The following is a 61,602-nucleotide window of genomic DNA, read 5'->3' on the forward strand; positions in this document are numbered from 1 at the left end:
GGGAACTAGAATACACACTTGTGTGTCCTTTCAGGGGTTTCATTTCTCCATCCCCCAAACCCAGCAGGGGCCAAGGACAGGCACATGAGGGTGTGGAGGCTTCAAGTTCTCTGTCCTTCACAGCTGTGAAACCTCTGCCAAGTCCCTTCCTCATTCTGGACCTCAGTTTCCCCATCTGCGAAACGGGGGCTGCTGCTGAACCTCTACCCTAGGGGGTCTTTGCTGGACTCCCGGGTCATTTCAGGGAGTACAGGGGTCCAGGCTTAGGCCTACCTTTTGCCTCTCATCCTGTTTTCCAAAGAGACCCCAGAACAATGGACAGGGAGGCTGGAGCCCGCCAGTCTGGGCCCCTCCCTGGGTCCCCTGCAGATGGAGGGGGGTGGGGCTTTCCTGTGGCCTGACAAAGGGCCACTGCTGTCCTGGGGTCTCAGGACATGTTAGGTCACTCAGCACAGGCCAAACCTGCAGGGTTGCACAAACACACTGCCTCTGACACCCACACTAACAGAGCGACATAAACGTGCTCATCTCTATACAACCTACACAGCACACACATGTAAACTGGCACCTCTGATTGACAGCAACACCTCACTGTACACAACCGGCACAGCCTGCCGACACACACGACATAGCTATACACCATACCACCAACCAACACACTGGCCTTCAAGACACACCATCAAAAGCCATATCTGGAAAAAAAAAAAAAGCCAAATCTGCACAACCAACATACAGACAAAAATACAGAGACCAAGGAGGCAACACATGAAAACCCCCGATCACACCTAACCACCTAATGGAGCCACACTAAAGCAACACACCCCCATGATACCATCCACGAACACAGTACACAGACGCACACACCCTACTCTGCAACACACATTCACCAAAGACAACACACACTCTCACCAGGGTGCTGACAGACATTGCCCACATCCTTAGAGAAAACAACCAGATGCCAGTTGACAAAGCAGCGTCTGCTTGCACCTTCCCCCCGCCATGCACACACCTGCCCGACACTCACCTTCACCGGTTCAAGCACCCATCCCGCCTCCTCCCACCTCAGGCTTTGTAAGTATAGACATCACCCCACAACACACACACACAGACACAGAGTTCAGAATCCTGAAGAAACCCTGAGGACACACGCCACTTGACTAGGAACTCATGCCCGGGAACGCAGGCCAGCCCTTTCCAGGCCAGAGGTGTGGGAACTGCTCTGACCCTGGCAGCCAGAGGCTGATGGCACCAGCCAGAAGCACCCCAAGTCAGGGCCCTCTGCAGAGCCTGGCAGAGATCACTGCCCCTGCTGGGAGGTGGAATGGGAGAGACTGGGCAAGAGACCGCCAGTGGGGTTTCCGTGGCTTCCCCATATGCCTTCTGGAGGATGGACAGGAGGTCCCAGAGGCACCCCCTTCCCAGAAGCACACCTCTCTGTGCCTAGCCAAGCCCTGCCCTGACTCATCCGCCTTCCATGCATCTGGCTCCTCCTCCCGCCGGGGGCCCGGAACCTGGAAGCAGCGGAGGGTGCGCCTCTCAGGACCAGCCCAGTTCCCTGCCCGCCCAGAAGAGCCTGGAGCAGTCTCCACCCTCTCTGCTCACCCCAACCCAAAGCACCCTGTCACTAGGGGGTGGCACCTCCAGCTGCACCCTTGCCTCAGGTCACAGGAGTGGCTATACTCCTCAAATACTCTGACTCATGACAATCTCTAAAGTCTTTGAAAAGGCTTATTATTTTTTGCTGATGCAAAAGCAGGGATGTCCTAAGAAGTGGCATTTCAGAAACACTTAAGAAGAAAGGGTCCCTTTTCCTAGAAGACAGCCAGGTGAGGTATCTCAGAGAGCCAAAGAGCCTGGGTTCACATCCTGCCCACCACTTCTGAGCTGTGGGAACTGCAGCTCACTTCATCTGCTCATGTCTCAGTGTTCCTATCTGTGAAAATGAAGGTGGCCTGAGCTCCCCATGTCTATGAGGCTTAACTGAGTCAAGTCACACAAAGAGCTTAGAACAGTACTGGCAAGGTAACATTCTTTTTTTTTTTTTTTTAATTATTTATTCATGAGAGACACAGAGAGAGAGGCAGACACACAGGGAAAGGGAGAAGCAGGCTCCCTGAGCCCCCCACCCCCACGTAGGACTCCAGGATCATGCCCTGAGCCGAAGGCAGGCGCTCAAACGCTGAGCCACCCAGGCGTCCCCCAAAGTTAACGTTCAATAGATTCTAGTTATCATACCCCCCTTTTTAAAATTTTATTTATTCATGAGAGACACAGAGAGAGGCAGAGACACAGGCAGAGTACCCCCCCCCCTTTTTTAAGTAGGCTCCTTGCCCAGCGTGGGGGCTTGAACTCATGACCCTGAGATTAGGGCACCTGCTCTACCCACTGAGCCAGCCAGGTGCTCTGCCTCTAGTTGTCAGTAGTGCTGTGACTCTCCTACCTCTCCTCCAGGTAACCCCTGTTAAGTAATTGGGTATATGCTTCACTGCTGAATTACAAAACTCCAGAATCGTTAAGTGCCAACCATTCATTGCATAAACAATTAGCGTGAGCTACCTTGAGCTAGGCGTGACAGTGAAAGAACAGGTTGTGGCTTCATGCTTTTCAGGGAGCCAAGCTCAGTGGGGAGTAACCAAGTGGACATGAGTGGCACTGGCCACGGGACCTGGTTAGTTCCTGGCTGCTGTATCCACAAGCTGCGGACACGGATGCCGCTGAAATGTGGGCTGCTGCCAGACAAGGGGGTGCTTGGCATTAGGAATTAGGAAGAGAAGCCCTTTATTTTGAGTAGATGAAGCCTTCTGAGGGCACTTTCTGTAGCCCCTTCGTGCTTCTCGAAGTCTGCCCAGTGGCCGTGCAAACCTGGGCCCTGCCTGGGGAGCTCCCAGTCTGGTGGGGGAGGCAGTCACTCGCCAATCTGATGGGGAAACACAAGGGGCTGTGGAAGCGAGGCCTGGGAGAGACCTCGGTTTGCCACGGGAGATCAGGGAGGGTCTTCTTGGAGGAGGAGGCGGTGGGTAGTCCAGCTGAGAAGGAAAAAGGTGAGGACTCAGGCAGATGCTCCTGAGTCCCAGCATTTGTATATTTGGGATGCGCAAAGGACACAGCTGCCACATCAAACTGCAGAGGCTTCGAAGTCTGATCGTATAAAATGTGATGAGGATGTGGGGAAACTAACACTCATCCCCTACTGGCGAGCTTGTAAACTGGTATGATCACTTTGGAGCTCAGTTGGCAATATTGAGTAAAAGTGAGCACCGGAACACCCTGTGACCCGCAGTTCACTCCCAGGGACATTCCGCGTGAAGTCGTGCACTCAAGATGCCATGGGCAAAGACGCATGGAAAACCACCTACTTGTCTCACAAAAGAATAAGGAAACAAAAGGATGGTGGCCGGGTGGACAACAGTTCATGGGAATGGAGTAGCCCCACGTGTGTTCTGCTGGGTATTACAGGCAAAATCTGATGTTGCTTAGGGGAAATGCAGAATGACTTTTTATTTTTATTTTATTTTTTAAAGATCTATCTATTATCTATCTATCTATCTATCTATCTCTCTATCTATCTATCATCTGTCTATCATCTATCTATTTATTTGACAGAGAAAGAGCCCAAGCAGGAGCAGAGGGAGTGGCAGAGAGGGAGGGAGAAGCAGGCTCCCCACTGAGCAGGGAGCCCCACGTGGGGCTCCATCCCAGGACTCTGGGCCAGGAACTCTGGGATCGCGATCTGAACCCAGGGCCGACTCCACTGAGCGACCGAGGTGCCCCCAGAATTTTTTAAAACGCGTAAACACAGAAACACACCCACAACTCTAATACATGAATATTTAGTAAAAGTGTAAGGAAATATGCCCGCGTCATGGTGCTAGTTGGGGAGGAGGTGGCAAAAAGTCTTGGAGAAAGGAGTAGGGACCCGGGTTACAAGAAGGTCAGCACGATCCGTAAAGATTTCTTTCTTTCTTTCTTTCTTTTTTTTAAGTTTTATTTTTTTAAAGAAGATGAAAGGGGATTTGCTAGATCCACAATTGCTAGCTCTGGGTGGTGGGAACGCGGTGTCAGGAACACAAATCGCTCTATTTCTCGGTCATTTTTACATTTCACACGACAAGCAGACCACCAGGAGCAAGGAGACACCGGGCACCTCCGGCAGCAGGGCCGCCCGTGCCGGGCCCGGGGGTGGAGGCGGCGGGGCGCGCGGGGGCGCGCAGGGGGCACCCGGACGGTCCGGGGCGGGCACGCGGGCGAGCGGGCGGGGCGGGGCGGGACGGGGGAGCGGGAGGCGGGCGGGGGCGGGCGGGGGCGGGCGCTGCGGGCCCAGCCGGGCGGGAGAGGCCCGGCACCCCGGGCTTTGTTCGGGGCGCGCACCCGCCTGAAAGGCATTCCTGGGCACGGCGCCCCGCCCCTTGGGGACGCCTGGCGGCCGGACCCGCCGCGCCGGGCAGATGGGCTGCTCGGCTTCCCGCGCTCGACCCGTGGGAACCGAGCCTGGCGGGCGGGGGCGGGGGCGCCGGGAACCGCCCCGGGGGGTGGGGGTGGAGGTGGGGGTCCTGCAGATGGGGCGGGGGCCGCGGGGGCCGCGGGCGCCGGCAGATGGGTGCGAGGCCGGCCTGGGGCCGGGCGACAAAGCCTCGGGGCAGATGTTCGCGGCCAGATGTTCGCGGGATGGGGGAGCCTGGGAAAGCCCGGCGTGCTCTCCCGCCGCCCTCCCCCTGCGGCGGCGGAGGGCGGGCCGCGAGCAAGGTGCGGCCGGGCCGTCCGCCGCCGGGGGCAGCTGGGAAGGGGGAGGCGAGGCGGGGTGCGAGGGCTTCTCTGGGGAAGGGTTTTACTTCTCGCCCCGTCCCCAGCCGCCCCACTCTCTGGCTCTCAGGGGCCGAGAGGAATCCGGGCTGAGCGCCCGGCCCCGATGCCTCCCCCCTCCCCCACCCCGCCGCCCGCCCCCCCCCCCGCGGACTCTTGCGGCGTCTGCGGCAGGTGGACGGGTGGAGGTGTCAGTGCGCACCCCCGGGCTGCACCGCCACCGTCCCCGTCATCATAGCAGCAGTGCTGGCTGACATTTATTAAGCATTTATCGGGCTTTAAATCATTACCTTGTTTAAATTGTCACAGCCACTCCATGCAGAAGGTGCCTAAGTACAGGTTACAATTGAGGGAGCATGAACATGGAGGTCCTGGAGTCGATAAGCAACTTAGGGAAGGTCACAGCGATTTTGTGGCCAGGGTAGGGTTGGAGCGTGTGGGTTCCTGGGTACCACACCTCCTCGCTCTTCCCTGGGCTAGGTGCGCTACAAACCTTGTTCTTTCCCTCGGCGGACAAGTATCTGTGGAGCACCTCCTGCATGCCTAGCTCTGAGCCAGCACCGGGATATTACAGTGAATACAACACACAGAAGTCCCTGTCCTGTGGAATTTGTATTTGGGGAAGGGAGGCACACAGTGGACAGGGTCAGTGCATATATATTATCTTAACCTGATGATAAGTATTATGGAGGAAAATAAGTCAGGAAAGGAGGGTACAGGGAGGGCTGGGTCTTGGGGGAGGGGGGGAGGATGTCAACAAAAATCCTCTCTGAGAAGGTGATATTTCCATAAAGAATTTGTTCTCTCCCATCCTTCAGCTATCAGGGGAAAAACATCCCAGGCAGAAGTCACAGCCAGTGCAAAGGTCCTGAGGCAGAAGCGTGCCTGGTGTGCTCAAGAGGCCAGTGTGACTTTAGCTGAAAGAGCAAAGAGGAGGGTGCTAGGAAGTGAAGTCAGAGATATGGGGGAGTGGGTGGAAGGCATAGCTGCATCATGTAGGCCACAGTGAGGACTTGGGGTTTTACTCTGGGTGAAGCAGAAGTCATGGGAAGGTTTTGAGCAGAGAGGACTGTGATCTGACTGTGCTGAATCTCAACAACTCTGATGCTACTGCTGCAAGGTTACTTTCCCCACTGTGTGAGGCATGGCCCTGCACAACTGGGCCCTTATGATTCTCCATTTGAATAATGACAGCCCCTTGGTTTGTTTGTTTGTTTGTTTTAAAAGATTTTATTTATTTATTCATAAGAGACACAGAAAGGGAGAGACATAGGCAGAGGGAGAGGCAGGCTCCATATACGGAGCCTGATGCAGGATTCAACCCCAGGATCCCAGGATCATGACCTCAACCACTGAGCCATCCAGGTGCCCCCCAGACCTCGGTTTAGATCAGAGTTTCTTAGCTTTGATGCTTCTCGGTAGGTCTCAAAGGTGGTTAAATTTGATGCATTTTTTTTTTTTTCAGGGAGAGGGAGAAGGATCCACAGCTTCTAACACATTGCCAAAGGGGTCTGGGAGGGTTGTATAAAGCGTTCATAGCAGATTTGTTCATAAGAGCAACCAACTGGAAACAACCTAAGTGTTCATCAAGAGGAGAATGGTTAAATAAACTATGAAATACCATGTGGCCCTGGGAAATCATGAGACAGCACTTCCACTTTCAGGAATTTATACTAAGGACACATGCCGATGTGGGAAACGATGTATGTATAGGAAGAACAGAGAACTGGAAAAAAAAAAACCATATGTTCATCACTAGGCACTGATTAAATTAAGGATGTTCTCTCCACATAACAGAATACAAGCGGCTATAAAAGAGAAGGAGGAAGCTGCCTTCTATCTGGATCTGCTAAGATCTCCAGGGTACACTGTTAAGTGGAAATAAACCTCAAACAAAATGAGTGGTTTGCATCGACTGCTACCACTTATATTTTATTTTAAAGATTTATTTATTTATTTATTTATTTATTTATTTATTATAGACATAGAGGCAGAGGAATAAGCAGGCTCCATGCCGGGAGCCTGACGTGGGACTTGATCCCGGGACTCCAGGATCACGCCCTGGGCCAAAGGCAGGTGCTAAACTGCTGAGCCACCTAGGGATCCCCTACCACTTATATTTTAAAAAGAAAAAATGTTTAGGGCAGCCCTGGCGGCTCAGCAGTTTGGCGCCGCCTTCAGCCTAGGGCCTGGTCCTAGAGACCGGGGATTGAGTCCCACATCGGGCTCCCTGCATGGAGCCTGCTTCTCCCTCTGCCTGTGTTTCTGCCTCTCTCTCTCTCTCTGTGTCTCTCATGAATAAATAAACAAAATCTTAAAGAAAAAGAAAAAAATGTTTAAAAATTAAAAGAAGGCAAAAAAAGGATCATACGCCGGTTTTTCCTTTGCTTGTATCTCACTTGAAGACTGATCACTGTCTCTGCCTCTGAAGAGGAAGAGCAAAATGCTTACACTTTTAAAATGTTGTACTGTGAGCATGTATTACCTATTCAAAACTGAAAATGAAAATGTAAAGGGAAGAAGTCTAGACCCAGAAAAGATTGAAGGGAGAGGACTGTGTCCCAGGAGGGACTGTGTGGTTTGGAGAAACTGTGAATGTCTGAGAAACTCACCTGAGAATCAAAACCACCTAGAGTGAGGCACCTGGGTGGCTCAGTCAGTTATGCATCTGCCTTTGGCTTGGGTCATGATCCTAGGGTCCTGGGATCCAGCCCTGCATCAGACTCCCTGCTCTGGGGGCAGCCTGCTTCTGCCTCTCCCTCTGCTGCTCCCCTGCTTGTGCTCTCTCTTGCAAATAATAAATAATTTTTTTTTTTTAAAAGAGAACCACTTGGCTGTGGGACCCAGAAGGGAGTGGCACTTGGAGGTAGTGAATGTCCCTTTTCTAGGCGAGGGGGGCTCAGAGACAAGGGCCCTTCTAGAATTTTTTTTTTCTTTAACAGCTTTATTGAATTACAATTCACATATCCTACAATGCACTGATTAAAGTGTACAACTCAGTGATTCTCCGTCCATCATGGGCTTATACAATCTTCATAACAAATAATTGTGGGGCATTTTCATCAAAATGTTCAAAAGAAAAAGCAATCCCACTTGTATTAGCCCTCACACTCCTTTTGCCTCAACCTCTCAGCCCCTGGCAGCCACTAACCTACTATATACATTTTGTCTCTAGATTTGCCTATTCTGGATACTTCATATGAGTAGGAGACTTGAGTTGAAGGTGGATCTTCCCTTTTCGTTGTATGTACTTCTTTATGATCTGCTTCTTCATAACAATGTATTCTTTTTTTTTTTTTTAAGATTTTATTTATTTTTTCATGAGAGACACAGAGAGAGGCAGAGACACAGGCAGAGGGAGAAGCAGGCTCCATGCAGGGAGCCTAATTTGGGACTCTATCCCGGGACTCTGGGATCAGCCCTGAGCCGAAGGCAGACGCTAACTGTTGAGCCACCCAGGCATCCCTATTTATTTGTTTTTAGTAAGCTCTATGCCCAGTGTGCAGCTTGAACTCAGGATCCTGAGATCAGGAGTCAGTGTGCTCTACTGACTGAGCCAGCCCGGCGCCCCCAAGTCTCCATTTAAAGAGGCTGTGAGTCTGATTTTGTTGCTTGTTGTAACTGGTAACTATCCCTCCTCCTGGAGACCTGCTGGGAACGCCCCCCACCCCCACACCCCTACCTTAGTCCCTGTTACTTGTCACAGGCGGAACTATGTCTGTTTGGGGAATCACAGGGCTGACCATGCTAGCCTCACTCAAAGAGTAGGCAATGCGGAGATGGCCTGAAACCAGGCAGGGCACAGGGCCCGGCTTTCAGCAGATGCTCAACAGACTGTAAGAGGTGAGGAGGCCGGCTCAGCCACCCAGAGAATGAAGATCTGCACTTTATTTCTCAGTTACCTCGCCCGTTCAGCCCTCCATTATGAGGCACCTACTTTGTGCCAGGCTCTCTGGCCAAGTCCTGGGGAGAGAGAGATGATTAACTTTAGGGTTTCTTCCCTTCCTAGTTGCCTTGGGAACTCTCCGTGACCTCTGCTGGGATCATTATCTAACTCCGTAATTGTGATGGTAATAATGACGGTAATGATCTAATGTGGTTAAGACTTCAGGCTCTGGGGTGAGGCAAAAGTGGATTCTAATGGGGGGGGGGGGGCTCTGTGGCTTGGGGACCGTGGTGCTTGGGGTATTGAGTCTATCTTCCTGGGCCTCTGTGTGCTCTTCTGCAAATGTGAGCCTAGCGACGCCACCCCCAATGGCTGTGGTGGGGGCACACCGTGACAAGGATGCAGTGATCACGGACAGTTATCATCCATCCATCAGCCTCTCTGTGGTCCACAGTCCATGCTTCCTGCAGCCTGGCGCTTAGTGCCATTCTCCAGGGACTCCTCCTGGCCACACTGGGACTCAGGCACCAATCACCCCCATTTTACAGATGAGGAGACTGAGGGCTTAGACTGCTGAGTGCCGCAGGGAGTTGAGGACATGGGTGCTCTCCCCATTGATGCCCAAGACCAGGGGCAAATAGGGCTGGGGGCTGGGAGGAAGGGGCTTCTCCTCCACCCTCTCCCTCCTTTCCCTGGGAAAGTCCAACAGGTGGCAGGCCGAGGCGCTGGGGGCCATTGTGCGGGGGGCCTGGGAGGGTCGGAGGGCCCAGTGTGTGTCTGGGAGAAGATGGATGCCTTCATTACCATGTGAATCCTGGGAAACGACCGCCAGGGCTGGGTGGTGGGTGGGCGTGGGCCCAAGGGGGGGTGTTGGTGTTCTCAGGCCTGGACCACACAGCAGCTGGGAAGGGGGTCCCCATGGAATCCTAAGGGACCCATTAAAAAAAATCCAGATAATGGGATTTCCCCCTCTCGCTTAATTTCTTATTTTAGGACATCTCCATCCTGTGGGGCTTGAGAGACACACAGACTGAAAACAAAAGGATTTTTTTAAAGGACAAAAAAAGCCTTTTCTTCCCGCTCTCTGTTGACAGCGTGCACATTTGGGCCTGAGCAGTTGAAGTCGGAGCCTTCCGCAGCCTGCAGCACGGATCAGCCGCTCCAGGCTGTTCCTTGAATGGCTCTTTCATGCCTGTAAAATATGTCCTAGGTAAATCCAGGGGGATTAGCAAATAGTCGGTGAGCAAATTGGGAAAAGCAGGTTTTAGGTTTAAGAAACAAAGATGTCATCAATTTGGCTGCAGCAGAAAGGACAGGCCAGTGTTTGGAAAGGACGCAGGCGGCGGCAAGAGAGCAGAAGTGGGGAGGACAACGATGATATCCAGCGACTACGTATCTGCGTCCCACGGAGGAGAGAACGGAGGCTTCCGAGCGACTCGTGCACATGGGAGTGGGACCAGAGGAGGAGACCTGGAACTCGGACTCCACACGCATTGGCAGGAGGAAGGTTGTAGAAGCTCCTCCACGCTGAGCCTTTCCAGAAACCTTTTACAAGCCCAGACTCTCCCAGTGACACATGATCTTGTTCTTTCTCACACGCACACCAATGCAGTCATTTGCTCACTAATATCCTCACAGACACACACTCTTTTTTTTTTTTTTTTAAAGATTTTGTTTATTTATTAGAGACACACACAGAGAGAGGGAGATTGAAAGAGAGAGAGAGAGGAGGCAGAGACACAGGCAGAGGGAGAAGCAGGCTCCATGCAGGGAGCCCGATGAGGGACTCGACTGGGGTCTCCAGGATTACGCCCTGGGCCAAAGGTGGCGCTAAACTGCTGAGCCACCCAGGGGGCTGCCCACAGACACACACTCTTAAGCACACACGTCCATGTCCGCACAACCAGGTAGCCACACATCCACAAACACTGTCTCACGTAAGACATCAGCACTCCCACACTCTCTCTGCACATTTGCACAGACCCAGGCACACAGGGATTCTCACAAGAACACGTTCTATCTCCCTCCTGCATGCACATGCGCGCGCACACACACACACTCCAGAGAAACCAAGAGAAATACTCCAGCAAAAAGGACCAGAGTCAAGCAGACGGGGGCTCGGCCCCTCCCCAAACTCTGCATATTGGCAGCTGGCTTCCCGGCCTTGGCCCTTGGGTTTTCTTTACTTCCCCCACCATCTGGATGTCTGGTGTGCCTCCACCTCCCCTCCACCGCTCCAGGGCCCCTGCTGGACCGTGGGGTTGCCAGAGAAGTGGTGAGCATCCAGTCCTTAGCAGCAAGGGTGGGCACCTGCCTGCCAGGCACAGGCACGTGGAGGCCTTGAATGCAGAGCCAAGGAGCTCCTTCTCCGGATCCCCCTCCCGTCTCCCTGCAGGGCCGCTCCCAGGCGGGCACAGGGCCGGGCACTCATTCCACTCAGCAGCTCTGGGGAGGGCAGGGCGCAGAGGGGAGGAAGGGCTCGCCACAGAGCCCAGCAGGCCTCATCCGCCGCGCAGGGGTCTGCCTTCACATGCAGATAGCCTGTTTGTCTCACCCGGTCTGCCTTTAAATGACAAAAAGGTTGGCTGCAGTCAGGGTATTAGATGGGAGGACCACTGACGAACTGGGAAGGGGAAGGTGGTTAACTGTGCAAACAAAACCGATGTCAGAATAGATGCGCAGTAGATATAATTTGCGTTACAAAAAAGACATAATAAGCATTTAAAAAAATCTGAAATCTATGTTAAAGTGTCAACAGCAATAATCTCTGGGTGGCAGGAATATGCTGCTTTATCCCCTCCGCCCCTTTTTTTTTTTTTTTTCAGATTCTTATTTTTTCCAAGGCATGAATACAGCATCTGGATAAGAAAAGGTTTTTGTGAATGATTATTTAATGACAAAAAAATGACAAGAGGGTGGTGGCTACATGTGAGTCCAGAGCTTGGGCAGGCTCTTGATTGCTGTGTGAGCAAGTTCCTTCTCTGGGCCTTCATTTCTTCATCTGTATAATGGCACTTGCCACGCGGAAGGTGACATGAGCTTTAAGGATGTAATGCACATAAACACTTGGAGTGGCGTTTGGCACACAGAAAGTGCTCAATAAAGGCCCTTCTAGTGAGGGTTTCTGTTTACCTTGCCCAGTGGGGACTGGACACATCCCGGGTGCCTGCAGGAAAGGGTGTGCCCGAGTCCCCCAGGCTGACCGCATGTACCAGTTCACATACATAGAGGTCTGCTTGGGCATGCTGGGGTGGCTCAGCGGTTGAACATCTGTCTTCAGTTCAGGGTCATGATCCTGCCATCCCAGGATCGAGTCCTGCATTGGGCTCCCTGCGGATGCTTCTCCCTCTGCCTGTGTCTCTGCCTCTCTCTCTGTGTCTCTCATGAATAAATAAATAAAATCTTAAAAAAAAAAAGTCTGCTCACATGTGCATCTTGTGCACACCCAAAGTGCAGCGTCAGGTACATGCATGAGCACATGTAAATAGCAGCCAGGCCTTTGGCCCAGAGCCTCTAGGTGAGAGGTGCTGACACCATCTCAGCTTTCCATCCCTGCCCAGCCCTCTGGTCCTGGGTCTCTGCAGCTCACGGCCTCTGGAAATCTAGGCTTTTTTCTGGCATCTTACCAGGCCCAGGGCTATGTCATGGGTCTTAGGACATTTTTAAAGGTGAGAGTGGTGTGGGCTGAATAATCTCCAGGGAAAAGGACATCAGGAAGGAGAGTTGGGATACCTCGGCTTGTGGGCCTGCCATGTTGCAGATGGACATCTAGATGGCCCTGGGTCCATCTCTGGCCAGCTCTGAGTCCCCAGTCTCTTGTGTCTCTTCATATCCATGGCTCTTGCCCTTTTATCACTCAGAACAGCAACATCTGGGGCCTGTATCCCCACTCCTGGCTTCCTGACCTCCATTTCTAATGTTTGGAAAGAACTAGGTCACCCTGCCTCAAATCCTTCCTTGGCTCCTCACTGGCTCCAAGATAAAGCCTACACTCCTTGGCCTGGCCTATGGGACTTGCTCGCCTTTCTTCTTCTCTCACTCTTTCTCACCCTGGGGTCCCTCCTGGAAGCAGTGATCCCTCCTCTGTGTATTTAATTTGGAGTCCAACAAATTGGCATTCAAATCGCATCTTTGCCATTTCCTAGCTCTTTGTGACCCCGGGCTGTTTCAGACTGAGTTTTAGATGCCTCCTTTGGAGGCATGGAGACAATAGTCAATATTTCTTTCTGCTAGGGCTAGATTTCTTTTTATTCTCAGTTGTTTCTGTATTGTTTCGATGGTATTGTATTTGTTTTTGAAAACTACGTTCACCTGGCTCAAAGTTTTAAATGTACAAAATATACAAAAGAATACATATACAACAGAAATTTTCTCCCAAGCGGATTCCTTTTTATCTTTCTTGCCCTCAAATTCATCCAAATAATATCTCTTTTTACACATCTGGTAGATGCTTCTGTAAATATCATCTGTTGAGGACCGGCTGTATGTGCTTCCCGTGATTATTTCACTTAATCCTCAGAGCCACCCGAAGTGGACGGGGAACCAGAAGACACTTGCTGGAAGCCATCCCTCTGGTGAGCAGTAGACCCAAGATAACGTGCGTCCATGTACGAAGCGCCTGCAGGCCCCTAGGATTGTCCCAGACTTGGGACATTCGACAAATACCGAGCACCCTCATCTTCTGGGGTGACAACTGCGGGCGGACGGCTCAGCCCTCCCAGAGTTGGTATTCCAGGGGAGATGGCCCGGAGCTGACACCCCACTTTCCCAGTAAGGAAACCAAGGACCGGAAGGGCAAGAAACTGCCCGGGGTCACAGGGTGGAAAGAAGAGAGGTAGGAGGGACCGTGGGTGGCTCAGTTCCTCAAGCTCGGACGTGGTTGCGGCTCAGGTCGGGATCCCAGGGTCCCGGGATGGAGCCCCATATGGCTCCCTGCTTACTGGGAGTCCCCTAGTCTCCCTCTGCTCCTCCCGCTGCTCACTCTCTAAAATAAACGTCTTTAAGAAACGAGGGCAGCCGGGTGGCTCAGCGGCTTGGCGCCGCCTTCAGCCCGGGGCGTGATCCTGGAGACCCGGATCGAGTCCCACGTCGGGCTCCCCGCAGGGAGCCTGCTTCTCCCTCTGCCTGCGTCTCTGCCTCTCTCTGTGTGTCTCATGAATAAAATCTTAAAAAGAAAGAAGAAATGAGCTAGGATAAGCAGACGCCTTCCACCGGTGGGAAACGGGCAGGGAGAAGCGGAGGGCCTCGCCCGCGGGACCCCAGCCGGCCCTCCCCCAGGGGCGGTCCCAGCCCGGCCCCGCCCCCTGCGCGCGCGGCCGCGGCCCTGGCAGCCCCAGCGGCCGTTTCCTGCCTGCGTCGCTGGGCGGGCGGCCGGCCCATCTGGCGGCCCCCACGGGGCGGCGCGGGGAGGCGGCCCAGACTCGCTGGAGCCAGGCGCCGGCCCGCGCCCCCCGCCCGCCCGGAGAGCCCAGGTGTGGCCGCGGCGGGGGTGGGGGTGGTGCCTTCCTTCCCGCTCGGCCCTTCCTGACGCACCCGGGCAGGATGCAGCCTCCACCTCCCAAGACCCGGCCTGGAATCGCGGAGGGAACCCCGGGGGTGGGAAAGCCTGATGCGTCGGAGCGGCCCCCCGCGTACACTCCTGGTGGGACCCGGGCAGGGCTCGCCCTGGGCCTGGGAGCGGGGCCTCGGTCTTCCCGTCTGTGCAAGGAGAGAGGAGCTCTGACCTGGGTCTCGCAAGCCTTCGCCACGCTCTCATGCCTCTCGGGGCCCCAGACAGGACTATGGAGGGAGGCACCCCTCCTGACCCCAGTGTTGACCTCTTCACTTATTCAGCCGTTTCACGTGTGTCCCCCCCTCGCTGTTTCAGTCGGGAGAGGGCGCTTGGCCTGTGCTCCCTGCTGTGCCCAGCAACTTGACCGGAGCCCAACTCCTTCCTGGTGCTGAGGCCTGAAAGGGTATCTTGAGGCTTCAGAAGTTGGAGCCGCCCTGGGAGGGTCTCAGTCATTTCACTCAGGACAGAGTGGGCAGGCCCCTCGGGTCACAGCGTGGCAAGCCAGCCCTGCCGGCCAGGCGCTGACCCTCTTCTCCAGCGCTGCTCCCACCAACGGGGGCCTGGAACCCAGTAGCCTGTTTTATGTCAAACAGCACCTGTGGAGAACATCATGGTCTTCGAAGCCAGGTATCCCGGGTTCAAATCCCCTTCCCCGCCCCGGCCCTGAATTCTCTGCTGCAGTTTCCTTTATCGCAAAAATGATGGTATTACCTTACAGGGTTGTTAAAACGCCTAAATATTTCTAAAATACATAATATATTGCTAGAAACATGTTAGATACAAATGAAATATTAGAGCTCTCGGCAGGGCTGGTCTTCCCCCTTGGAGCCCCCTTCCACCTCCTTTAGTCAGGGGAGATTGAGGCCAGAGAGGAACACCTAACAAATCAGAGGCAGAACTTCGGGGTTTTGGAGCAGTTTCCTAAGAATCCACTCCACCCTGGGGTGAGGCTGGCACTAGGCCCACGCAGAGCCCTGCCCAGCACCCCTTCCCCCCACCTCTCCAGCGTGCAGGCCCAATCCGTGCCCGGCCTGGTGCCATTTTTCCATGGGACTCTGGCGGTGGCGGTTCACATCTGGAGTCTAGACTCCGAGGCTCTGCGGGCCGGGCCTACCGCCCGGGCTGGGCCACCGCTGCCCGCTGTTTGCTCAGCTGAAGCTGGTTAATTGGAATTAGAGTGGCCTCTGCGGTGCAGGCTGGCCGGGCGGGCCCTGGATGGCCGCTGCCGAGGTCTGTGGAACATCTGGCCGGGCCAGGACGGTCATTAGGTGGCAGGCGCCCGGCGCCACTGCCACCTCAGCCTCCGCCGGGGGCCGGCGGTGACTCAATGAGGCCTTTGTGGGCCTTGGGCCGCAGAGCCAACCATGCTGTATGCCTGGGCTGCCTGCCCCATCTGCTGCCCTCAGAGAGGCCTTGTTACAGGACCACACGGCCTCCCCTCCGGAGGCGGCAGGAGTCAGCAGAGATCTGAGAAGCCTCTGAAAGGGACCCCCTGGTTGGGAGAAACCTTTCAGATGTCCTACCCTTCCTTTACTTCTCTTTAGGCCCAGAGAAGGTGGGTGACTGTCTCAAAGGGTGACTTGAGCCCAGGGGTCTAGAAGGGAGTTGCACAGTCTTTAGGAACTTGGGAATTCAAGGTGGACTGCTTGAGGTCAAATCCATATCTGTGGGCAACCCGCCTCAACTGTCTCATTTGCACAGTGGGACTAATACTAGCACCTGGAGCCTAAGACTGAAATGAGGTGAAATCCTGTATTGAGGTGCTTGGCAACAATTTACTACCTAGTGAGATTATTATATGGATACTTCCCATTCTCTGCTCATACCTATCTTTTGGCCACTTTCAAACTGTCTGAAAACCACTATTATTTTCAGCCTTTGAACCTGAGGCTTGGGCAGGAGAGAGCCCTGGGCTGGGAGTTGGAGGCTCGAGTCTCAGACTCAGAAACAGGTGGTGACCCTCTCCTGTTTCTCCACCCAGTGACCCGACCCCAGGTGGGTGAATAAGGGCTATGCCCCTTATCCACTGGGGATTCTCCTGCAGACCTGGGCTGCTTGCTGTCTTCAGCCAACTTGCACTGGGTCCCAGCCCTTCCTAACCCAGCTTCTCAGAGGCCCTGGCCCTTGTACTGTGATTGGCATCAATGTCGGGGAGGAGGTGGCTTCTAGCATCAGTCTTCTGGCCTTGCACAGTCATTTTGGGAAGAACCTTGGGAATGAGAATAGGAATATGTGGCCTTGATCTCCAGGGAGACCCCAGAATCCAAGAGCTCTCCAGCTGAAGGCATACAGATAGGAGCACCAGCGAACCTGGCTCCTGCCAGCCAGGGAATAAAACCTAAACTCTTCCCTGGGATCCATGAGGTCCTGCCCATTTCTCTAGGTTTGCAGTCATTGGTCCCCCTTGTGAGTCAGGTCAACTTTTTGGTACTCTCCTTGTCATCTCTGGGGTAGGTGGGTGATACATCTGGGCACCTGTCCAACAGTTTCAGTGCCCCCAAGTGTTGGGAGGAATGTGGTGAAGAAAATGAATGGGACGGGGTGGGGGTGGGAGTGGGAGTGTGGGGGTAGGGATGAAGGAGCGCTCATGGACCCCTTCTGCTGGCTAGAGGGCATCCCTGGAGTGCTGAGCTAGTCAGGCACCAGGTGGGCATCCAGGAAGATGGAAGGACTCGGAGGTCAGGGCCTCTCCCAGAGGTCGTGAGTTCACAGTCCCCAGGAAGGGGCCTCCAGGGAAGCTTCTGGGTGGGAGGGTGAGAGATGGTGAAGGCAATGCAAGATGTTGGGTACAGAGAATCCCTCCAAGGGTACAGTGGCCTGCCTGGGCAATGGGATGACACTATTTTTTTAAGTGGGCTCTGCACTGGGCAAGGAGTTCAAGCCTCAACCTTGGGGCTTGAACTCACAACCCTGAGATCAAGAGTCGGACACTTAACCGACTGAGCCACCCAGGTGCCCCTGGGATGAATTTTTAATGTAAGGCAAAGTCAGTCCACAATACAAAAATCTAAAAATCAGACCCACTTTTCCTGCCTGGCATCTAGGAGGGTGGGGGGAGGTGGGGCTTCGTTTGCCTGCAGGGGACGGGAAGGGGTAGAGGAAGGCCAGAGAAGGGGGATGAAGGAACCGGGCCATGGGAGGCCCCGCTGGAGGGATCCTGTTGCCCCTGCCCCTCTCCTGGGGCTGCCCAGCCTCCAGCGCCCTTAGCCTCCCATGCCCTCTGCCCTTGCAGGCCTGTGCCGGCCTGCCCCCGCCTGCCTGGCCCGGCCCTCAGTGGGTCAGGCCCCAGCCGTTTCACTTCTCCTTCTTCTCCAGCCCCTTCGATGCCGAGGCCTCTGTTCCCTCTTTGGATCCCTCTGTCACTGCTGCTGCATCCTTAGGATTTGACTCCTCATAACTGACCAAAAAACAAAACAATAAGAACACCACCTTTAGAGGAGGGGAGAGCAGAACTTCCAGGCCCCGCCTCCCCACCATCCCAGGAAAGTCCCCAGGCACATGAAGAACACCAGTCTGGCATTCACGGCCCAGCACCTTCCAGGACTTGGCCCTGGCCCCACTGTATGCCCTTCTCAGACAGGTGGCTCTCCTTTCTTTGTGCCTGGTGGTGCCAAAAGGTGGCAAAAGGCAGTGGCAGATGGAGGAGAGGTTGGGTGGGCTAACCTTAAGCTTCTTGTACTTTCCACTTGGAGAGAGTGGGAAAAAATGGGGCAGCCAGGACGAGGCTATGGGAGATGGGCCGCTTTCCAGGGTGCATGGCAGGAGTCAAACAACTCAGCCCCAGGGGTATAGGCAGGCAGGGGTTTGCCATACTGGCAAGTGGCAAGGTGCCACTCTTGAAGGTTGCCACCCTGGCTTATTAGCTCTTCCTGTGGGCCCCATTTATTGAGCAACTGCATTGACACCAAGGACAGTACCCAGATCTTTCCCCAGAACCTCATGAGGCAGGAATGAAAGAGAGAGGGGCTTCGGAAGAGGAAAGTGGTCTGCCCAGGGTCTTATACATAGGCCAGCAGTAAGAGTATCTAATCCTGGATGACAAGGGCTGTTGTGATCTCCTCTCTCACATGAACCCCAAACCACTGGTGAGGACAAGAGGTTCTAGAGCCCTGCTCCCGGCCCTGAGGCTGGGTGCAGTGACCCCTGGGTGGTTGTGCAGGAGTTACCACCTGCTGCCTGCCCCTGGCAATGCTCCCTGCCCCGTACACTGGAGCTGGGGTGTCTGCCCTACCTTGGGCCCCGGGGCAGTGGGGGGAAGCGGGCAGGTGGGCACCCGCCGGGCATTACATGGCGCTGGGATTCTGCGGGCGCCGGCGGCGAGGGCCAGCTAGCTTCTGCTGCATGGAGTCGGCCAGGCTGGCTGGGGAGCCCGAGACTGTGGGGAAGTGGGTGAGCCTCGGGGTGTGAGGCAGGATTTCCGCTGAGGACTCGTAGCTGTGTGAGAGACAGAGAGACAGAAAAAAGATGGAGAGGAAAAGACGGGAGGGAGGGGGTGACGAGGGACACAGAAATTTCTCTTGTGAGGAGCAGGGAGCAGAACTGTGTCTTATTTTTATCTTCTATATTTTCAGACTCAGTGGAAGGAAGCGGGACTTACTAGGTGAATAAAAAAGATGCACCTATACAAAGGGACACTATGCAGCTGTGCAAAGGAACATGGACGTTCTAGATGTACAGGTGCTGCTGCAGAAACATTTCTAAGACCTACTGTTGTGTGAAAAATCCAGATGCAGGATATTCTGAGAGTGCCACCATCTGTGCAGGAACTTACATGTGCACATTTACTGTTAGTAGCAAAGCTGTCTCTGAATGTGTGATAGAGCTCTGGGATGGATGGGTTGTGAGGCAGTTTTCCCTTTCCCGGCTACAAAATTTTCAGCCATGTGAGTGTGTGAGCCAAGTGGATAAAGAAAAGGAGAGCACCTCTCAAGGGAAAAGTAAAACAGAAGGGAAGGTGGAGAATTAGGGAGAGAGATGGAGAAAGAGAGAGACCAACCTGCTTTTTCATCTCAATCTGAGAACTTCCTGGGGGCAGGGGCAGAAAGGGGTGCAGAGTGCCTGAGCAGTAGGACATTTAGGGAAAGCAAGCACCAAGTAGGTGCCCTGGCTCTGGATGACCCGAGCTTGACCCGATGTGGACATACCAGGACTGGGACGGTTACTCAAGACGGGGGTGGCTGAGGATAGATGAGCCTGAGGGTGAGGGTAGATGCTGAGCTCAGAGATCAGATCCCATCCCTGTCCCCAGATGTGCCCCCAAGTTCATCCCCCAGCCTGGCCTCAGAGTCCACAGGGCTTTGCCAACCCAGGATATATGGGCAGGCAGCTTGGGAGCCTGGGGCTTCTAGGCAAGACAGGGAGGGCAGAGGCAGGTACGGGGGAGGGGTGAGTCACAGGTTCCCCTGCAGGCAGCCAGGTGCACAGATGGCCCTGGCAGGCACTCGAGGGACAACCTGGAGGCCAGGCAGGTGGAGCTGGGTGGAAGGCCCCGGAGTGGGCAGCTTCAATAGCAGCTGGCAGCTATTTCTGGGTCCCTGGCAGGCAGAGTCAGTGGTGCTGGGGAGCAGACACCTGTCAGAGTCACGCAGGCCTCGGGGTATGGGTGGAGCTGTGCACAAGGTGTGGCAGGTGTGCATATGGCCACGGGAAGGGGTATGAGTGCAAGTGAGACACTTGCTGAGACAGAACTAGGGGGTGAGAGCCACTGAGGCAGCTCAACAGGGACCGACACTTAATTTCCAATCTGGGGCACCTCCCACCCCACTAGGATCCTCCCTATTACTCACATGGGAAAGCTGAGGCTGGGAAAGAGAAAGATTTGCCTGAAGTCACATGGTGGCAAAATCAGGCTGGGAACCCAGGGCTCCTGACAGTGGGGCAGCCTGGGGCGGGAGAGAATTATACTAGCCAGTCCCTTCTGAAGACTCAGCAGGCATCTGGATGTGGGGGCTGCCCTCCCCTGGCTCCTGGCCCCGCAGACAGGTTCCCGCTGGTGCCACAGGCCGGGCACCCACGTGCTGGCACAAAGGATGAGAGGTGGGGCTGGTGGCGGGAACAATGTTCCCCTGGAGACGTGTACAAGCAGCCCAGGCAGGCTCCACTGGCTGCCTGCGGGTGCACCTGTGCCATGCAGACGTCTGCCCCCGTCGCGTCTTACCTGAACATCTCTGTCACTTCTCCCTTGGCCAGTGCCACCAGAACAGGAAAGCCGATGCAGGCAGGGACCAGGTATAGAAGGGCAGGCTGTGAGAGAACAGAGCTGGTGGTGAACTGCTGGTCACTACACCTGCTCAGGGCCATTCCCATCACCCCAACCCTCTCCGGGGCATGACTGGGACAGTGATGGTCTAGGGGCCCAGAGGAAGTCAGTGGCGGGGCCTAAACCCGGGGCTCCTGACTCCCAGAGCAGGGCTGCTCCTCCCTGGGAGAGAATGCAAGGAACCCAAAGGAAATCAAGCATGCAGGGCTTTAAGGGTACCCAGGAGTCTGGCTGGCAGTATCCTAATCATCTGGGACATCGGGTTCAAACAAGCAGCCTCCTGGGTCAGTCCTATTTCCAGAGACTCTGCTTCCTTAGTCTGGGGGTGGAGGTTTGCATCTTTAAATGCTCCAGGAGGGGAGCCCTGGGTGGCTCAGCAGTTTAGCGACTGCCTTGGACCCAGGGCATGATCCCGGGATCAAGTCCCACATCGGGTTCCCTGCATGGAGCCTGCTTCTCCCTCTATGTCTCTGCCTCTCTGTCTCTCATGAGTAAATAAAATCTTAAAAAAAAAAAAAAAATGCTCCAGGAGACACTGTTCAATGCTGTTCCAAAAATACGACCCAGGTGGTCTGGCTCTAGAGCCTATGCGTGGACTCCTGGTGAAGCTTGGTCTGGATGGAGCACAAACTGCATACACCCTGAGCTCAGCCTCCCGAGGAGCATTTCAGTCCATCTCTACATCCCCTATAACCCTCCTCCTTGTCTACATGAGGAAGGCTTATGCTCTGGGAGGACAGGGCACAGTGCAGGCCTTGGATATCTAAATGGTAAACTGGGGACTGTGGCTCAGGCACATTAGATTCTAAAGCTATTCTTTCCCCCACAGCATCTGAAAGTTGGGCATTACTGCTCAACCCTCCATGACCCCCAATGCTCCCCGGTCGCCTGAAGGCCTCGGAAGATATGACCCCGCTTTCTTCTTCAACATGACCTGACTTGCCCCATTCTGGCCACAGGGGCCTTGCTTTGGTCCTCTCCATCACCTCTAGCCACAGGACCTCTGCCTAGATTCCTCCTCCTCTGGACCTCTGTTTTGGTGGTTGCCTCTGCGGGGAAGCCTCCAGCGGCAGGAGCGGCAGGGAGCCAGGCCCTCCTATCACCTATTCTCAGGGCCCCCTGCCACTCTCTGCAGCAGACCATCATTGTATTATTAGACTTTGGTCTCACTGCCAGGCTGTCAACTTCAGGAGGGCAGCGTCCACGGCTGTCCTCGTCACTGCTCTATTCCTGGCACTCAGAAGAGGGCCCAGTAAATACAAAGCACATGGCGTCTTGGCTTCTTCATGGGTGCTCACAAAGTGAAGAAGGTGTCTTGGAGGTGACTAGGGTGAGGAGACCTCACTCCTATGGCAAGTTTGGTCAAAGAGCAGGGCTCCACAGCCTGCTAAGCCTGACTTTCAAACCATGTGGCCTGTGAACCACATCACTTCATATGTACTATCCTTGAAGCTAATGACATAATCTGAGTTCTACAGATGATGCTACTGACACTTAGATAGGGAGAAAGGACTTGCCCAAGGTCATAGGAGGTGTGCAAGTGGCTGAGCTTCTCCTATTCTTGTCAGAGTAACTCATTTGCTGAGTTAGGCTTTGGGTAAACTAGGCTTTAGGCCTTTTGGAAGTTGACAGAAATGACAATGACAAAAGTCTACACCATAACATGAGAGGCAGTCAAAGCAGTACTCAGAGAAAATTTGTAACATTAACTCTAGGTACATTTATTAGAAAACAAGACTTAAAATAATCTTAGCTGTCAAGTCAAAAAGCCAGAAAAAGAACACCAAAAAGTAGAAAGAAAATAACAAAGACAAAAGCAGAAATTGATGAAATAGAAAATTAAACAAATATAAACTTATTAGAATTTAATTTCTCAGAAGGCCTTTTGTACTCACTTTACAGACAAAGAGACTGAGGATCAGAAGACACAAGGAACTGCCCTCCTCATGTGGTGGGCCAGGATATGGCACCTCCATCTCTAAGTCTTTACCAAGGCCAGGCCAGGCAAAGTAGAGGGCTTCCCAGAGGCTGGGGGGTGGGGTGGGAGGGTGGTACAAGTTTAGCTCCCCCAAGGCCTGCCTCACTTGAGAGCCAGGAGCCACTGATGGGCTGCTGTGGGAAGCGGTGAGTTTGCTATTATTAGAGGAATACAAGCCTATGCTTTTCTTTCCAAGGCACCAGGGAACCTCTCCAAAGTCAGTGCTGAGGAGAGGCTGGGATGTATAGCTTGGGATAGCAAGCTGGGCATCAGGGCTCCTGGCTTTCCATCCAGCCTTAGCTCCACTGTGTGATCCCAGCTAAACTGCTTCCCTCTCTCTGTATTATGAGGATACATGATCATCTTGAATGGTCTTTCTAGGAGGCTGCCAGACCCCTGGCTTTGAATTTTTTTTTTTTTTAATATTTATTTGAGAGAGAGAGTGAGAGCGTGCATGGGAGTGCAAGAGACAGTCTTAAGCAGACTCCACATTGAGTGTGGAGCCTGACACAGGGCTTAATCTCATGACCCTGAGATCATGACCTGAGACGAAACCAAAGGTATGACGCTGAACTGACTGAGCCACTCAGGCGCCCCTGGAATGGGTTTTTGATAGAAGCTACATGGGCTGAAAACCACATAAGCAATGGTGACTCCCTCCTAGGGAATTGCAGGCACTGGGACTGCCTGTGTCTTGGAAAAGGAGAGAGTCCTCAAGAAACAGGTTCCCCGTATGTCCTGGATCCTCTTTCCAAGATTTCCAGGGAGATGCCCACGTGGATGATGGGAAAACGGTTGGGTTGCTGTTGGGGAGTGGCACAGGCCTAGGGCCAGGGGTCAGGAGTCCAGGGCTCCAGCTAGGGCCCAGTTTGATTTGCTTTGTGACCCAGGAAGTTTCCTTTTCTCTCTAGGTTACAGAGTCACTACTCGGAGGATCAGCTCTCCTCCAGCCAGAGTGGGAGCTCCCAATGGGATCCTCAGAGTCTAGCCTAGGCAGAAGCAAGGCTGCCACCTGGTGGCCTCTGGGAGAATGGCTCTCAGATTGGAAACTAATGGGGTGGAAGCAGAGACTTCCCAGAGGCCTCTAAGCTAGTCCCCCAAGCCAGGTCTAATCATTCTCAGTGACCTCCTTGTCAAGTGTGTGTCACTCTTGGCTTATATAGCTCCTGAAGCCATTTGGAGAAATGAATGAGAGGTGGTTCCTCACTGGTTCTTGGTTTCTCCACCTATAAGCTAGAGGACCCTGGACCCTTGAGCTTCTGTAGAATGAAAATACTATCTACTTCCTAAATATTGTAGACACACTGTAGAGACTAAATAAGTTAATGAGTAAAAGTTTTTTTTTTTTTTAACGATTTTATTTATTTATTCATGAAAGACATAGAGAGAGGCAGAAACATAGGCAGATGGAGAAGCAGGCTCCGTGCAGGGAGCCCGATGTGGGACTTGACCCCGGGACTCCCGGATCATGCCCTGAGCTGAAGGCAAACTTGTAACCGCTGAGCCACCCAGGCATCCAGTAAAAGGGTTTCTTTAGCATAGTGCCTGGCACACAGTTAACAGCTCAACAGCTATTGTGATTAACTCAAAGATGGCTTCTTTGTGGCTGGTGCCCTGGGGTGGGGGAAAGGGGAGACCAGGGGGAGGGCAGGATGGAGGAAACAGTGACAACGATGACAGCTAGTACTAGTACCTGGGCCAGGCAAAATTCTGAGCTATTTCCTTCTATTAACTCATTTCATCCTCAAAAAGCTCCAAGCTGGCTACTAATACTTACCCCCCCACCCCCACCTTTTTTAAAAACACTGAGGGAAATCAAGCATAACTTCAGCAATCTGCCCAGAGCCCTGTTGCGAACAGATGGAGAAGTCTGGACTTCCTCCCACCTGAGTCCCCTTAGCCTTAATTCCACCCAGCCTTTCCCACTGCCAGGCTTGGTTGCCACATGACCCATGTTTATTTATTTTTATTTATTTATTTTAAAAATATTTTATTTATTTATTCAAGAGACAGAGCGAGAGAGACAGAGACAGAGACACAGGCAGAGGGAGAAGCAGGCTCCATGCAGGGAGCCCGATGTGGGAGTCAATCCCGGGTCTCCAGGACCATGCCCTGGGCACAAGGCAGGCGCTAAACTCCTGAGCCACCCAGGGATCCATGACCCATGTTTAGATCCTGGCTCTACTACATGCTTGCCATATAGTACCTGATCTCCAGTCCCCACGTCTGCTCATGAGGACTCTCATGAAGAACTGAGCGGAGCCTGGCATACGAGAAGTGCTTTGATTTCTAGTAGAGAGTAATCTTGTCTGCTGGCTGTCCCCTCCCGGCCTTACCCTCTTCAGGCCACAATGACAGCTCTCAGCCTTCACTCCACCATGATTTACTCTGTGGTAGCTCAGTACCCAACTTGGTGGGAGGAGGAGGCAGAGGTCAGCCTGCTTGTGGAATCAGAGACGGCCCCTGACACCTTATCACTCACCTGGTAAGATGGGCACTGGGCTGAAACATCCAACACCCATCTCAATACTGTTCCATCTGCCCCACTACTGAGGCTCAGAAACCATAGCGCCTCTCACCTAGACTCTGGGCAGCGGGGGCCATGTGACACTGATCTGGTCCATGAAATGTGAGCAAAAATCTGCCAAAAGGGTTCTGGGAAAGGATTTGCTTTCCTGATGAAGGGAATAAGCACGGTTGTATCTGTGCTCCTTCCCCTTGCCACTGACATGCTTGTGCTACTTGGAGCACCTGGCGACATTCTGCAATGGCCATAGGTAAAAGGCCAGGGGTCAGATATGCCCACTCTCACTCTGCTGGGGAGCACCTACCTCTGGATTGCCTGTGCATGTGACAAATAAGCCCTACATATGTGAGTCCCTGCTACTGACAGAGCATTCCTGATCCATGAAGTACAGTCCCACTCACCTGGGCATGTTTGAAGATGTGCATGATGAAGATGGTAAGGCCCAGGCCGAAGATGTAGGCTGCAAAACTGGTGTAGAAGTAGGTGTGGGTGTTCTTCTTTAAGCTTTAGGAAGATGTGGGGAGAAAGAGGAGGAGGATTAGTTGCAGGTGTGGGAGCAGCAGAATCTCTTCTAAGAGGAGGAGCCGGGGAAGACCCTGGAGGCTATATGGGATGGCTGAGAAGTTGGCACTGGGCGTGCATCCTGGTACTGTCCCAGCTATAGGTCTTTGGACAAGACACTTTCCTTCTTTAGGCCTGTTTATTCATCTTCAAAATGGGAAAACCACAACCCATCTATTCAGTGGTGTGAATATCAAGTGCCATAAGTGGCTTTAAGATTTTAGCCAGGATAGCAATCACCTAGAAAGCTTGCAAAAACCCCCAAAACAAACAAACAAAAAAACCCCCCAAACTTCCAGGGCCAATTCCCTGGGAATCTGATTGAATAAGTTTGGGGAGGTCCAGAAATCCACATGTTGAGAAACTGCTCAGGTGAATGTGCTATGGGGGAATTACGCTTCGAGTGATACTACAGCAGCTGCAAAGCTGACTTACTCCTTTTCAGTGCAGTGGACTTAACAGTTCAGTGACCTGTCGTGCATGCTAAATAGCTGCTGACAACGTGGATAAAGTGCCAGTGGCTTCCTGAAGGCGAGTCATCCAAGAGCAGCCCCGGGACTGAATCACACTGCCGTTCCAGGATTTCCCTTTACAACCTCAGCTCCATGACCTCTGTGTGTCTCCGGCACTCAGCACAGTGCCCAGCACCATCTGTGGACTGAAGGAGTACTTGCGGCCCCCTTTCTCCTTGCCCTGGCTGCCGCAGAGCCTGGAGCTGTGAACGCACTAGGAGTTATGCTGCTGTGGAGCCTGGGGTGAAGCCACTTTGGGCATGCTGCACAGATTCTGAAACCAGCTCTGAAAGGCTGGCCAGTCCTGCAAATCCAGGCTAGGAATGAGATTCTGCCCTTGAGGGTGCTGGCAGCCGAAAGTGAATCTGTGTCTCTAGCAAGTGGCCCAGAGACTCTCATGGGGTTCTCTTTGTATCCCCTCTGAACAGCCAGGAGAGCAGCTGGCTGGCACAGACGTGCCACTACTTGCAGACTAGCCAGGTCCCTCCCAAAGGCTGTCTGTACACCCATGGTCGTAAGGTTTGAGTCGCACTACACAAAAAACCCAGATGTACGTGAGCAGGGGCAAGTTTCACAGGCAAACTCAACTTCAATGACACTGGTACAGTTTCTTGTTACCAGTGTTACTGCTCTGGCAATTACCAGGCAAGAGGAGATTGAGCACAAACCACGTTGAAGTTTAGTGCAAATAAAGCAAACCTTCAACTGGGAAGGCTGAGCGCCACCTGCTGGCAGCATGCCTAGATGCATTAACAGTGCCACGTTTTCTGCTGGAAGGGGTGACTCAAGTCAGACCCTTCCCTCTCCCTGTGTTCACTATGCACGATGAACAGAACAAAACAAATCGGAGTGAGGGATTGCGGGGAGCAGCCAGAGCAGCTGGGCCACAGTGACCTGAGCCTGAGCTGATAATGCGTGATGACGAATGGACTGCAGCTGGGTCTCCCTGCAGCCCTGTGCTCAGCGCTCCCCCCAGGTTTTCTCTGTAATGCCGAGGTCAAAGCTCTTGTTTACTACCAAGTTAAGAAGGAGACACTTTTGCCCAGAAAGGTCAGCTCACTTGCCAAGGTCACACAGTGAGAAAGCGCTATGAGTACCACTAGGACCTTCTGGGTTTAAATCTCTTGGGAGTGTGATCCTTTTTTCTTTTTGGCCACAGGGTCGTGGAATACTCAGAACTTCAAAGTGCAGATAAGAGTCAGAATTGCACTGGCTGCTGCAGAGGTGGAGGGTCTGATCGCAGGTCACCTCCTCTGGGCTCCTGAAAGTCCCCAAGGAACCCCCGGAGTACCCTGCCCACGGAAGGCCCCTCACTTGTGGAGCTTGAGGGCTAGTTTCCAAGTAGCTTACCTGATGTCAAACCGTAGCAGCAAGGCAATGAAGATCCCTGTGGGCAGAGAGCCAGGGTTAGTTAGATGGTTGCAGGGAAGCCACCACCTCAGGAAGGCTGGGGGATGGAGCTCCCATGCCTGTGACGGGGAGAAGTAGGGTGGTGGACTAAGATACAACCGGGTCCCCAACCTGATGTTCCCAGTCATGGAGCAATCGCTGGGGCCCAACACCACCAGCTGCCGGCAGAAATCCCGTTTCTCTACCATTAGGCTTCCTTAGAACAGTGAGAAGGTCCCAGGGGTTTGCTTTGGTCTGGGACCACATTGATCTGGCACCTCACAGTGCCATAATGTGTCACCCTGAGCCCATCCACCCAAATGTTTATTGAGGCCTTCTAAGTACCAGGCACTGTACTTAGAAGCAAAATCACTGCACCCACAGAGCTCACTGCACCCACTGCACCCACAGAGCTCAGCCAAGGCAGCAGGAGGTAGACATGCTGATCAAATGGGAACAAAATTCCACATAAGACCCTAACCATGAAAGGGTGCTTTCTGTGTTACGGGAAGGTGTATCTGGAGATATGCCAGGCTCAGAGGAGTGCAGGGAAGACAAAGAAGGGCTTCTTTGAGGAAGTGAGACTTGCCAGGGAGAGGGAACAGCACATGCAAAGGACCCAAGGAAAGAGGGGGTTGAGATGTAGCATAGGTCAAGGAGCCAGTAAGGTTGTAGGACAGAGCAGGAGATGCAGGTGGTGGACCAGCCACACAGGGCCATGGGGTGTGAGGAGGAACTGAGTCTCTTTTCCGAGTTAGGGGACACAAGGAAGAATTCCAAGCAGGGGAACAACCTAGCCAGATTATGAAAACAACCCATGTGGCAATTGCTTGGTTGGAGGGAGGAGTAGGAGCAAGCAGACCATCGGAAGGCTCTCTGGCAATATAGAAGATGATTAACTCTATCTACCCACTGCACTCCTACTGACATTTCTTTTCTTTCTTGCTTTTTTTTTTTTTTTTTTTTTTTTTTAAAGATTATCTATTCATGAGAGAGACAGAGAGAGGCAGAGACACAGGCAGAGGGAGAAGCAGGCTCCATGCAGGGAGCCCGATGTGGGACTCGATCCTGGGACTCCAGGATCACACCCTGAGCTGAAGGCAGACGTGCTCAACCGCTGAGGCACCCAGGTGTCCCTCCTACTGGCATTTCAAATCCCAGTCCAGACACCCCAAAAGCCAAAGAGTCCTTGAGACCCAGCCAACGAGGCCAGCCTCTGTATGTTGCTCACATGCCACACCATCTGGGTCTATCTGTGTCTGTCTGGCAGCACATGACTAATTTCATTTTATTTCATTATTTATTTATTTATTTTAAAAGATTCCATCCTTAAGCAATCTCTACACCCAATGTGGAGCTCGAACCTACAACCCTGAGATCAAGAGTCCCACACTCCACTGACTGAGCCAACCAGGTGCCTCAACATACGACTGATTTTAAATTAGAAGGGATTTAGTCCTCCCTGAGACCTTGAGACTGTGTATGAGTAGGGAGATGGTAGGTAGAGAGAGAAGACAAATGCTGCCTTTCTGGAAACAAAGCAGGGAATGCAGCGTCCCCCTAGCAGTTGAATTCTACAGTGTTCTCTAACTAATGCAGAGGTCAGAGCTCTGGTAAGGGCTTTCACCTTTAATAACACATCTGGTCCTCAAAACAATAGTCTGCAGGAATCTATTTTTTGAAGAATATCACTGGGGCACTGTGAGGGTGTGATCAACTTTCAGCTACAGAAGTTACTTGAAGACTTAGATACGTAGGTATGTGCAATGGTGGGTGTCCTGTGCATGCCACAAGTGCAGAACCACAAGCAACGAGGATACTGGGGAAGTCTGTGCGGGTGCCTGGAGCAGCCCATGCCTGGCACAGTGAGCTGACTGCTTTCTGGGACTCAATTTCTTCTGTCTGATGGAGCTGTTTCTCTCAGCCACACAGCACTACAAGTCATGCAAAGTCCTGGGTTCAAGACCACACTCCCATGTGCCCAGGAACTTGAGCAAGTCTGGCATCTGAGCCTCAGTGAACTCATCTGTAAAATGGAAACACCCTTTACCTCACTGGGCTGTTAAGAGCAGCAAAGAGACAAACATACAAGAAGCACTCAGCACAGGGGCAGGCATGTGGCAGGTGCCTGACACATGGCCGCTGTGGTGATCATCATCTTATTACTGGCATTACTGTTATAGGATATTTCTGACAGTAAAGGCTTTCTCTGGACACAGATAACCTGGCATGGGCCTGGTGTTGGCCCTTAACAGTGTGTGAAGTTGTGAAAGTCCTTTTACTTCTGAGCCTCAGTTTCCTCGGCTGAGGAAAAAACCTCTTTCGCTGCCACACAAAATCCAAGTGTCACAATGGAAGTGTCTGTATCACCCCAGGATATTAGAACTGTTATTGCCTCTTAGAGTGAAAAATAGGTTGGCTTTTCATTTGTTCCGCATTTTCTTCTTTTAAGCAAGCACCAGGGGTGCTTCTAATCCTTGGACTCTGAGCCTCTGGACTGTAACAAGAACAAGCGTGTCCTTTGGATACCTGTCACCAGGCCAGGATCCGCAAATATACACATCTGAGGTTCAGCTACCACAGTGACCTACAGCAGCAGCTCGGCTTTACCGAGTCTTCTGACTAGTAGTTTAGGCTGCTGGTGCCCCAAGGCCAGTTGAGGCTGTGGGCCCCCGGGACCTATGTGCCCACAGCCACAGATGCACCGACTAGCAGTTCAGAGGTCAACTCATGTGGACAAGCAAGTATGTGTCCCATGTCCCTTTGTCAGGAGTACAGAAGCCCATGCTCATGGTGCCCCCTGTGTCCACACACACAGGCATGTTCTCCCTGTAACAGGGGCAGGAGGACCACAGGGACTGTGGCAGTGCCAGCATATTGGTACTACTTGTAAATACTGGCAAAGGGAGGGAATGTGTGAGAAGGCTCATGAGATGTGTTTTTCACAGAATGTATTTCTGTCGCAGACACCTATTTCTGCTGTTCTTGGGTCATGTCTGTTCAGTGAGACCAGAAGCTCTGAGGATGGTCTTGCTCACTGCTGTCCCCCTGCTGCCCGACTCAGGGCCTGGCATGACTGCTGTTCTATGTGGGCCGAAACCCGGGGCTGACCTGGGGCTGGGTGTCCGGAATCGCCTGGCCCCTCCCTTCCCTGTTCACTGTAGCGAGGCTGTGTCAGAGTAGTCTTCGTCCTCCTCCTCCCTTCAGGTCCTTCCACCACCTGCACTGTGGCCCCCAACCCTGGCTGGCTCACCTGGAATGACAATATCTCCGAGTCCCAGCATGGCAAAGTTGTCTGCTTCGAGGCCCTTCTCCAGCAGATCTTGGGGAAACACCACTGTGGGGGGAAGCAGGGATACGAGGAATTGTTAAGAGCCGGGTTCAGAGTGCCTCCCAGCCCCCCACCTGCTGCATGAAACTCACACACTTGCGTTTAAGGGGGTGGGATGGGGAGGCATGAGGATGGTGACAGGTTGAAGGGCAAAGTCTCTATCTGGAACCACAGCTAGTTAGAGGGGGAAGAATCTAGGATCATCTAGATCAAAGGTTGACTGCCTTTACTGAGCTAGAACTCACATAGCACACCATTTTAGTGCTCTCTGCTAGCTATGGAACCCTCTGGTGAAGGGGGATCTACCTTAAAGCCATATGTATGAAAGAGATCAAAGAGTCCACGCAGTGCTGACATCTAATAGGCTTTCCCTCTCAATACAGCAGGGGTGGGGGCAGGGGGTGGTCCTTGATCTGCAGCAGGAAGATCCCGGGCTAGAGGCACTTCCTGGATGTGTTGAAGGAAAAAAGGTCACACTCCTACAAACTCCTTACCTAAAGGCTCTCACTCAAATATCATGCTGACCCACTCGTTTAGATAAATGTAGATGGAGAGAAATGCCTCTTCTGTGTCCAGTTATGGCAAGAGGTAGCTGTAACTGGATCTCATCCATAGTACTTTTTTTTAAAAAAAATATTTACTTGAGAGAGATAGCACAAGAGAAGCAGAGAGCACAAGCGGGTAGAGGGGCAGAGGGAGAAGGAGAAGCAGGCTTCCCGCTCAGCAGGGAGTACGATGCAGGGGCTGATCACAGGATCCCAATCACAACCTGGGCCAAAGGCAAATGCTTAACTGACTGAGCCACCCAGGCACCCCTCCATGGCAACTTGTAAGCAGAAGAGCATTAGGTGTGGGCCTCATGGTGAGATGCATGGGTTTGAATCTTGGCTCTGCTGTGTGACTTTGCACAGGTTACTTAGGGGATCTGTGCTTTAGTTTTCTCACCTGTGAATGGGTATAACAGAACTGACCCCACAGAGTTGTGAGAATCAGATGATTTGCATGCGTTGTTAACTGTCACTCCATGCCTTCTTTACTAATCCAGTTTGACTTTGGGCAGGACAGCCTTCCTGGGTGATGGATCAAGTAGCATAAGGCTAGGGCATCTGGACAACCCCAGTCCCTGAATTCCTGACTTCCCTTCCAGCTAGGGGTGGTCACATGACCCAGCTCTGGCCAGTGATATGCAAACAGAGGTACACTGGGGTTTCTAGGTAAGCTTGTGCCTCCCTAAGGAACACACAGATACCCCTCCTCAACTACTACTCCCCGCCATGAATCCACAGTCAGTGATTTACAGATCTTCTCATTCTATCTTCCTGATCCTGGTACCATTATATTCCGAGAGGCAGATGTGAAAACCAGGGCCCAGAGAGGTGAAGTCTCTTGCTGGAGGCCATCCAGCCAGCAAGTGTCAGATCTGGGATGCCAGTCCAGCCAGCCTGACTTAACCACTGCTATCCTGCCTGAGCTCCACGCCTAGCAGTGGAGAGCAATGGGCCTTCTACCCATGCTACAACCCAAGTATAATAGTGTCACTGCCCTCTTCAGAGCCTTCCAATGGCTCATTCACTGCCCACTGGGCAGTCTAGGCTTCTTGGCTTGACACTCTGGGCTTCCCAAATCTGGCCTCTTTTCTGCTGCTCCCCTAAACTCAGCCACGTTCCCTCCCTGATTCTCTGTTCCCAGGGCCCTCTGTGCATTTCCCTGCCTTTGCCCTCTGCCGAAGCTCTGCTTTCTCTTTCAAAGGCCCACATTGCCCCTGCTTCCTTGGTAAACATGTGTTCATCCTTCATGAAAGCTTTCCTGGCACCTTGGCTGGCTTCATCTATCATAGCACATGGGGAATAGCTGCTGCTCTGGCTGGCCCAGCATCTGTTCTCCTGCTGGAGAACTGCCTTGCTTTACATCCTTGGTTCTGGGGGGCTGCCAATTCAAATATTCTGCTTCCAGACACTGAGGGGGGCAGCGACCCAGGCCTGTCCATCGTGATCCTCTGTCTCCCCAGCAGGAGGGCCTGGCTCATGGGCCTACTTGTTTATTCAAGACAAAGCTGGCAGAAACTTGTTTCCCTTGGGGTCACTGAGCTGGGACCACAGCATCTGGGAGCAGGGTGTAGCCAGGAGCCTCTGTCCGGCTCATCGAGGCCTCTCTAAAGCAGTAGAGAGCCAGAGTTTGAGAACAGTTGTTTCTTGCTGAGGCCAGCTTTACCCTGGCTGCCCAGTGCCCACGGAGTGTGGTTCTTAGGACCAAAGCCTTCCCAACAGGACTCTCTCCTTCCTTGCTATCAGCCTGACTCATTCCATCCTCTTCTTTGGGTCTCGTGATCCCAGGAGGGGATTCTTGAGTGGTCTGAGTCTTAAACTCAAAGCTAATCATGCTTTTCCCACCTTCTTGCTGATGACCAGTTTGGATTTGGGCCTATGAGAAAAAAACCTCCCTCTCTGATGAGAGAAACACAAAGTTCCCTCTCTCTTGCTCTGGACATAGCTGCATGAGGAGTCAGTGCTAGGAGCTGTGGCAGCCAGCTTGGGACCATGAGGTGATGAGCAGAAGGGACAGGCAGATGTGCTGAAGATGGTGGGGTGGACATTGAAGCAAGCCAGGTCTTGGTGAGGGCTGGTAACATACTGCTGAGGTGCTCTGCCTCAGTGTGAGATGACATTTCTGCACTGCTTATTGACACCTAGATGCCTGTCCCTGGATTTGCTCATCTTTATAAACAATGGGTAGCTATAGGAAGAAGAAAACCTGAGCAGCGTGAGGGGTGTGGGACAGACTGCACCAGTGGCTAGGTGCTAAAGGCACCTAGTGAGAGGCTTTGGGCCTCAGTGTAGAAACTCCTTTCCTGGAGAGCCTCCATGTGCCCCACTGCAGGCTGTGTTAGAAGCCCATTCTGTGCTTGCTCCACCCCATCCAGCTCATCCTGCATCATATCATAGTGGGACTAGGTGGAAGGATGCCAGGGTCTGGGCAGAGGGTGGCTGTGTGGGAACACAGCCAGATGACTCAAAAAGGGGAAGGAAACCAGGCTGGAGACACAGGACAGCCTGGAGGAGGAAGAGATGCATGGGGAAGAGACAAGGGAGAGGTACTGACCAAAACAGAAACCAGGAGGGGGGCAGGACCACGAGGTGGAAGCAGAAGGGCTCCTCATAGTGGATGTGGTCACTTACATTTTATTGGTGCCTCAAAGGACTTGGCCACTGTCACCATCACGTTGGTGCCAAATACCTAGGAGGAGAAGACAGGAGTCTGGAGGGAGGTGAGGACCAGGTGGCAAAGTAACGCTGTCCTAGGAACTCCTTTTTTAAACACTTATTTATTTTAGAGAGAGAGAGAGAAAGAGAGTGAGCATGTGGGATGGGCAGAGGGAGAGAGGAACTCAAGCACACTCCTGGCTGAGCCTGGAGCCTGATGCAGGGCTCGATCTCAAGGCCCTGAGAATCATGACCTGTTCTGAAACCAAGAGTCAGACGCTTATCTGACTGAGCCACCCTGTCCTTGGGATGCCAGATGCAATGCTGCCTGAGATTCATGGGGGGAGGGGGAGGTAAGGAGGTGCTCCAGAGCAGATGGGAAGTTGAGATCAGGTGGCCACTGACGCTGGTCACATGGATACCTCATGGGGCTCCTGGATCTGGGCAATAAGCGGGGCAGGTGGAAGGAGCTGGAAAGAGCCTCTGATGGCCTGGGCCAGGCCTTCTGTTCCTTCAGGGCTCTGCTCCTCCTTGGAGATAAAGTCCTCCAGCACCACCCCCATATAACGGGGAAACAGGCTGTCTGAGGCCAGGGAAAGGTGCCTAAGTCAGGCTGACCTCGGGCCCTCAGTGGTGCCTGTCGGGAGTGAGTGTGGCATGCCCCTCAGCCTAGGGCTGGTGTGTGCCAGAGTGTGCTGCCAACAGCAGTCTCTGTCCTCAGATTGGTGCCCTTGCTGGGCTCATCCATTAGCATTAACCACCCGTGCCTGAACTTCTCTGAGTTTCAACTCGCTTGCTGGGAAGACACAGGAAAGGAATAGCTCTGCCAGGGCCACTGGGAGAAAGAGGCAAGGGTGGCTAGAAGGCATGGGGCACAGGGAGAGCTCTCAGCCAAGGGGAAATCTGCTTTCAGTGGTTTCACAGATGAGGGCAAGCAGGCCCATAGAGGAGCTGCTCTGGGGCCTCAACTTCTAGGCTGAGGTAGCTGCCTTCCATCAGATGACTGCCACTGGGACCAGAGAGACAGGGACGGAGGCAGCAAGGGATCCCTTGTGTCCCAGCCCGACTCACCCAGAAGACATCGTAGATGAAGAGTCCGCCCAGCAGGATGCAGCCAGTGCTGACATTGTTCAGATGCAGGAGCTCCACCCCATTAAGGGAGAAGGCCAGGCCAAAGAGATTGTTGGCAATCCAGTGCTGGGGGAAGGTGGGAGTGAGATTGGCTGTCTGCTTACCATGCCCCTGAATCCCCATCCTCCCCAGGCCCTGGCTCCTTACCTTCCTCAGCAGGTACCAGACACCAACGATGCTGCTCAGGCCCAGGCATACAAGGTCCTTGGCGTCAAACTCATAATTGATGATCTCTGGGCAGAGAGGCCGGGTAAGTCCACTCCCCGGGGCGGGGCTGCCCCTCCCACCTGTCAGCCCCTGGACGGAGGAGGGCATGGCTGTGGGCACTGCCAGAGCCTTCCCAGCATCCCCCTCCCTCCCACACCAATTTCCTAGAGGAGGGACTAGAGGCCCAGAGAGAACAGAGGCCTGGTGCAGGGTCAGCGGGAGATGGTCCATGGTATTGGAAGCACAGACTCTGCATGACTGTGGGGGGTGCTCTGAGCTTGTCTCCTCCTCTATAAAAAGGGGACTGCAGCACCTCCCCGATAGGGCTGCTTTGGGGAGCAAGTGAGATGGCCTTACAAAGCACTCAGCACAGTGCCTGGAACACAGGGGGTGCTCAATCAATGCCAGCTGCTACTGAGCCAGGTCTTTAGTTAGGTCCCAGTCCATTCAGAAATCTTTCTACTTTGCCACCAAAGAAAACCAAGGTCACTGGCAGACCTACATCACCAGCAAAGGAGGAAGAGGAAGAGGAAGAAGGTAAGATCTGGAGGCCTGGAGAAAAAGCAGGAGGGGGTCGCTGAGTGTTCCCATGGGGAGCCCTGTGGTGGACATTCCTCTTAAGCCATTCTCCATCACTTCCAAACTTCCTAGTGAGGCAGCCCAGAAGTTGGTAGGGTTTGCCCACAGTTACAGAGCACAGCCACTTCTTTCAGATTCCAGAGTCCAACAGATTGCTGGTGGGCCCCAATTTTTGTTCTCTGTGGTAACAGCACCATGGTGATTTTTTTTTTTTAATTCAAGTTAGTGAACATATAGTGTAGCATTGATTTCAGGAAGTACCCTGGTGGATTTTGACTGGACATGAGGGCAATTAGCTCCTGGCCACATCTCAAGGCTTGCCCTGTAGCTAAATGGGCCCAGATCTAGTGGTAATGCACTCTCCTGGGTCTAAGGGCCACCTAAAGGTGGCAGAGCAGAAGACAGATGGAATCTCAGACCCCAACGACTCTGTGGTGCAAGCTTAGCCTTTTTTTTCTTTTTTAAATTCAACGATCATCTCTTAGGCACAGATGCACTCAAGATGCAAAAAGGAAAGACATAAAGTCACTGTTCCCTAGGAATAAGGCAGAATGTGGCAGGCACCCATAAGAGAGTGACACTCACAAGCTTATTAGACTTTTATGCAAGAAATACCTTCCATTTGCTCAAGCCGTTGCCAATCCTGTTATAGTCCTCGAACACATATGTGGACAAATCCCCAAAGCCCAGGCTTTCCCCAAGTTCCCATAGTTTTTATTTTTTTTAAAAGCCAAAGAACCACACCCCCTCTTTCCACGTCTTAAGTGGGAGAGTGATCACATTAAAAACAGGTATGAAATAAGGAGCTATGACAGCCAGCTTTACTGGGTGCTACTGTGAGCCAGGCAGTGTGCTGAGTGCTCCCCCCATCACTTATTCCCAGTCCTAACAACAGGCCTGTGATGGAGGTACTAGATTTATCATTTTCATTTTACAGATGAAACAAAAACAAAAACACCCAAGACCTGGAGAGGTAAAGGCATTCACCCAGAGTCCCAAGTGTAGGCAGTGGCAGAGCGGGGATGGGAACTCAGGGAATGTAATTCCAGAGCCCACCTTTTCCATCACTTGCTCTATTGGAGAGCCCCGATATTGGAGACAAAGGGGAATAGAGGTGGGAAGTCCCCAAGACCAGGGAACGCAGGGAGCACTGACCTTCCTTGTTCTCCCCAGAGCCCTGTGTGAAGAGCAGCTGGTACTGTCGATTTGGGAAGTTGGCTGGAAAAAACTTATTCATGAAGGGGCTGGAAGGAAAGACAAAGCAGGTTGGCAAACAGGGTCCCCGTGGGCACCCGCAGGCCCAACACCACCCTGGAGGCACCCACTTACATCTCTTACTTCCCGGCACCCTCACAGCTGCCCTAATGGGGAGGAGGTATCATCCCGATTTTGCAATTGGAAACAGAGGCCCTCAGAGAGTTGACTCCCCATCTGAGCTGAGGCTCAAACACAGGTCTCTGGAATCTCAGTGCTTCTGCACTGCCTCCTGGTTATTGTCCAAGAAACACAAAGCAGGGGGCAGCCCGGGTGGCTCAGCGGTTTAGCGCCACCTTTGGCCGAGGGCCTGATCCTGGAGACCCAGGATCGAGTCCCGTGTCGGCTCCCTGCATGGAGCCTGCTTCTCCCTCTGCCTGTGTCTCTGCCTCTCTCTCTCTCTGTCTCTCGTGAATAAATAAATAAAATCTTAAAAAAAAAAAAAAAAAAAAGCAGGGCCAGACTTCATGTAAAATGCAGTTTTAAAACAGTAATGGGTGCCAAAGCCTGGTCTGTGCACTGTCTCTATGATCTATGAGAGTCCCTTGTCAAGAATGCATATTCCTGGACTCTCTTCCAGACCTATCAAGTCAGATGACCTGATGGTTACTGCCTACCCTCCACTTCATGATTTGTCAGGCCTGGGTTTTTGATAAGCTCAGCTGGACTCAATCAGCTAGATGATGAATCGTGGACATTCACTCCCTCCATGAGGCCTCTGCTGCTCAGGATGGGCTTAGCCTCATCTCTAGAAAAACAGTCTCCGATTACCCAGTATACTCTATGCCCTGGCCAGGGAGGGAAGAGAAACTTTCTTTTCTGGATCACCTTAGAAAAAGATGACCAAATCAGGACCTCCTGGCCCAGCCTGGCTCTGTAGGAGGCTCAGCCCTGGAGACTATTCTGCTGTATGCCAGCTGTGTGGCCTTGGGCAAGTCACTTCAGTGGCCCATCTCCTCAGCTGTATGTGGGGATAATGGTACCACCTGTCTCAAATGCTTGATGTGAAGGTATGAGAGAAGGCAGGGGAGAGGCTGAGCCCAACTCTGGACCCACAGCAGGGACATAAAAATTCTAAGTGTCCATCAGTGTTGGTGCCTGTCCAGAGCCTGAGCTCAAAAGCAGCTGGCAACACCAAATCAGACTGACAATGACTGAGGATGTGGGCACATCCAGAATGGTGTTCCCAACTGGCAGGTAAACATAGAAGGCCAAGAGGTTCCCAGGCACAGCAGTAGAGGGAGAGGAAGGGAGCTTCCTTGCTAAGACCCTGGGGGCTGGAGAAAATGTGGAGTTCAGAACTATTTCAGGGCCTGTCTCCCCACTTGTCAAACAGCCTCCCTGTCTGCAGGGCTGTGGCATGAACGAGAGAGCTCTGTGAACACAAGTGTGCTGGGCACAAGGATAGAGCCGGGAGTGGGCTTCCACAGGAGGGCTCTGAAGAGGTGGGGGGCAGAAGCTGGGACAGAGGAGGCTGGAAGCTACTTCTGCTCAGTCTGCTGAATCACTTTTGGACGAGCCTAAAGCTAGAGTGTGTGGGCAGAGGCAGAGAAAAGGCCTGAGAGATAAACCCTTCACTGCAGGTTGGCTTCTCCCTCAGGAGCTTGACGCCTAGCTTCTGAACTAGTGCCGTGGCTAAGAGCATGGGTTCTGGAGCCAGACTTCCTGGATTCAAATCCTGACCCTGCCACTGATTTAGCTGTGTGACCGTGGGAAAGTTACTTAACTATTCTGTGCAACTGTTTCCTCATTTGGAACACTGCAATAATATCTTTCTCTTAGTTATTAAGAGGATTAAATGAATGCTTGGCAGCCTGTAAACTTAACTGCAGCTTCTACTTCAAGCAAGAAGTCTCCAGACTGATGACTTGGTTATCCCGAGAAAGGAAGGGTTGCTGGAAAACACAGAGCAAGAGTCAAGCAACCTGACTGGTGACCCTGAACTTGGGTAGGGATCTCGTCTTTTCACCTTCACCCCACCCAGGGCAGGCCTGGTGTCTGGGAGGCAGTTGGTAAATGGTGGCTCTGAATGCAGACTTCTGTAGCAGGCAGAGATTCTTTCTAGCCCTCAATGGCTCACATCAAACCTAAAGGTCATCGCTTCCTGCTGGGAAACCACATCCTGGTGCCCTTCTCCCCTGGGAGTGGAAAGCAAGGGTCAGTGAAACTGACCTTTTCTTCCTGGGGTGGCAGATTTTGGCCTCACGGGCCCTTTTCCCTCTAAAGGTCAGCTGAATGGGGTGTGAGCTCACAGATGATAAAAATAAGCTGAGGCTCCCTTGGCAGGAAGGGTTCTGGCATGGGCTCCAGTTTTGGTGGCTGCATGAGGGGAAAGTAGGCGGCAGGCTGGGGGTTGGCGGGGGTGGAAGGATCCACAAGAATCCCCATGTGGGGCTGACTCAGCTTGGGGCTGGGCTCTTCCAGCCCATCAGCGGGTCTGTCCCTACCCAGTCCTCTGGGGACCAGAGGACTGCTGGGAGGGGAAGGCCAGCCCACCCTCTACAAGCTGTTTCCTCTTCTCTCTCACCAAACCAGGAAGAGCATGGGCCGCGAAGTCAGACAGACCTGGACTCAAAATACCCGCTGCCCCTACCAGCTGGGCATCCCGGTGGTCACACAAGCCCTCAGAGCCTCACCTGAATCCCACCTTCAGACCCTTTGGATCCTGATGGAGGTCTGACTCCAAGTCTCTGCATATAAACAGCTCATGGAAATTCTAACTACACTGTAGACTTTCTTTGAGAAAGTATTTCAGAAAACTGGATTTGACTGAAGGAGAAAAATAAATTTAATTTTTGGCTCAACTTTCTAAATAACATGATTAAATTACGCCCTCTTCCCATTTTGCTAAAATTACGCACATCTGATTCCATGTAAATTTTTCAAACCAACTTCTGTCATCCTACCATTTTTGGTTCATATGAAATTTTTCATAGGACAGTGGGGAGCGTCTCTCCTGCTCATGGTCATCCATTGTGTTCATGAGGTCTGGTTTTCCCAGGATAAACACTGTGCTCTAATTTTATCAAGAAAATGATTCATCTGTTAAGTTTTAGTCACTAATATATTTTACTATGTGCAGTTTCAGTTGCTCTTGGTTCTATTTCTGTCAACAATTTTTACCAGTCAAATTTATGAATCAGTTAAAAGACAAAATATACCAGGTTCTTTGAGGTGGGGATTGGGCCATGAGGAGGCCTGGGAATCTCAAGCCTCGTGCAGATGCAGGGGCAGGATGGTCGAGGGGAATCCCAGTCAGCATTTGAGACCCTTTGAGGCTGGGTCTGCTAACCATTTTGCAAGTCTGTCACTCAGGTAGGTTCTCTGAGCCTTCACTTTTTAGGATTGGGGGCTGGACTAAAATTCTTTTAAGATGGCCAGAACAAGATTCTGTGGGTAAAGGGCAGGTAGAGTTGAAGACAACACTGAACTCAGTCAAAGGACCAGAATTCAAGTCCCAGCTGTGTGACCTTGGGCCAGAAGCACAACTCACAGTGTGCCTGGCACTGTGCTCCAGCTGTGTTGTAGCCGTGGCTCCCCTGATCCTTCCCACACTCTAGAGAGGAGGTGCTCGGAGTGTGTCCATTTTATAGATGAAGAAGCTGATGCTCAGAGAGCTTGAGAAGCTTACATAAACTATACAGCTGGCAGGGCCAGGACTTGGTCGTAAAGTCAACGTCTCTTGAACCCATGCTATTGATTAACCACACTGTCCTGCCAGTGTGCCTCGAAGAAGAGGCCAAACTCAACTGGCTTTCAGTGCCTTCTGTGAGCAGGCCTGGTGCTTCCTCTCCAGCTTTCTGACGACAGCAGAAAGATCCCATCCCAACTGTGCCCTCACTGCACACAGACCTTCTAGTTCCTGGCTTTCTCCTCTCCTTCATGCCTCTTTCAGGTTTCCCACGCCTCAAAGCTGACTTCAAGCTACATTCCTACATTCCTTCTGGAACTTCCCTGGTCTGTCGGCCATCTCTCAGTGGTTCTCAACCTGACGCTATACCACCTCAGTGGCCAAATGGAAACAGGTGGGGAGCTCTCGTAGTCACAAACTTGGGGGTGGACTGGGGACACAACTCCTATTTAGTAAAGCAGGGCTAGGGATGCCAAATGTTTACAACGCATGGAGACCTGGCCTGTTCATGATGCTCATAGCAGAGTTCCTTGAGGGTCCTTCACCTAGGTCCTTCATCCCCACTGAATACACACAAGCATGTGGCAGTCTGAGCGGGGTGGCAGTGGGAAGAAACATGGCTCTAGGGCCACTCAGATCTGAGTTTGAATCTTCGCTCTGTTGCTTATCCATTGTGTGATCCTAGCAAATTTCTTAATCTCTTCGAGCTTCAGTTTCGGAAGATAACAGAATTAAAAGCAAAAGCTAACATCAATAAATTACCTGACAGGTTAGCACAGGAAATAATAGTAACAATGACAGTTAACAGCTACTGGACATATTAGGTGCCAGATACTGGGCTGAAAGATTTCCCATGACTCATGAGGAAGGTTCTATTATCTTCCTCCACATTCAGGTGAGGAAATTGAGGCCAGAGAGATTAAGTAACTTGCCCAAAGTCACAGGGCTATTAAGTAGCAGAGTCTGGATTCAAATTCAGGTAATCAAATTCCAGAGCTTGTACTGCTAACTTCTCACTACACTGCCTCTCTCTCATTATGAAATAAGATCACATATGAGAAGATAGGCTTAGTGCTTGGTGCACAACAGCCCACAACATCTGGTAGGTGGCACTGGTATTACCCATCTCAGCACCGTGACAAGTGATGTCAGGTTACTGTTCACAAGTAACTTTCCCAACAACAGCGGTTGGGGAAACACCCACTGGATACTCTTACTTCTTGTAAGGAAACTGGATCCTGCAGGGGTTACAGTTCCTGTTCTAGGTCATCCACGGTGTAACACAGGGGAAAGATGCTCTTGGATTTTACAGCCAGGATTCAAACCTGGCTCTGAATGACGCCAAAGGTCATGTTCTCATCCAGGACCCTGTACTGGCTCCTGAGAAAGCTGCTTCAAATGTTGCAGAGATGCCTTCTGACCTGATGGTGTGGGACAGGGCCAGGATCCCCAGCACGAAGAAATACATGGACAGCAAGAGGTTGATGTACTCCTGGGAGAATATCTGAGGCAGAAATAAAAAAAGAAATAGGAAGTCAGGGTTGCCAGTGGCTATGAGGAAACCAGAGTCCCTGCTTCCCTTCTGGAGGTTGGTCTCACCCCTCTGGAGCTAGGGAACAGTGTCAGGAATCTCAGACAATGCTAGGGGCCTTATACCTTCTGTGCCTCAGGCCCCCCAGATGCACTCCCAAAAGAGTCTGTATGTTGGTGTCTGGTGGCTCCATTATCTGGAGACAAGCAGGATGTTTGTGCTCAGGGTCCTGGCAGAGAATCATGGGGGAGGACAGTCTGGAGTGCAATGTCCCAAGGGAACCACCTGAATCTCAGAATGCACTCTTCCAAGTTTGGAAATATTATAAAAAATCTAGGGATTTTTTCACAGCAGCCACCAAGGCTCCAAGCACACTAGTTACAAATTGCTTGTGCCCAGCTCCATCCTTTACATGATGCTCTTCTGGATAAGTATTCCTGTGGTGATGGCTGGAAGCGGTGACAGCAGGACCTGCCTTCTGCTTCTTGGTCTATCAAGTCAAACTAAGAAACGTTCTCTCTTATGCTCCAAAGCCTCCTGTCACTACTGTGAATTCTGGACTCTGGGAATGCTTTGCCATCTCCCTCCACATTCGTCCTTTCCTGAATTCGTTTTCCTGAGGGTCACCAGCTGGGAGGGAATCATGTGCTGTGGTATGGGGCACAGAGGCACCAGGCACTCTCAAGGAGATGGTTACAGAATCTGTCTAGATGCCTGTCTGCCCACATTGCTCCCCTGCTTAAAGCCACACTCAAGAGGCTCAAGGTCTTTACCCTCTCTTTGGCCCTCAGCACCTGCAATGGCCACTGTGGACCTTCTCAGTTGCAGCTCACAACATGCTGGCTGTCCTTCTCCATGCTGCGGCCACACTGGCCTTCCTGCAGGGCCCTGTCTGTGCCACAGCCCCACCACTGGCAGCCGGCCTTGCACACACTCTCCTGCCACCCAGAACATTCTCCCCTCCTCACATCTAGGCCACCCTTCTTTCTTCAGCTCTCAGTTCAGAGCAGCTTTCTTTGATACAACCACATCTCAGTAATTCAGCTCACATTTACTGACTGCTTACTATGTGCATGGCATTGTATAAACTGCTGGGGATACATACAGCAAGGAAAAAGGCCTAAAGTCCCTGCCCTCATGGAGTTCATGTTCCAGTAAGGGAGAAAGAATCTCAAAAGAAACAAAAATGCAATATATTGTCAAGTGGTGATGGGTGCTCAGAAGAAAAGCAAAGCAGGGCCAGGAGACAGAAGAGAGGAGAGCTGCTCTTTTAGAGAGGTGGCTGGTGACGGCCTCTCAATGGGAAGATACCTCGTTCAGGAGTAGAACCTTAACAAAGTAAGGGAGCTACTGTGAGGGTACTCGAGGGGGAAGAGCATTTGGGGCAGAGGGAAGGGTGGGTGCAAAGCTCCTGAGGTAGGAATGTTGCTCATGTATGTGGGGAACAGTCAGAGCCTGTGAGCCTGGAGCTGAGGGAGTAAAGGGGCAATGTCAGGAGAGGAGGCTGGGAAGTTAAGAGGGAAAGAGACTCTGCAGTGCCATGAGAAAAACTAGATTCCTCTGGGTGAGACAGGCTAGTACTGGAGGCTGAGGGCAGGGCTGTGACATGATCAGATGGTCTGAGAGGATCCCTGTGCTGCTGCGTGGAAGACAAGGCGAGGGTGGAAGCAAACAGTTTGGTGAGGAGGGCACTGCACAGTCTGGTGGATAGAGGATGGTGCTCTCGGCTGGGAGATGGAGGGAAGTGACGAGCAGCAGTGAGATTCCAGATCTGCTCTGGAATGGCATATGTGGGAGGTGCTGAGGGGCTGTCTGGGAGGAGCAGGGAGGACAACTCCAGGGGCTTGTGCCTGGAGGGTTGAGTAGAACAGTGAGGTAGATGGAGGTGCTGCTTTTAGAGATGGGCAGGAGTAGAGGTTCATGCTAGCTTGGCTGGCTCTTTCATCCTTTCCTGGTACTATACCTTGCCTCCATAGCACTTCCCAGACTGTAACTTCATATTAGTTACGGTGTGACTGACTGGTGTCCATCTCCACCAATTAATAGGAAACTCCTTGAGGGCAGGGATCATCAGCTGTTCTTCTCACTCTGGGCCTTGTACACAGCAGGCACTCAATAAATATTTGCAGAATCAATGGATAAGCAACGCAGTGGCCGATAATACAACTACTATAAGAAAAAGCCCTATGAACATGTTTCCTAGGCATGTGGGCCATGTTTTATGAAGATGTGGTATACCTTTCAGTAGTGTTCCTTCCACGGGGGCCTTGGGGAAATCTCTCTGGCTGCAACTTATAGCTACCAGTTGGCTTGACTGTGTGGCCTATAAATTGTGCACCAGGTTGCACCAAGTCTGGCTTTCTTTGTGCTTTAGCTGCTAGAAACTCAGAGCCACACCAGTATCAGTCACTCTGACAAGAGTACCTGTCTTTCAAGTTTAGAGCCTGGGTTCAGGGTATGGTCTTCACCCTAGGCTTTGTTTTATCATATTTTAATTTTCTCCTTCACCCCAATTTCTTCCTTTACTTATGTTGCTGGGTATAATTTTTTTTTGGGGGGGGTATAATTTTTATAAGTTAACTTAAAACAATCAGTTTTAAAGGAGGTGGGACAAGGTAAATTTTACGATGTTGAGAAATGTCCCACTCAGGGGAGAGGAGGAAACCAGCCACCAGCCTGGAGTTTGGGAGGAATCTGTTGGCTGTGTTGTCTAGGCAGCCACTTTTCAGAAATCTTAGTGTGGACCCTCTAGAGACATGAGCAAGAGGTATGCTGTGTGCTCTGGCGCCAGCAGGCTGGAACTTACCCACCTGGATTGGGGGACAGGCTGAGCATCCAATGTCTTAAAGAAAAATGCTCATACCTTCCACTGCCAGAAATTCTTTTCCGAGGGAACATAGCTGAAGGAAAGAATCTAAGTTCTAAAAATGTTAGAAGGTCTTGAGGCAAGGGGCTGGGTACGTATTCCTGGCACTCAGCATGGCAGAGACCTGAGAAATATCTGCCAAAAGCCAAGTTCGGGGCAATGGGCTAGATATACAGATGGCCACAGAGAGATTTCAAAAGTATAGAGGAGAGAAAAAGCAGAGAGAGAGATGTACCACACAGCTCTATTTATGGAAGCTGGACTCTCAATACACACAAATACACTGACACTATATGTTTTATAAGGAGACACACATCTGAAGACAAAGCAAACGCATTAGAGCAGATACTTCTTGTGGAGAGGGAAATGAAGGTGGGAGATGCAGGTGGGCACTAGGGGTGAAGAAGGGGCCTGGCATGGACTGATGATGGTGTGCTATGAACCAAAGCATGGAATAAATTCAACTCTTCACCCAAGGTCCAGGGGGGAAAAATCTGTGAATACCTCCTGTTATTTGATGGACTCTTATTTGTAAGAATAAAAATCAGGATAACTTTTTCTGTTTAAAGTGAAGGAGATGCTGGAGGTGAACTGTGGTGAATCTGCCTGTGGGGGTATTCTGAAACCAGTTAAGAAGTGTAGCTCTGATCCAACAATGAGGGAGCAATGGGACAGGAAACAGGAGTTAAAAATTATGTTGCTGACTCACTCACAAACTGGGAAAGATAAGGAATTTTGATGCTACTCAATGCTGGTGAGAGTATAGGGGAGCCAGCACACTCCTAACTGTTAGAGGAAATGTAAATGGATGCAATCTTTTGGGGGGATTTGGTACTATTTGTTCAAACTGCAAATGGAGATGTTATATGACTTGGTCCTCCTACTGCAAACATACTTGAAAATATGTGCCCAGGCCAAGATACTGTGCCTGGTGCTTGCGGCAGCACTGCTGTGATATCCCAGCACTAGACATCCCTCAAGGGCACAGCCATAAAACAGAGCCACAAACTGGTGTGCAAGAGAGTGAGGTAGATTTGACTGTGTTGATACAAAAATATCTCCATGGTAAAAGTCCTACATCTGATACATTTGTTTTAAAATTTTAATATAAATGTAGATCTATGTGTAAGAGTAACAAGAAACCAAATTAGGAAGATTATGGTTCATTTACATTGTCCCTTAGATTGAAAACATTTCTTTCACCATCTACATGTATTTTTTACATGTGAATTAAAAGTTGTTCTTGAGAGCTTTTCAGTGACCAGAAAAAAAGCACTTGTGAGGCACTCCTACAAAAACAAAAGACACAACACTACAGCTAGGGTAGGATTCTAATTATGTTAAAAGCATGCTTATTAAAAGCCTGAAAGGAAACATGCCCAAATGTTAATAGCAATTGTTACCTCTGTGTATTTTTCCCTCCCTTTATGTTTTCTGCATCTTATTTTCATAATAGTGCAGGTTTTATAAAAAAAAAAAAAAAAAAAAAGCTTAAGAAGAGTTTGCAGTAACATGAGAATGCTTATGATGTTATTAATGGGGAGTGAAAGCGGCAGCTACAAAACTGAGTACGCCACGTGGCCACAGCTACGGAGAAACCATGCACCAGGAAAACAGCGCAAGGACACACCTCCAAAGGGAATCTGTGATTGTCTCTGGTAGTGGGGTTTTGGATGATTGCTGTTTTCCCCTTTTTACTTTTCTGTGTTTTCCACGTTTTCAACACTGAGCCTGTGTAACTTTTATTGGGAAAATAAACCTCGGTAAATTAAAAAAAAAGGCAATTAGTATGGTAGAGGTGCATCAGAGACACAAGCTATATCCCGTCCCAGCATAAACAGTACAATGCAACCAAAAAACGGTATCATGAAAACAAAACAAAAAAAGCCACGCGGAGAAAAGAAATAAAAGACTATAGGGAGGAGTCCCAAACACCATCGGTGGTTATCTCTGTGTAGTTGGTCTTGAGGTGAATTATGATGACTTTTCCCCCCTCTTGCTCATTATTTTCTACAAATGAACATGCATGTCTCCTGTGATGGGAAAAATAAAATAAAACAAAACAAAGTGAAGTTATTTAACCAAATGATGCAACAAGTGACAGAAGACTTACTTTGAAAAAGAGATAGAGCCCCAAGAGCGTGCAGCTGGCAATGATGGGAAACCGGGCAGCGTCCCGGCTGGTGATGGTCTCCGGCATGTCTGAGGCGTTCTAGAGCAGACAAGAAAGGTGCCTGTTAGCAAAGGGTGTGGTTCTGGCTTCTGAGGGCTAGAGCTCACCCCATCTTCCTGACCCCAGGCCGTGGCAATGTGGTTCCCTCTGCTCACCCAGGGGCAAGGTGCTCTACCCTGCCATTCTGCCATTGGGGCAATCTGGACTCTGGCAGTGCATGTGTGCCAGATCTAGGGAGAAGAGTGATGGCAGAGGCAGGTATGGTATGCAATACCTGCAAGAGAATTCTGAAAGCTCAGGACAGTAGAGCAGTTCTACACCTCCTGAGAACTACTCCCAGTTTCCTTATGGATTAGCTACCAGGTAGATGTGATGAATTTGTTATCCAATAGTTCGGAATAGAAACAAATCAACAACAAATAAAACTGACAGCAACGGAAGCTGCAACTGGGCAGATGCCAAACGTGAGGAGGAGCAAATTTTGATCAAACTTAAACTTGAGGAATTTGGGAAAATTGAATCTGGTAAGAGTAAAAGCCATGATTAAATCCATAATGGCAGATGCTATAGTTGGCAACAATGTGATTTGGGTAAAGACATGACAGAGGATAAATACGTACATGAAAAAACCTCAATGTGGTCAAAATAATTTTAGTACTTTAAAAAAAGGAAAAAACTGGGAGTAGAGCAATAGCACAGCATAGAGATTTTATCAACTTCACAGAATTCCTACCAGAAACCTTTCTTAAGATTTTATTTATTTATTCATGAGAGACACACAGCTACAGAGAGAGGCAGAGACACAGGCAGAGGGAGAAGCAGGCTCCACACAGGGAGCCCGACGCGGGACTTGATCCCGGGTCTCCAGGATCAGGGCCTGAGCTGAAGGTAGTGCTAAACCGCTGAGCCACAAGGGCTGCCCCCAGAAACCTTTTTAATGAAAATCTATCAATGGTAGTATAATTCTGGTTTAGATTTATATTGAAAAAACAGAGTTGAAAGCTTTCAAGATCATGCTCTCCATGCTCTCTCGGCTACGCAGAATCCTCAGTCGTCAAGATCCTGCCCAATGTTACTGCCGTGAAGCTTTCCCAGACTTCCCACTGGGCTAAGCTGACTCCACCACTGCAATTCCCACTTTTCTATGTCTATTCTATTTTATATCCTAGCTACCAAAAGTCCTAGCAATGCCAGATGAGACTTCTGTTCAAGTCAAAGAGAGGTTCTCTCCACAGGCTCATCACAATGCCTCAGATTCCATTGCCACCGTGTCCATCCTGTGAATAAGGCAAAAGCATCCCTGGGACAAGGGATCATGTTCAGCCTCAGTATCTCATTAATTTTTTGGCTCATGGCTGCCTCTTAAAAAAACCAACAAAACATGCTAAAGGAGAAGCTGCCTGGAGAGGGCAGTTTTTGGGTCAGGTAGACCTTCTGCTCAAGGATGGAAGGAAAAATGCAGAAGGGGAAGGAGATGAAGTCAGAGAGCAGTAAACCCATGAAATGGTCACGAAATAGAACTGGGAGGCGGGGAGCTAGGACGTGCATACACTGTTGGTTCTGGTCCAGTCTTTTGGGGAGTATAACTCAGCAGGTGCTTCAAGTTGTAGTTTGCATGTGCCCAAGGATACAGAGAAGGGTCAGAGAGCAAGAAGCACACAAAGCTCTTAATCACAGGAAAAAATGTTCATCCTCACCTTTTTTTTCATTCTCATTGTTAATAAGAGAAACTCTAGTTGAAGTTCACTAATATTCCATTTTTCATCTATCAGAATGGCAAACGTCCCCATGCTAGATAACAGACTGAGCTGGTAAGGTTATGGGGAAACAGTGCCTTCAGGAGGGTAAACTGGTCTCCCTGCAAAGAGCACACTTACATATTTGTCAAAATCACAAGTGCATATACCCTTGACCAAGCAATTCCACTTCAGGGAATTTTTCCTACAGATAAAATTGACACATATGCAAATAATACATGTAAAGTAAAATCAAGGTATTCAGTGCTCTATTAATGGCTTGCTGGGTGACTGAGGCAAATCCTTCACTGAGTCTCAGTTTAAACTCCTCTGTCAAACAGGATCACAATCTCTAGCTTTATTTACCTCTAAAAGGGCCAAGGGACTTCCACCAAATGAGATATGGGATGTGAAATAGCCTGGCAAACTATAAAGTACTGTGACTGTATGAGGAGCTGATATTGTCAGGGAGAGGTGAGTGGGGAGGCACTTCATCAAACCCCAACATATGTATGACTGAGGTGCCTGGGAGACCCTCCTTTCTGGAGCACCCAGGGGCAGCTTTGCTGGAAGGAGGGGGTGGGACAGGTAAGCAGTACTGACACAAAGAGGCAGGGTTCTCTCCCTCTTCCTACTTCCCCAGCCCTGGGTTTCTTTCTTTCCTTTTTTTTTTTTTTAAAAAAAGATTTTATTTATTGATGAGAGACAGAGGCAGAGACACAAGCAGAGAGAGAAGCGGGCTCCATGCAGGGAGACCGATGTGGGACTCGATCCCGGGTCTTCAGGATCACATCCCGGGTTGAAGGCAGGTGCCAAACCACTGAGCCACCCAGGCTGCCCCCAGCCCTAGGTTTCTTTCTGCTTTTGGCAGCAGTGTGCCATGGGGCTTGGGAAAGTTCCCCCACCTCTCCATGCGCTTCCACATATATGTCCTGTGTAGCAGGGGCATAGGTACAGATGTATATTAGCTGTTAATCTCAGAGTCCACAGGCAGGCAGGCAGGTCAAGACCCTGACACTTAAACAGAATATCACAATACGGTGTGACACATGACAAAATAAGATGTATACTGCTGTGATACCTGGTACAAGTGCCAAATGGTTGGGAGAGGGCTCTGATGTTAGAAAGCCCAGCCCAACTTCCAGCTCTGCCTCCTCCCAGCTCTGAGGCTTGGGAATGTTACTCTCTCAGAGCCTTGGTCTCCTCAGCTGTATGATGAGTTTTAGGATTCTACAACCTTTTTTTTTTTTTAAGATTTATTATTTATTTATTTAAGAGAGCATGTATGTGCAAGCACAAATCGGGGTGGGGGCAGAGAGAAAAGCAGACTCACTGCTGAACAGGGAGCCCTACTCAGGGCTGAATCCCAGGACGACACAGGGCTCGATCTCAGGATGCTGAGATCATGACCTGAACTGAAGGCAGATGCTTAACCAACTGAACCATTCAGGTGCCCCAGGATTCTATGACCTTTGCACTGGAAATACTTAGTGTTGTGCCTTGAGCTGTCACACGAGCTGTCTAGATTATCTGTATTATTATTATTACTATGTATAAGGCAATCACAAGAAAGCAGTCGGCACTTTGGTAAAGCCCTGATGGTCAAGCACAGGTTCTGGTAGGGGGTAGGAGCCAGATACACACTGACTGAGTTGAGGAATTTGCTCTGTGTACAAAGAAAGGAAACACAAGGCAGACAGACCTGCAGGTGCAGAGCAGGTGGGACTCTGGCCTCACTTATAAATCAGGGCCATGGCTCATGTCCACATATTCCCTGCATCCTGGGTGGGAAGAGGCTTAAAATTGCTTGTGAACAAGCCAAGTACATGTTTCACTATACAGAGGACTCTGGGCGCCTCTGAAGGTGACTGTGTAAATATCCAAGCTGCAATGTTGAGTCAGACAGGAGACTGGAAATCTGACAGTAAAGTACTAAGGATAACACTTATGGAGCGCATTCCATGTGCCAAGCCCTGTTCTAGGTGCTTTACATGATTTCATCCTCACAAAAACTCTTTGAAGCAGGTATTTTTAAGAGCTTCACTTTACAGATAAGGAAACTAAGACTCAGGGAGGTGAGGTAACTTGCTTAAGGTCACACAGCTTGTGAGTGGTGTAGCCAGGATTCAAACACAGGATTCCAGTGTCCAAACTCTTAGCCACTACTTCCTAGATAACCTCTCTTTCCTACCAGGAAATTTCTGCTGGCAAGATGTGATATGATGCTCAGGGAGCCTGTGACAATGGAACAGTTATCCTTTGAGGAACTTGGGTGGCTCAGTCAGTTAGGCATCTTACTCGCTTAATTTCTGCTTAGGTCATGATATCAAGGTCGTGATGGAGCCCTGGATTGGGCTTGGCACTGGGTGCAGAGCCTGCCCAAGATTCTTTCTCCCTCAGTTCCCCACCCCAAAACAAAACAACCCTCCCCCAAGAGTTAACTTTTGTTGTTACAAAAATACAAAACGTTAAAAAAAGTTGTTAGGATTTTCTAATTCCATGTAGATTGTCAAGCCAGATGCTCTTAGGCAAATGCAATAGCTCCCCAAACATAAAACATAATTTGTGTGTGTGTGTGTGTGAAGCTGACACAAATAGCAGAAATAAATTTAGCTTCCAGTGACATTCTGGATGTTATCAGGACAGAAGCAAAAGCAGCAAGGGAAGACAGATACCCGGCCTCAAGTCACTGGCTCGGCCTGACCTCTGGGAGTACTGCTTCCAGGCCATGCCCTAGAAATGATCTGGGACTTATGGACCATTCTGTTACTCTGTAACCCCAGCTGGAGACCCCAGGGTCTCCTCTTCTTCCCACCATATTCACTGACTCACCTCACCATGACTGCTTCCTAAGCATTTCTAGAACTAACCCCCAAACTCCAATCCTGTGCCCCACTACAGTCTTCACTGCAACCACCTCACCAGCCTCCTTCCTGTTCTTCCTCCCTCTCATCACTGAGTTCTTTCTGAAGCCTAGACCTGATTGTATCACATACCTGGCTCACAAAGCCCTGGAGACTGGACTACTGCGCAGCCATTACACAGGAATTGAGGTCACTGCTGGTGGGGGTATAAATTTACACATCTCTATGATGCATAATCTGAATCAAACATGCACGTGGCCTTTGACCCTGCAAATCAATTTCAAAAGAAAAAAAATCGTTCTACGAATATAGAAGAGTGTGACATAACAAACATATAAGGAGATTAATTTCAGCATGGATTGTAATAGAAAAAGACGGACACTTGTATAAACAACTAGCAGAGGACTCTAAGTTGGAGGTTCTCACACGAGCACATATCACATATCAGAATTGTCATGAGGGCTTGAGAAAAAAAGACTATCAGGCCCACCTTGAATTTCTAATTCAGAATCTGCATTTTTAATAAGTTCTCAGGTGATGTTGCTGCTGCTGGTGGTCCAGTGATCACATTTTGAGAACCAGTGCTCTAAACAAATTGTGGGATACAAGTAGGACATCATATAGCTATTAAAGAACAGAGGGGCGCCTGAGTGGCTAAGTCGGTTAAGTGCCTGTCTTCGGCTCAGGTCATGATCCCAGGGTCCTGGAAATCGAGCCCTGCATGGGGCTCCCAGCTCAGCAGGGAGTCTGCTTCTCCCTCTGCCCCTCTCCCTTACTAGTGCTCTCTCTGGAGCATGCTATCTCTCAAATAAAATCTTCTTCTTTTTTTAATCTCAAATAAAATCTTGTAAAGAACACGACCACTCCATATGTACTGATATATCTGACCTCCAACATCTATTTGGTGAAAAAAGGTGCAAAAAAGTGTATTTATAACAAAATGTAAGTTATAATGCAAAAATGAGGGGAAAGCATATGCTTATTTGTAAAGGCACAAATTTATTGGATGGATATCTAAGAAACAGGTAACAGGGGCTGCCTCTAGGGAGGGAGATTAGGTAGCTGGGTAGGACAGAGGTTTTCATGACACCCTCTGCACCTTTGGAATTCTGTACCATGGGCATGCATTACTTACCCTCCCCGCATAAAATAATAAGGCAGATTTGCAGGTACTGACATAGAAAAATGACCAATACATAGTATTAAAAAAAAATTAAACTGCAGATCAGTCTGTGCTGTAAAATCCCATTGTTATAAAAATAAATTTATATTTGTATACACACATAGGCACACACATTTGTATATACATGGAAAAAGTTCCAGAAGGTTACACACCAAAGAGCTAACCAGGTTCCTTCAAGGAGTGGTACTAAGGAGGCTTTTCCTTTATACTTTTCCATAGCTTGGATTTTTTTTTTTTTTACACAAGTGCAAGTATGTGGTCATTTTGTAACTATGAAGATCAATTGTTGTGTTGCCTTCAGGATTCTGTTGTACAGAATGGCTGCAGGCTGCCTGAGCATCTTCCTGTTATGTCCTCCAAGGCCCTGCCCCTGGCTCACATCACACTCCTCATTGCCTCCCTGAACGTGCCCTGCAATGCCATGCCCCCCCCCCCCCCCCCGTCCTGTTCTGCTTGCTGAACTTTCGCCCATCCATGCAAAGGCAGCTGTGGCCTCCTCTGGAAGGCATATCAGGATTCAGTTTAGTTAGCTGCTCACACATCTGCTTCTCTGTGGAGACTGAGCAGGGCCTGGCCTTCGTTGTCCCAGCACCCCGGGTACCCAGCCCCTGGGCAGGGTACCAGGGGTGCTGGCACAGAGCAGAAGCCCAGTCCAGTTGGCTGAGGGGCTCCTCTGAGTTACAGGCCAAGGGCCTTTGAAGTAATCTGATCTCCAGCTATTGCTTGGGCTGGGATTTGCTCCCTTCTGGGAACATAAGTCTCTGACAGGGATGGGCACCCCTCTAAGACCGCTCCTCCCACAGCTGCTTCTTCCCAACATACTCCTGGATGCTCCACCTTCTTCTCTCCATGATTTCACAATTTGCCCTGCCTGTTATGGACAACTTGGCTCCATGGAGAATTCTGTCCTCACATGCCCTCTCTCAGCTGGCTTTAAGGTCTAACACTGGTGGGAAGTCAAAACTCCTGGGCCCCCACACTAACTTTTCTCTCTCCTTTCCACATGACCAGGGAAATATGACTCAGGGTAGGAAAAGGGAACTGTTTGCTTGTTTTTTCTCCTGGGCCCAAATGCCACTTGTGTGGGTCTTTAGAAGCACCTGTACCAAGGGCAGCCCTGGACTAGGTCTAGCAACACCCAGTTCTGCCCCTAACTGGCAGCGGGATCACGAGTAGTCATTTCTTTGACCCTCAGTTTCTTTCTCCATACGACAGGGAAAATAAAACTGGTTTCATCTGTAACATTTATTTGGTGGGAGAATCCAAGAAGGTGAAGGCTTTGTAAGCCTTCAGAATATCCTGGTTACTAGTGGTGGGTCTGGCCGGCTGCGATTTCATGCAGCCTTCAGGGGATGGTGGGGGAGGTATTTAGAGGCTATGGTGGATTGAAAGCTCTTTTCTATGCATGCCCTCTGTTCCCACATCAGACCTTCACCAACTCCTAAACTAACTTTTTTTCTTTTTTTTTTTTAGATTTATTTATTTGAGAGAGGAAAGAGAGCATGAGCATGAGTGGGATGGGCAGAGAGGGAGAGGGAATCTCAAGTGGACTCTATGCTCAACTCGGCTGGACACAGGGCTCCATCTCACCACCCTGAGATCATGACCCAAGATGAAACCAAGAGTCGGACACTTAACTGACTGCACTACCCAGGCGCCCCTCTCCTAAACTGTCTTGTACTGCTGCTTACTTGGTTTACTGCTTGGAATGCCTTCTGGCTGAAATTCTGCCTCTGCACCAAGACCTAAGCCCACCTCCAGCGTAAAGCCTCTCTGCCCTGCCTCAAGTATGCTCAAACTTTCTACTTAAACCCCACAGCACTACTGTACTGCAATCACATTGCCAATTATTCTTCCTCTGTCCAGGTACCTAAAGTCCTTGGTAACAGGGCTCTGACTTACTCATTTTTGACCCTCCACCCCCTATGACAACAGTGGAAGTTCAGGAAATTCTGTTGTTGGTAAAATGCTTCAAGAGATTAGTGATCCTTGTGTAGAAGACACCAAGGAGAATTACTCAGTTTTGGGAGCCCCTTAGATCAAGCTGCCCAGTTCATGCCATGCTGCCTTTACCTCCTTTGTCCTGGTCTATTTCAAAACCTCCTCCTGTACCAAGGGTTTGCAAAAAGGCATGGCAGCAGGGAAGCTGAAGGCCACCTGAACTCTGCTTAGAAGAGGCAGAATGGAAAGGCAAATAGGGCCATCTAAGCCCTGCTGACTACTCCCCTTTGTGTCTGCCCACAGAAGGAGCCAACAGAGAGTTCTCTGATCTTGGGGAAGGAAGGTGGCAGACCTCAAGTTGGGTAATGTTTTGAGAACCTGCACTTGAGCAGTTTCCAAAGTGGCAACTGCTTTGTGGACCTGCCCTCTTTGGGTAAGACAGCTTCCGTTTAGGTTCAACTTCAGGTTTGGGTAGGGGAGGAGCTACAGATCAGGAGGGGAAAGGATGACAGGAAATGAGAAGCCACTGGTGCTAGGGGCTGGAGAGGACTTAATATAGGGAAGAAGATGGATGGTGGGGAGAGATGATGGAATCCTCCTAGGTACCCAACGGGACATATGTTGAGGAAGGTCAGGAATGGGTCTGGCCTGGTCTGGTAAGAGAGGCCAAGAGTTCAAGTTGCTCAGCAGGTGAGCCCATTTTGGTGGAGGGACTGTCTCAGGGCGCACCGGGAGAAAAGCTACTTTGAGGGAGGGTCAGGTTCTGGGGTGAGAACAGGGTGAGGATTTGGGAACAGGGTCTGGGCTCGGTCTAGAACAGGTCCAAGACTGAGTGTCTACCAGTTAGGGAGAGCAAATCAGCAAAAGAAGGTGTCTATGCTTGCTTAAAAAAAAAAAAAAAGAAAGAAAAAAAAAAGAGATGCTAGGATGATAGGTTCTGAGGGGCTGGCTGAGTGGAACTGGTCTGAGAAGTGATGCAAAAACTGGGGCCTGAGCTGTGGCTATATCCTTGAGTTAATTTTCTGAGGCGGTGCAAGGGCCTGATCTGGTGGTTCTAGAAGAGCACACTACAGGCCACAGATTCCAGTTAGACAGGTGTCACCGTTTCAGGATGGGTCTGGATGCTAGAATTTGCCCTAGGGTGGATGTGGCAAGGTTTCCAAGGGAGGAATGACAGGGGATTATACCATTCAGTCGTCAGGACCAGAGCGCATCAGGTACAGATGCGGGTTGACTCAGAGCGCAGGATGAGGTGTGTCCCATATGGGATAAGCAGCCGGAGCAGAGAGTGGGGCCAGGCTGGCTGGGTCCAGCAGGCTCAGAACAATACATGCCCGAATCGCAATGTGAGGCTGACAGTGTTTGCAGCATGATGCACAGAGGAAGGGACGTGTCAGGGTCCGAGTGGGGGTAGAAGCCGGTCCCTATCTGAAAAGGTGTCAGATCCCGGGGCAGCTAAGGCCAGCTCCCGGATGTGGGCTCGGGGTGGGGAAGCGGTGGTGATCCGTGCCGGCAAGGGTCAGCGTCCGGGGAGAGGAGGTGTCTGTCCTGCTAGGGCGGGCGTGCGGAAGGTCCGTGTCAGTCATGTCCCGGGTAGGAGATGGAAAGCGCGCGCGGTTTTGCCTCGGACCCTACCTTGCCGCGGGCGCAGCGCACGGAGCGCAGGGCGCCGAAGAAGATGGGCAGCAGCGCCATGAGCAGGAGGCTGCCGTAGGCCAGCGCGATGCCCTCGGGCGTGGAAGGCGGCCGCGTCGTGCCGTTGGCTGTGCCGCCTGCCTCGGCGCTGCCGTTGTGCGGGTCGCTGAGGGCCGAGTCCATGGCGACGCTGCGCTCGGGGTCCGCTCCGGCCGCCGCAGCAGAGACACAGACGGGAAGACCGGCGCTGCGGGGAAAAGCCACGTTCCCTTAAAGAAACAGGAAGTGACGTGCAGCCCTCGCCGGTCCGCGCCGCGCACGCGTGCGCGTTCACGTCTCCCCGCCCGCGCGCCCTCTACCGGTGGCGGAGGGCTGGGCGACCAGTTGCTAAGCAACTCACGAGCGGTGGGGGAGGGAACTCGCAACCACCGCGGTGGGCATCCGCCGTCCCTAGCGAGACCTGAGGGTCCTGTGCCCCGGGCCTCGCCGACGTCCTCCACCCGGGCTGTTCCGCTCCCCTCAAGTCCTCATCCTAATAACTAAGAATTTGTTCATTCATGACTGATTCATCCAATATTCAATTGTTCCTTAACCCCTTAAATATTTGATGCCCAGACGCTGTCCTGGGCTCTGGGGACACAGAAGAACAATACAGGCAAGAGTCCGTCTCAATACTCGGAGACTGAAAGCTTGCATTTTTAGTGCGGTGGTTGGGGAAGATGTTGGATAGACCATAAAATGAATAAAATAAATAGAATTTGATATCTGGAGGATGTCCGTGTGTACTTATGTTTTACATAGTGTGCTAATGGACTTAAGTAATTCAAAGGGACTTCCCTCTCTAGGAATCTAGTTCACTTCTGCACGTGGCTTGGGCCAGGGTGGTTCCCGTCAGTTTCAGAGGACAGATACCAGGTGGCTGGCTCTGCAGGTGGACAGTCTTGTGGAGCTTCCAAAGTATGTGTGTCTAGGGCTGAGGAGGTATGGGTAGGAGCAACCTGAACTTGGGTGCAGCCCCGTGCTGTCTGGGACTCTTGCCTATGCAATTGCTGTCCTAATTAAAAGCTGGAGAAAGTATGTGGCAGGCAAACTGAGAAATTTGCACCATGCAGACACCTACCACTAGAGAAACTTTGGGCCAAGTAAGTAGTGGAGAAAAAAAGCATGCTCTCCAGGAACCCAGAAGGTAAGCCAACCCGAAGCGAGAAAGAGAAGATCCATTCCTCTCCGATGTCCCTTTGGTACACTGTACTGAAAAAGCTTAACCATGTCAGCTGGGAAAGGAGAGAACAAGGCCCAGCTCCATTAGTACGGAGCAGACAAAACAAGTAGATTTAAAGCTGAGAAGGTATAAGTTGATAAATGACACAATATAAAATCACATGGCCTGGTCCAAGCTTAACAGGTGGTGAGGTGGGGTTGGAACATGGGTTTCACGGGGAGGGCAGGCAGAGGTAAGAAGTCAGACTACAAGAAGTTTTTTTGTTTTGTTTTGGGTGTTTTTTAGAGGGCAGGGACAGAGGGAGAAGGAAAGAGAGAATCTTAAGCAGGCTCCATATCCAGCACAGAGCCCAAGGTGGGGCTCCTTGCAGGGCTCAATTCATAACCCTGAGATCACAACGACCTGAGGTGAAATCAAGAGTTGAGATGCTTAACTGACTGAGTCACCCAGATATCCCAGACTATAAGAGTTTGAATAATAGAGTTGTTTTGGGGCACCTGGGTGGCTTAGTTCGTTAAGTGTCTGACTCTTGATCTCAGCTCAGGTCTTGATCTCAGGATGTAAGTTCAAGCCTCAAGTTGGGCTCCACAGTGGGCATGGAGCCTACATTAAAAAAAAAAAAAAAAAGAGTTGTTAGTCTAGTGTGTGCCAGGCACTGAACTAGTAACTTCATGTATGTGTAGGTGTCTGTGTGTCTGTGTGTGTTTTATCTCCATAACATTAGTAAGAGGTGATTACTCCCATTTTACAGATGAGGAAACTGAGCCTCACAGAGGTAAGCTAAACTAGCCAGACCAAGGTTATACAGCCAGAATAGAAGAGGAGACTCTTGAACTCAGGTCTGTAGGACTCCAAAGCCTTTGCTATTTGCAACATTTCAGCTACAAGGAAGCTAAGGAGTTTGGACCAGAATAACTTAGTTCTGGGCAGATGGAGTACAGTTTCAGGCTGTGTTTTTCAATAAGCTGGACATGACTTGAATGGATGGATGAAGGCAGTGTGCCTGATGAATTCATCCATCAATAATTCAGGTCACAGGATTTGCCCAGCAACCAGGCCTCACAGCTCTGTGCCTCCTCATCTGAGAGTTCGTGATTGGAAATTGGAGACACTCCTGCTTCCCACTGGGCTGAGCATTTGATTTAGTTTGTCTAGGGCAGATCTGGCCATCTCTCTTTACACTCCGGAGTCAGAGATTGTGAATATGACCCAGGGAACTAAGGGGGTGACCAACCTCAGAAAGATCCTGTCAAGGCTTCTGGAGTGTTGGATTTCCGGTTTGGAGCAGACCTGTCTGGATTTTGTCTGAAAACAGGGATGAGGCAGTCTGTAGGTGGGTGCCCTGAGGCTTTATCTGCCGAAGCCTCCTTTACGGGGTTACTTTCCCAGAGGATATCTGAACTGAGGTCAAGAATGTAGCTTGTTTAGTGTCTGGGATAAATTACCAAATATTTGTTTTAGAGAAGGATGTAGCCCCACTCTCCTGTTCACTCATACTCAGTCACTGTGGATGGATTTCAGATTTTTTCAGATTATTTATTTATTTATGAGAGACACAGAAAGAGAGACAGAGACATTGGCAGAGGGAGAAGCAGGCTCCCTGTGGGGAGCCCGATGTGGGACTCAATCCCTGGACCTCAGGATCACGACCTGAGCCAAAGGCAGACACCCAACCACTGAGTCACCCAGGTGTCCCCGGATTTCAGATTTTCCAACTTTTTCTCACATATACTTACACACATACTTGCATAATATTATGCATTTATGCATAATATTAAATGTTTAATTATTTCTAAAAATAACAAGCAAAGATCATGAATGGATGCTGAAACTGTTGTCAGTTTTGAGGAACAGGCTATCCATACAGTCTTAGAGCATTATCCTACAGCTTACCTATTAATTACAAAAGGAAAAAGTTTCCTTTATGATGGAGTGACAAAATGGGATGGGATGGGATGGGATAAAATGACCAGATGTGCTATGATGCGCATGACACATCATCTGTGTGGCTTTCTTGCCAAACATGTTTGACCCACATCTACTCATGAAGGAACATCAGAAAAAGTCAGAAAAATACAGACTGTGAAATATTCTACAAGTGAACTAGCCTGGCCTCTTTGAAAATGTCAGTACCATGTAAAAAAAAAAAAAAAAAAAAAAACTCCATGGGGATTGTTGCAGATGAAAGGAGAGAAGTGTAAAATACCATCCGTGATTGGATCCTGGGTCACAACATTTTTAAGTAGGCTGTAAAGAAAATTTTCAGATGAATGAGGAAATTTGAATATGGATTGTTTGGGTGTGATTGTATTGTGGTTGTAGGACCTTCCTAATGAAGGTGTGGTGCCCAGGTTAGCCCCATCAGCATCACCTGGGAACCTAGAAGAAATGCAGAATCTCAGCTCCACCCCAGATCTTACTGGATCTCCAGCCCATCCACATGCACAGGTAGTCTGAGAAATGTTGGTGTAGGAGAAGCTCTTTATTCGTGGGCCCAACCCAGGGCCCAGGTAGTCCCATTTTCTTGATCTTCTGAGAGAATGGGCCAGAAAGCAGTAAAACTGTATAAATGTTTGTCATTCCTATTATCTGCCAAGACCACAGGGCCTTCACATGTATGTGCTCAATAAATGTTTATATATGGATGAGTGAATATATTGTTCTCTCAACCTAGCTTTTACTTTCTCACCCTATAATCCCTCAGAGCTTGAGTTGAACATCAGCTCTGTGTTGGGTTCCAAAGTCAGGGAATCCCAAGGAACCCCTGTATTTCTAGCAGGATGGAGTTGGCACAAGTATCCCAGGGGGCTTACTAAGATAAAAGAAACAGAGAGAAACACTTTGGTGCCTCTGCACCTTCTTGCCTTAAGGCTGAAATCCTCATTTGGAAAAATCTTTTTGGAGGCCCAAAGTGCTCATGTGAATTATTTTCAGCTCCACAGTCCTAGAGTAATTCTTGCTCAGGTCTATTAGGGGACAGATCGAAGGATTTCCAGCAGTGTTTGTTATTTTTCTTGGTAGCAGGAGGTTAAAGCAAACCTAGGCATGTGTCACTGGGGAAAGGATTGACAAAATATGCTGGATGTATATACGTGGGATGCTGGGCAGCAACAAGAAGCAACAATCTGAGAGCACACTAAACAAGGGTGATGTTGCCTCCTGGTTTGGGGAGAACAATCATGCTATATGCCCTTTTATTATTATTATTATTTAAAGGATTTTATTTATTTATTTGACAGAGAGAGAGAGAGTGAGAGAGCACAAGCAGGGGGAGCAGCAGAGGGAGGAGAAGCAGGCTCCCCACTGAGCAGGGAGCCTGTTGTGGGGCTCTATGTGGGGCTTGATCCTACGACCCTGGGATCATGACTTGAGCTAAAGGCAGATGCTTAACCGACTGAGCCACCCAAGTGCCCTGCACTGGCCTCATTAGTGATAGAAGCCCTTGCACTCTAAAAAGGGTACCAGTTGGGAGGATAATGTATGGTCACTTTCATGGGTCAAGTAGAAGCAGAGCCTGAGGTGAGGATTCTTGTTTAAGTGATTCCAAGGAGGAATGTTCTTAGGAGGAGGAAGGGTATGAGGGAATGCAGGAGATAAAAGGCTAAGTGAAGAGGAGGTCTTGGCCAGAGACTCCTTTCACTGTGACCTGAAAAGA

The 61,602-nt window shown here is 50.7% G+C and overlaps 1 protein-coding gene across 5 annotated transcripts; it reads right to left on the reverse strand.

Annotated features, from left to right (window-relative positions):
* Positions 1–17,177: 17,177 nt before the first annotated feature.
* HM13 (histocompatibility minor 13) lies at positions 17,178–57,015 on the reverse strand. Of its 5 annotated transcripts, XR_005984406.1 has the most exons (14): positions 56,726–57,015; positions 47,307–47,405; positions 46,824–46,952; positions 42,218–42,300; positions 37,067–37,155; positions 35,273–35,358; positions 35,066–35,191; positions 33,971–34,028; positions 30,717–30,800; positions 27,425–27,461; positions 25,403–25,505; positions 20,395–20,480; positions 18,469–18,671; positions 17,178–17,634 (listed from the first exon to the last, which is right to left on the reverse strand). XR_005984406.1 is itself a non-coding variant. In XM_041732801.1 (13 exons), exons 1-13 carry the CDS (start codon positions 56,906–56,908, stop codon positions 17,532–17,534), a joined length of 1,284 nt encoding a protein of 427 aa, XP_041588735.1. In that variant the 5' UTR covers positions 56,909–57,014; the 3' UTR covers positions 17,178–17,531. The 5 variants fall into 5 exon arrangements, 3 of the variants coding, with proteins under 3 accessions (XP_041588735.1, XP_041588733.1, XP_041588734.1); XR_005984407.1 differs by lacking the exon at positions 46,824–46,952 and having other exon boundaries at positions 56,726–57,014; XM_041732801.1 differs by lacking the exon at positions 46,824–46,952 and having other exon boundaries at positions 18,525–18,671; positions 56,726–57,014.
* Positions 57,016–61,602: the final 4,587 nt, after the last annotated feature.

This window comes from Vulpes lagopus, chromosome 18 (assembly GCF_018345385.1).
Source record: "Vulpes lagopus strain Blue_001 chromosome 18, ASM1834538v1, whole genome shotgun sequence".
Taxonomy (NCBI): Eukaryota; Metazoa; Chordata; class Mammalia; order Carnivora; family Canidae; genus Vulpes; species Vulpes lagopus.

Bases quoted from the DNA above. Each gene is read 5' to 3' on its own strand.
- HM13 (XM_041732801.1), bottom strand. From the start codon at position 56,908: ATGGACTCGGCCCTCAGCGACCCGCACAACGGCAGCGCCGAGGCAGGC. The intron at 42,301-47,306 runs GTAAGTCTTCTG...TTTCTGCCTCAG, and splicing joins GGCTCTATCTCTTTTTCAAA to ATATTCTCCCAGGAGTACAT. The intron at 27,462-30,716 runs GTGAGCCAGCCA...CTCTGCCCACAG, and splicing joins CGGAGATATTGTCATTCCAG to GGATCTTCATTGCCTTGCTG.